Here is a 68,054-nt window from a genome sequence, read left to right on the forward strand (position 1 = left end):
CTGTGTGTTGCGTTGTGCATTGATCAGTGAGTTTCACATCCATGAACACCGTCGTGCTTTCCTGGGGGAAGCTGGCAGTGCCAACAGTAAATAAACCCAGCTCAAACCGCTGCAGCCGCAGATCACTGATGGTGGGGTTGGGGGGTGCCCAGGTTGGCTTGGGAAGAGCCTTGCTCTCTCCCTCCTCGAGATGCTCCAGGCTGCAAAGCTGTGGCTGATTAGAAGGGCTCTGGTGTTTGCCCAGGTGACGACCTCCTGTCCAGCCAGGCACAGCCTCTGCTTTGCTGCACAGGCTGCTTATGTCACTGCTGCAAACAGCTGCGGCCGCGCTCCCCTGCAGGTAAGGTGGTTTTCTGTTGGAGGGGGTCTGCTCTAGCCTCATTTTTCACCTGTGCAAAAAGTTGGCTCCTCCGAATGTAACTGTGCACGGGCACCTGGTGTTGGGGGCTGAGAAGTCAAATGTGACCGCACGTTGTGCTGGCTGGCCGCAGGAACTGGTGCGCTCATGCAGGGATGTGCTTAACTGGCTCCGTGTGGAGGGACCTCTGGCTGCTTCTGGCCCGGTTCCCAAGGAGTCTCCTCCTGCTGTCACTGGAGGTGTGCTGTGTGCCTCGTCTCCTGCTGCCGCCGCTCAAACTCTGGCTCTGGCCCTTCGGCCCTGCAGCACAGCCGGGGAGGGAAGAGGCCAGGGCCAGCTCCGTGGTCTCATTGCCCTAGCAGTGCGGGTGGCTTTTGCCCCTCTGTTCTCCACCCAGACACTGTTCACCGCCCTGTCCAGGCTGGCTTGCCCTCTGGCAGCGAGGAAGCCTGGCTGCCCGGCCTGCGGCTGTGGGGAGAGCAGGGCCAAGCACGTCACACCCTCCTCTCCGGGGGAGCGTCAGGCAGAGCCTGGGCAAGCGCAGCGAGAGCAGGCCGTGTTTTCCTGGGCACCGTGTGGTGCGGTTCTTGTCCCTGGGGCACTACAGACAGGTGGGGCTGGGGAGGTGGTGGGGCAGCCTGCAGCTCTGAGGGCCGATGCGGCGAGCGCTGCTCGGGCAGGAGTGGCGATACCTGGATTAGCGGTGCGGTGCTCGCGTCCCTCCTGGGGAAGGAGAGGGAAATGCCCGGTGCGGGGCCGGGATCAGTGTCGGTGGGAGAGCGAGGCCAGCGTGCGTGCGTGCAGCGGACCCTTCCTCTTGCTGCCGTCAGCTGCCTCGCTTGCTCGCCCTGAGCTTGCGGGTGGAAGGAAATCTCGCTTTCTAGGGCTTGCCGAGCAGGCTGCCGCTTCCTCCGCGGCTGCCTGCTCCCCAACCGCAACCAGAACAGCTCTCGATGACGGGAAGCGGTGGCTGGTCTGCGGCCGCCGGCAAAGCCGCGCAGCCGCGCCGGGGCGGCTCCGCGGCCTCCCGGGCCCCGCCGGAGCCGGTAACGGCGGGGGCTTCTGCTGCGGTCCCGGGAACGGCCCAGCCACGCAGGGCGCCGGGCTCGCTCCGGCCGCACCGCCGGGCCCCGGCTGCGGGCGGGGCGTCGTGCGGCGGGAGGCCGCGCGTCCAGCCCGCTACCCGCTCCGGGGTGCGGAGCTCCGGCCCCCCGGGGGTGCCCCCGGTGCTTCCGCGCGGTCCCGGTGGGGAGCTTCCACCGGCAGCTTAACGAGCGGCCCCGTGGCTGGGGGAGGGCGGCCCCGCTGCTCCCCACGCCGGGGGGCACGACGGCGGGGGCCGCCCGCGGAGCCCCGCGCCCCCCCGGGCCCCGCCCGGTTTCCGGTGGCGGCCCCACCCCCGGAAGCCCCCCCGGCGGCGGCGGCAGGCGGGGCGGCGGCGGCATGGCCACGGGCCGGGGCGCACGCTGACCGGCCGGCGGGGAGCGGCGGGGAGGATGGCGGCGGTGCGGGCGCTCCTGGTGCTGGGTGAGTGCGGGCCGGGCTGGGCCGGGCCGGGCGCCGCAGCCTCCGCCGCTCGGGGGATGCGGGGCCCGCCGGCGGGGCTTCGCGCCCCCCGGGGCCGGGCTGCGGCTGGCGGTGGGGCGGGTGGCTCCACTGCCGCCCGCTCGGCCGAGCCGCCGGAGGTCCGGGTCCCCCGGGTTCCCGTGAGCCCGGCGGTGACGGGCGGGCGGGCGGTCCCGGGGCAGGGGCGCCTCGGGGGGGTGGCTTCGGCAGCCCCCTCTCGCCGGGCTCGGCCCGGTCCTGCGGGGGGGGCTGGCAGCGGGGAGGCCACCGGTGCGCGGCAGTGGGTGGTTTCCCCGTGAAATGTGAGCGGGTCGGAACCCGGAGGAGAAGCGGTGGGCTCCCGCCCGTAGAGATTGGCCACCCCCCCACCCCCCCCAAGATGTGCAGGCTGCGAGCCGGCCTCCCCGCCTGCCCCCGCTTTCCCAGCTCCGCCAGCCTCATCAGCCATCAGCGGCGCGGGGGCTGGGGGTGCCCGGTGGGTGTTCCTGGGGGGTGCCTGGTGGGTGTTCCTGGCCGCTGCTTTTTTACTGGTGCTCGACCCCAGCTGCGGGGCCCGGAGCCGCCTTCCCTCGCTCTGCTCCCTGGTGTTTCTCCTGGCGCCATTTTCCTTGCCTGAGGATCCCGGAGGTTGCTGGCTGTGAGCTGGTTTCCAGCCAGGCTCCAAAGGGTCCCGTGCTTTCCCCGCGCCACGCCACCTTGCTTCTTGCCCCCCACTTCGGTTGGGAACCCCACAGACAGGTCCTGCCTGTCGCCGTTCCAGTCCCCGCTGGGTCGCTGTGCGCGGTTGTGCGGTCTGCTCTGCGGTGTCTGCCAAAAAATGAAGAGCGGTCTGAGCCGCGCAGCGGGGCAGGGTGCTGCCGCTGAGGGAGCGGTGCTTGTAGCGCTGCTGCCGCTGCTCCTCGCCTATCTGGAGCGGCGGCCGAGCCCGGCTGCCAGGCTGCCAGCGACGTCCAGTTTACGGCTGATAAGCACGAAAAGCGGCGCTTATTTAGCTGATTAGCAGCGTAATTGCCGATTTGCCTTGGCAGCCTTCTAGGAAGGCCGTTTCTGGAGGGGGAGCGCGTGCTTTGCTTGGGCTCTGGTTTGGAGCCGCGGCCCTGTGGGCCTGCCAGCGTGCCACCGCCGGCGGCTGGGATGTGCAGGTCTGCCGCCTGTCCTGCCCTGCCGGCACGCTCCCCTCTCCCGTTGCTGGAGCTTCTGTGCTGTTCCCACCGTGTTTCTCCTGCTCAGCAGGACCATGTCCTTCAGCGCTGAGAGGAACGAGCTGCCGTCCGGCTCACGGGCACTGTAAAAAAAAAAAAAAAAAAAATCTCAGACGCCAGCAGCGTGGCCGAAATACACAGTTTGATGTCTAGGTTTCGCAGGCTGGTGGTGAGCCCGGCGGGTTGCGGTGCTGTGTCTCCCTTTGCCTGTGGATGCTGTCTGGTGAGAGGGCTGGCGAAAGACCTGTGAGGTGTGGGGCGTCCCGCGGGTCCTTACTGTGATCCTCCTTCGCCCTGTATGAGTCCCAGGGGCGCCTGGTGCCTGGACTGCTGGTCCCTGTTCCTCCATTTCCGTTGCTCAGCGGAGCTGTGATCTTTCTGGCAACGGTACTGCAGCGTGCCAGATGTGTGCTGGCTTCTGCTGGAACATGTGGTTGAAATGCTAGCGGAGGAAATATTTGCTGAGTCAACTTTTCTTTAAAGCTAAAAAACCCCAAAAGCTCTATTTTGTTCTGGAAGTGCCTCCGTGTCCTGCATTGAGCTGAGCGTTCCTGTATTGCAGCGCTTTTCTTGTGCTCGCTAGCAAGCCTGTTCTTAAAGAAGAAAATCTCTGAAAAGGGGAATGATCAGATGGGATCTGAGAATTTCTTTTGGCTTTAAAGGGTCCAAAATCAATTTCCAACGGTGCAACTTTGGTGACTTTCGCTCCCAGAGCTGGAGCTGCCCTCTGTTTTCCAGTGGCTCCAAGTCCTCTGCAGCCGGACCATGTACGATGATAGTTGATCTGAGCGAGCATCCCTTCAGTAGCTGAAAAGCTGTGCTGCTCAGCACATTTCTGGGCTGTTTTGGGGCAAAGCGGTGATGAGCCAATACCATTCTTATGAAGCACGTGATCCCCCCAGGACTGGGCTGTGCTCAGGCCGTGCTGTAACCCCGACGTGGCAGGAGCTTCAAAGGCGCGGCGACTCCGTAATCGTGGCCGTAGGCACTTCTTTGTCTGCACAGCGGGCACTGACCAGAGAGTTGCCATGTTCTGCATCCTTTAAAGGTGTCCTCCAATCTCTTAATTGATCTGGAATGAGACCATCTTCTAAAGGCAGATGTTTAAACTGCGTCGGTCACCTGTGTTTGGTTGCATGTGGAGTGGTGAATGCTCTTGCTGGTGGGAGCGCGTCTGGTGAAGCCCTCTTGCTCAAGAGAGGTGGGTGGATGGCACTGCACGTCTGCGTGTTGCTCAGATGGATAGGTCTCACCTTGTTTGACCAAAGGCTGGTCCATGTTGCATCCAAGCAGACAGGCATACATGCCCTGGGAGGGCAGGCTGCGCTTTCTCCAAAGGCCACGGAGCCCAAGGGGAAAGGAGGAAAGAAGGTAGGAAAGGAGTGGGGAGAGAAGCGCCTGGCTTTGGGGCAGCGGGCAAGAACGCAAGGGCCGGTCTGGCTGTAAGCGATAAGGCACTTAAAAAAGATCTGAAGGCTGTGAGGCCTGGTTGCAGGTATTTGCTAGGGGAACTTTACACTAATATTTTTCTTCCCTTCTTTGCAGTTCATCTGCTATTTGAGCTGCAAAGATCAAAGCTGTCTTCCAGCAAGCACACGTGGACTTAAGTAAATAGCTGGACCTACACCTCTCTCCAGTGAATAAACACTCTTTCCTCTCTGAACATTTTCAAGCGTAGCTCTCAGGCCAGGAATGCAAAATATTTTGCATTAGCAGTGGGTGTTTCCACTGCTTTCGATATTTGGGAGTTTGGAACAAATGCTTATTTAGGAGCAGACAGACTTGGGTACAAACGTGCTCTTTGTGAAGGCAGTTGCTGCTGCAGTGTTTGCAGGGAAATTCCCCTGAGATCGGAGGACATGCAATTGTGTGTCCAGATCCCAGGGAAACATGTCTCGCTCTCCCAATGTGAGTGTCAATCTCACGGGCTGGGACAGGCAGCTTTTTGGAGGCCTGGAGGACAGCGAGCCGGACGGGATGCTTGGCAGATGCGCAGGAACATTCTCCTTTATGAGGACTGAAGGTGCGTGGGCTGTTAACGTTTGGTTGGGGGGGTTGCAAAAGTTGTGAAGCAGTCAGTGCAGTGGATTTTGCTACATAGGTGCGAGAGGCAGCTGTACCATTTCGCCTCCCCAGGCCCCCAGGCGAATGCCTTTGGCATGGCGATACCTCCTGGAGAAGGCTGGTCGTGTCCCAGTGGGGGAGAAGGGCAAGTGTAATGTCCTTTGCCTTTGTAAGAAATCAGTTCTGTCTCGGGAAGGGAGACAAAGAAATAGTGATTTGGCAATTGGTAACATGCTGGTTCATGGGCATCAGCGTGCATTTCGGCATGGCAGAGGTGCTGTGCTGGGTGGCCGGTTTCCGTGTCCTCCTCCTTGCCTGGAGGATGTTGGGAGGTGGCATCCAAGAGCTGCTTGTAAATGCCTTTAGTCCGTTAGAAAAGCAGACGTTGCGTTGCGCAGTGGGGTTAAAGGCCTGTGCTGTGAACGTAGCATACCTGCTGTGCTGGCTCGCCTGGAAGAAGCAATCCCACTGCTGGGCGTGGAAGGATGTGTTCTCCAAGAGAGACCTGACAGGCAGCAGACAGGGATGCTGCCAGTTTTCAGGCTTTTCATGTGGCTGCTTGCTAGAGCAGGGGCTGTTCCCTGGGTTTTGTCATGGTTGGGAGGCTCTGCACGTGGTTCATGTCTTGTTCCTGATGTCCTTGTGAGCTTTCAGCAGTCCAGATACGTTGTGCATCCCTTGCCTTTTAGGGAGGTCGTTCAGAGGGAGTGCAAGCAAGGTGGGGGACCCTGGAGTCATTTAGAAGCTGTTTCCTCGCTTCCGAATGCCAAAGCTATTGAACCACAACATACGAAAGCGAGCACACGGCTTTTTGATTCTGGAGGATGAGGCCTGGGCAGGGTCCCGCGCTTCCATCTCCTCCGTCCTACCCAACCCTGTCAGGAGGTTGTGTTGATGAGCTGTCAGCTCTCCGTTTGTCTCTCCTCTTCCTCGCCTGTTGCTGGGGGAGCTGATCCAGGGTCTGCTTTCCTGCGTTGCTGGTGGGTGCTCTGTGAGGAAGCAGCGTGCCGTCGCCTGTCGAGACACATGGTGCCAGCAAATCCACCTTGCGTTGTAATGGGAACTGTTGCTATTGCTGTTTGGTTTAGACCGGGCAACTGGTGCCCCTAAACAAAACTGGGCCAGACTGAAGGATCATGATGAGGAAGACCATCTCCTGTTCCACTCTTCCTGTGCCTTCTGAACACTGCGCAGGCAGGAGGAAGGAGGAGAGGCTTGCAAGGCATGTCTTTATACAGATGTTGGTTTGGGAACTAGACTGGAGCACAGCAGAAGCTTTGCGGGATGCTCACGAGCGTCTGCAGTCTCAAGGAGTGGAGCACTGGACGAACAGTTGTCTGGGGTTTCTTCTGGGCGTTCTCCTCCACGGGAGATGGGCATGGGCTGGTTGTAGCGAAGCTCCTATGGGCTCTGGAGGTTGGAGGCACATTCAGCGCAATTAGCAGCTGCAGCTCTTCGGGTCCGAGCTCTGTGTCTGTGGGTCTGGGTGCTGCGTGAACTGAGGTTGAATAGAGTCCTGTCCAAAGGTTTGTCCAGCGTTTCGTCTTGTCTCTGCCTGCTTTGGCACATTGCAGCACGGCGAGGATGAACCAGTGCCACTCCGTCAAGGCAGGGATTCCCTTTCGGGTCATTCCTTTGTTCTGGGGAAATACTTGGCAGCGAGCGCTGTTCTCCTGTGTTTACCTGTGTCTCCTTTTAATCCGTGCAGCCCCTGCTGAGTAGCTGTGGAAGATCTTCAAGCCAAACACAAGTGGTCTTTGTTTCAAAGCATCAATTTGTGTTGGCAGCCAGGTCTGCAGCGCATGTGCTTTTCATTGACTGCTGCTCCGGCTCCGTCCCTCACTCTTGCCAGCTTTTTTTTAAATTTAATACAAAAATGTTTTCCCTGAGCTTAAAAGGCTGAGCCGTACAGTACTTCTAGTCTTAGTTTAAGCTTTGCCTTTTTCGGGGGAGCAATCTCTGTCTGTGCACAGAGCAGACTGCCTTCCTCTCTTCTGAGAGGTAACTAATACCTGCTGTCTGATCAGCAAAGAGAGAGGTGAGGGGGACTTCAGAGTCATTTGCAAGCTTCTGAAAGCATGGTCTGTGTGCCTGGGATGAGGAGTTTCGGTGTGCCGGCCCGACTCGGGCTGTTCCCGAGCCTGCTTGTCTTGGAGCAGTGTGGGAAGGTTGATGGGTAGGTGCTTTTGTTGACACGCATTGCAGACTATTACTGCCTGGGGCTGCTCCTTTGATCTGGTCAGCTTTCAGAAATCCATCCTCTGTTCACTGATTTTGACCCTCTGAAGTTGTTCTGCAAGGACTTCTCTTGAAAACGCGTTTTAATCCTTAAAACTGTTAGGTGACATCCAGGTGAGGCCCAGGTCACTACTTAGAACATTCCCGGTGACAGTGAACAGAGGGATGCTGAGGTGACCAGGTGCCCCAGAGAGCAGAAATGAAAACTAGCCAGATCCAGCCACAGGAGAATTCAGACTGGGACTTGCCAGGCTGGAACATCGCAGTGATGAGTACGCGTGAACTCCCTGTCCCCTTGCACAGCGGGTGCACACAAAGTGTGTGTCTGGAGAGGAGGCATGGCTGTGTTTAACTGATGATTCCTTGCGTGAGATGGAGCTTGCCGGTGGGATACCAATGGCCTGTCTTCTCCTTGTCAAATTAAGCTCTGATTTGAATGGAGCAGGCGGGAAGTTTGGCATTTGTGGGCTGGAGTGTGCACAGGGCCCCTGAGTGTGCGTGAACTGAATCCACCACTGTCAGATGGTCAGACCTTTGTGAGGTTGGGATGTCTTGGATCGGTGTCCATACTGTGCAGGATGATGAATGAGGAAGACTGATACGAGCAGAGCCCTGTCTGGAAGGTGGGGTGACACATTTGATTTTGGGTGCATGAACCCTCCGGCTCTGCAAAGCGAGATGTTGCAGGCTGGGAGAAAGTGGTGACACACGTGCAGGGTTGCTGCCTGTGCTGAGAGCTGGTGTGGGAAGGGGCTCGGGTTCAAGCGAGTGATTATTAGAAATCTGTCTGTATTTCAGCCCCTGGCTGACACATGTTCAGTTCCTAGATGACTTCTGGAGGACAGGAGTGTCCGTGAGCGCTTGGCACTCAGACCTCAGTGCTAACGACAGATACTTGTTTTCAGGGTAGCTCTGAGGTGACAGGCTTTGTTATAACTTTTCCTCTCGGCGATGCTGTTGTCAGACGAGGTTTGTCCCAGCGTCAGGATTTTACACCTGGGTGCAGCTCGGGCTCTCCTGAAAAGTAGCCAGGACAGTGCTCTGCTGCTGTCGATACAGGGATGCCGGCAAGTTGGCTTCGTCCTCCGTCACCCCAGAGCCATGGCACGGGGAGGCCAAGCCCCATTCTTGCTGCAGGGGGGAGTCTTGTGTGCCTCTGGGCAGCTCTGTGCGGGGTTGTCCGTGCTGTCGAACATGATGCTGGCAGAAGACAGGCACGGTATTGCTTAAGACCAGCTATAAATGCTCTCCTCATTACAGTTGCTACTTGGCCTCTTTAGGAGCACAAAGGAAGCCTTTGATTCCAAAGCGTACAGTGACTCTCCAAATGGTTAAAGGCAGGACGAGCTGCAGCTTGCAAGTGCCTTTACTGCTCTCCATGCGGCTTGCTTTGGTGTGTGTCCTGGCTCTGCTGGGGAGGCCCATCACATGCATGGCACGGAGCTGCTGCGTGGCGCTGGCTGTGCCTGTGTCAGTGGGAAGCTTTCCTGGGAGGAAAGGTTAAGGTTTTTTTTTTCTTTCCCAGCAAAGACAAGATCAGAGAAGGTAAAACCAGACAGTCTGGTAGGGTGCCACACAGGGCAGTGCATCCAGCTCTCCCGAACCGTCCATGGGAGCATAGATGGTCTTGTGCTGCTGAGGATGAGTCGTTCAGCTGCCTCTGCAGCTGCCCTGGAGAGGGGCCAACACTGAAAGTCTCCTCCAGCAGTTGAAGAATTGTGCAAATCGTCTCGGACCAAAGGAAAACAGAGCTTCCTGTGAGTGACTTGGCGTTCTTCTTTGTTCCCGTCCCTCCATAGTGCCTGCTGCGAACACTGGGAGCCTGGGAGACATCTGAAAGCACCTGGCAGGTGTTGTGGAAGTGGCCGGTTCCTGGGCTGAGCCTCCTTCTGTAGCAGTGAGATGGCTGGATGTCAGCCAGTTGTCTTGAGATCACCCTTTCCTTCAGCCAGGTTTGAATAGATGTTTCTCCACCATATTCCAAGCAAAAGCTGAGCTCCGAAGGCAACATGTGTGATTCTTCTCTGTTGGCTTAGCCCCTGATGGCTCTCCATGCATGTTGTGTGTGCTTGCAGCCTTCAGATGCGTTAAGTGGAGGAGCTGCTTGCTGGGGCTTCACCTGCCACAGCAGTGTTGACCGTTCTGCCCAGGTCCTACCTCTGTCTTGCTGCCTTGTTGCTCTGGCTCAGGTGGAGCCGTTCCTCTTCCAGTTGTGTCTCCTGTCTCCCCTCTTTCTGGTTGCTCTTCTGTACCCAGATGCCACCATGGTATGCCACGCGTCCCCTTCTTCGACTTGCCTGTTGCTCAGCTTCTCTCTGATGCCTGGCTGTGAGCACTGCTGTTGTGCACCACTGCTGTGTGGCTGTGGCTTCCTCATCCCACCTCAAGATTGCTCTTATCTCCTTGAGCCAGGCCCCCAGTTCACAACAGGTGGTGAGAGAGCAGAGCAGAGCTGGCGTGGGGCTGCTGAGATGTTCAGGTGGTTCTTGGACATCAGATACTTTGATAATAATTCTTCTCTAAGGAAAAATTTCAAAACCGCGTGGCCTGAAGCAGAAACAAGTAATCTGAACCATTAACATTTGGGCAAGGCAATAAGCACCCAGGAAAGAAGAGTGTCATGCTGGGCATCTGTCGGCGTCACACCATGTTCCTGTGGCCTGCTGGGATTTGGCCCTGCCTCTCACTGGCCAGAGATGCTGTCCTGCGTGGCTTCTGTGCAGACAAAGATGTGCCATGAGTTTGGTGGAGCAGTCCCTTTTACCTGGGTTGCCAAGCGGCCAGGTGCTTGCAGGTACCTCGGCACAACTTCTGACTTCAGGACCTGGTTGTTGGGTGTCTGTTGCCACTGTTTGTGTGCTTCCTTGGCATCTGGTTGCTTAGGATGTCCTGGTGCTCTTCCCACTGGTGGATTAATGACTGTCCAATAAGAATTGTTTGTTCTCCAGATGAGTTGGGAATCAGCTGTCCTGCTGCTATGGAGAAAAGCAGTTGTTTTTCAAGGAGATTTGGTTAGTATGAATTTCTGTCTCTGCGAGTCCGCTGTACTTGAGCTTTTCTTTAATTTGTCACCAGGGCTTCACGTTAGATCTATTTGTAGGAAGCATTCTGCCTAGTTATCAGTTTGTAAAAGTATTCCAGAAAGTGCCCTGCTTGCATATTCTTCCCCCTCAGTGACTTTTCTCCATTTTTAGCTGAGAGGTAATGTAGTAATGTCTCAGAGAGAAGCTACCTTTTAATTAATATTGCATGAGCAGAGGAAATAATAGGTTCTCTGTCTACTTTCCTATTTTTGTGGCTTTTAATATAGATTCATAAATGGCTGTAATGAAAATAAACAAGGAACTGTTCCTTTCTGTGCCCTCTTTGCTTTCAGAGGTGATACTGCAGGTCCGGCCTGCCCAGTGATGTTTCCCCCGGGAGGCAGGTCCTGGACCGTAGCTGGACAGCAGTGCTGCCCTGCACAGCCAAAAATGGTGATTGTGAAATGGGGCTGGTCTTTAGCTTTCCAGTGATGAAAAGAGAAGGAGCTGGATGAAATCTGCAGACCTGTAGGGCATAGCTGGAGACAGATATGGGGAGCTGCGGGTCAGGGTTTGTAGCCAGGAGGAAGGCAGTGCCACATAGACTGAAAATGGACGTGCAATACGCAGCAGGTAGTATTAACCAGCTCATGAGGGGTGGCACAGAAATGATACGTACCCAGAGAGAAGCCATGATATGAACCCCTGGGCAACCGGTCCCTCCTCTGAACGTTTCAGATGCAGGCAGAGGTCAAAACCCAGCAGCGTAGAGCGCGTATAAACAGGAGAGGCACCGGTGCAGCTGGTGGAGTGAGGCTTGTTTCAGGTGTCTGCTTAATGCCTTTTGGCAGCTCGTCTCTGGCGCTGCTGGATGCGTGGTGCAATGTTTAGCTTGCAGCACCATGGTGGCTGCTAGGAAAAGCTGGTGCTTGTTGTCGGGAGCGCCTTTCCTGGGAGCTTCTTCCTTTCCTGTGGGAGGGGAGCAAACAGGTCAAACCTGCAGTAAACCGAGCGGCGAAGCAGGATGCTCCAGAGGCTCGCTCACCTCGAGCTGGACCCACGGCGCAGCCTTGCTCTGTGGGGAACATGGCTGCAGCTTTGCCCCCCGTGTAGGGCTGTATGTGGCATCCCCCAGCCTCTGCCAGACCCTTGCTCCGGGGAAGGCAGGGTGGCTGGATGCGTGCTGGTGGGTGGGCCGTGCAGAGGCAGCTGCGTGCAGGGGTGCGCAGCTGAATCCCTGCAGCAGTTGCCACGGCATGGGTGTCGTTTTCAAGCCTGTGGCACTGGATGGACCCTTTCTCCCATGAGCTGTAAGCTGTCTGGAGAGCTTGGCCAGCTGGATCTTCCTGGCTTCCTGGCAAATCCATCTGAGTCTGTACAGGCAGATAACTAAGGGAAACTTAGCTGTAAATATACCGCCATGACCTGGAGAGAGATTTAAAATATTTATCCCAGAGCAGGGCTTGGGAGATAAATAAGCTCCTTGTCTGCTTCCTTGCACGCAAAGCTCAGGAGTGCAGCTGTCCCTTTGTCCCCAGCTCTGAGAGTCCTCCTTGGGGCTGGAGGGTTGTTTATGGGTGGGCTTGAAGTCCCTGTAGGTAGTGTAAACATATAGCTGTCGGCAGAAGGGAGAGGGGGACGCCAAGGGTACTTGCGATGGCGTAGATGTGAGTTCTTGTCTGCACCCTCTCTTCCCCCGCTGCTCCCCCCCAGCTGCTGTCCCTGCTCTGTTGTTTGTGGCGCTTGCTGGTGAGCTGTGTCTGGCTTGGGGTCTGCCGGGTAAGGTTGTCACCCTCCCACCTGGTCCCCTCGGAAACCAAGATCTGCAGGATGTCCTGACCAAGCACGTCTGAGAGCCAGCACAGGTTTGGGTGGTGCTGGGGAGATTTTCCTCCTTCCAGTGGGTTTGGTGGCAGCATGCAGAGAAGCAGCTCACCCAAGCAGCTTCAGTGCCAAATCTGCTTCACTCTGCACCACACAGTGCTAGGAGAGGTCGCTGGCAGGAGCACGCTGCGCCCAGCGCAGGCTTGGCTAGGGTGCTGACCTGACAGCCTCGCTGCACAGAGAGGAGCCGGCTCTGACCAGCAGCCTTGTCTTCTCTGACGGTGTGTTGATTCGGTGTGAAGCAGCTGGCTTTGCTTGGAGGCCTGGTATGCGTGCTGCTTCCCTTGCCCTGGCCTCCTCCTCCCCCCCCACCTCCCTCTTTTGTCTCTGCAGCCTGAGTTTCCATTCTCCGGGCTGGCTGGGGCTCCTGTTTGCTGAAGGGAAGCGCCAGGCAGCTTAATGGAGCTTGTTCTGGCTTTCCCCATGAGCTCCTGGAACGGCATTTCGGCTGGAACAGGAAAAACGTGAAGGCCTGGCCAGGGGCTTCCTCTGCACACGCAGCGCTGTTGTGGAGGAATCCCTCTTGGCTAGGCTTGGGGTGACGGGAGCCATGTCAGCCTTCGGCCCTCAACCTGAGTGAAGGCGTGTGGGGCGTAGCGGCGAGCCCTTGTGTGATGCCTGGAGCTGGCCCCAGCTGCCATGGGACGGGTTCTCAGCCGCACGGACCGTGTGTGTGAAGCGGCGCAGCCTCATCTCCGCAGGGTCTTGCCTCCAGCCCTGGGGCAAGGAGCACCGAGCTGCTAGCCAGCTCCATCGCATCTCTTCCCCGCTGGCAGGACCTATCTGCCTGTTCGACACCGCTCGGGCTCTCCTCTTCCTTAAGTTGTGGGGGAAGGCACTGCACAGGGAGCAGGCAGCCCATCCTGGCTCCCCTTGGTGCCTGCCTGCCTGCTGTGTTTCCTTTCGTGGGAGAGAAGTGCAACACCTTTACTGTGCCGGACAGAGATGTCAGCCCCCAGACCAGCTGCGTCTCCAGCCTGCCGTGCGCTGCCAGTAGCGCGCGTCAGCTATGAATTGGTGTTTCTGAGGAAGCCAGGGAGTTGCTCAAGGGCTCTTGGCAAGCCTGGGAGAGTCGGTTGACAGGACGGGTGGGTGCAGCAAGCCTCTCGCTGGTGCTGAGTCACCCTTGAAGCATTTGTGTTTCTCACTGGGGCTTGGCAATGGAGCTGAGGGAGCCTTTGGCTGATGCACCATTAAGGATGGTTTAATTGAGCCGGCAGGATTCCCAGCTCCTGCACTGGGCTTGTGGCCTTCCTGTCTCGCTCGTTCCTCTGTCTCTGTTTAGCTGCCACCAAGATACTGTCCTGGCCTGCATGGGGGTCTCACAGCCACCACTGCCTGTGCTGCTCGGCAAGCAGGCATGGACCCACCTGCCTGACCAAAGTAAGCTTTCTTCTCCACAAGCCAGCGGCCGAGTGGTACAGACAGCTGCCAGCATGTGCCTGTGCCCCAAGTGTTTGGGCAGGAGAAGAAGTGGTCTGGCTGCCAGCTCTGCCCCATGCACCACCCCGGCACTGCCCTCATGGCTTGGGCTTGTTCTCTGGGGTGGGGGCTCGGGAGGGGACACCTGGACTTCTCCCCGGGACCCAGGTTGCCTCAGTGGCCCGACAGAATGACATCCTTTCCCTGGGACCAGGCGTGTCCTCCCAGAGATGCCTGTACTGCCTCTTGGAGCCCCATTGCAGAGCATGGCTCAGAGCAGTGTTGACCTGCTCCCAGGACAGATGGGACCTCCTGCGGGGCCAAGGCCAGTTGTTCTGGTTCAGCAGCCCCAGCTGTTGCAGGGAGCCAAGGAGCTTTGTTACCATTGGGACTTCCCTGGCTTGTTCTGCCTTTCCCCTGTTTGAGCAAGGTGCTGAGATGTCGAGAGAGGCTGTGAGGCAAAGGTACAGCTAGCAGTTCATTCTAGATGGGTCCTCCGTACCCTAAAGGCCAGTAGCGAATCCCTCAGCCTCAGGGACAAACATGTTGGCAAACAGCATGTTGGCTGTCCCACCAGCCCAAGTAAGCCTGCAGTGGGGTATTGGTTGGCAGCAGCTCTGCTCTTCTTGGGAACAAGGAGGAGCCTCCCGTGATGTTCCCATCACTGTGTCGCTGCAGAGTGACACCCTTGTTGCTGTTCTTGCTCATTGCCAGAGCAGCAGCTAGCTCGTGCAGTGGGGGATGCCCTGCACCTCGCTCCCTACCACTGCCCTGTCCCTGACTACAGAGGTTATCGTGTCGCTTTGCTTTGGAGTGGCTCTTCTCTTATCCTACTGCCTGGCTTTGAGCACACAGGGAAGCAGGGTCTCTGCTTGCTGGTGTTGCAAGCAAAGGATGGGAAAGACATGGACCTGTTAGAGTGGGTCCAGAGGAGGGCCACAAAAATGATCAGAGGGATGGAACACCCCTCCTGTGAGGAAAGGCTGAGAAAGTTGGGGCTGTTCAGCCTGGAGCAGAGCAGGCTCCAGAGAGACTTTATAGCAGTCTTCCTGTACCTGAAGAGGGCCTACAAGAAGGCTGGAGAGGGACTGTTTACACGGGCATGTGGGGATAGGACAAGGGGTAATGACTTCAAGCTGGAAGAGGGTGGATTTAAACTAGATACGAGGAAGAAATTCTTTACTGTGAGGGTTGTGAGGCACTGGAACAGGTTGCCCAGAGAACTTGTGGCTGCCCCCTCCCTGGCAGTGTTCAAGGCCAGGCTGGACGGGGCTTTGAGCAACCCGGTCTAGTTGGAAGGTGTCCCTGCCCATGGCAGGGGGGCTGGAGCTCAATGATCTATAATGTCCCTTCCAACCCAAACCATCCCGTGATTCTAAGGATGAATTCAGGGAGCTGTCAGGGATAGAGGCTGCAGAGCTCCTATGGTATGGCAGAGTTACGAAACTGAGCTTTGGATGGTCTTGGAGAAAGCAAGCTTGAGGGAATGTGCAGCTGTGTACCTGGGCTTGCTGTCCTTGCGCTGAGCCTTTTCCTCAGTTACACTGATGTTTCCTCCTGCGGCAAGTGTATGAGCAGTGCTGCCTGCTTTGGGACCGGGGCTGTGTGCCGCGGAGGCTGCAGGTACCTCCTTGCTGTGTGCGACAGTGAGCTCTTCCCATGGCCAGCTGCACCCCGGTGCGGTACTGCAAGCACGGCCTTGGCATTTGCTCCAGCAATTGATTTACAGTGTTCAAACCCCAGTGGCTTTGTTCTGGTTTCTTGTGATAATTGCTCAGAAATCGGGCTTAGCCGTTCCCAAGTATGGGATCCTGGGCCTGGAAGGGCAGGGGAGGTTGCTAACCACGGGGGAGAAATTCCCCCACAGCTTGCGGCCTCTCTGAACAGTTCTGGGGAGGCTGATGGCAATCGTGCTAAGTGGTTGCGGCTTTTTTCTTTTTTAAGAAATTCTAAAGCTTGGTTTGAAGGGCAGAGTTGGCTTCTTGATGGTTGCTCGGAGCCTGTGTTTAAAAGCACCCCTCCGTGCAGAAGTGCTGTGGGCCACCAGGGACAAGCTCAGGCTGTGGTCCCACTGTGGAGTAATTGTTGCTCACTGGTAGGCCAACAGCCAAGACGTTTCCAAACAAGGGCTTGCACCTGCGGTGCGTCATGGGGCTTCTGGTGGGGTCCATGAGGGTGGCCAGGGTCTGGGCAGATGTAATCTTGCATTGGCACACAGGGATGGAGGTGAGGAAAGAGTGGACCAGCTCTGCAGTTTCCATTTGGGACCCAAACAAAACAGCCAAGTCCTGTGGGGTGAGCAGATGCCCCCAGCTGTTGCAAGATGGGGATGCCTCTGTGCCTGCTTTCATCCTGGGTTGCCTCTCCTCTGGATCAGTAAATCCCACCTGGAAGGCTGCATGTCTGGGCGCTTTGCAATTGAGTTGTCTGAGCAGATGCACGCTCTCAGAGCAGGGCTGTGGGATCCAAGTGTGTGGTACAACTGTAGGGGCAAATAGATGGTGTTTTCCCCAGTCCCTCAGCGTCTTGATCCACCCCAGAAAGAGTGTGCAGTGTTTACCCCGGATCTGGAGCTCCTAGGTGCTGGTGCAGTTCCTCCCGGCTCAGTGAAGCCAAAGCCATTCTAGCTGCATGTTTCTTTGAAATGCTGTTTTGCACCCGTCCAGGTGTGCTGGGGACTCAGATAGGAATGATTTTTTTCCTGGGTGCAGAGTCAGTTTTTGTTTTTACTTTAACTGGAATAGGAAACCGTGTGGTTTTAAAAGGCTGGTATGATGGGTGCCCAAAGATTTTCCAGATGTTGGGCTTGCTCAGACCAAGCCTGCCGTGTTCAGAGCCGTCTGCCTGCATCAAACCATTTCCATCTGGCCTGGTGGGAGAGAGCGGTTTATTGCAACTCTGCCCGTCTGAGAGGCTTTCTCAACTGGAGCCTCTTGCACAGAGGAACACGCTGGCTGGAAATCATTTGGAGATGCAAATCTCGCTGGGTGTTTGGCTTGGCTGCTGTTTCCGCGGTATCTGCTAAGCGGTGGAATAGGCTGTGCGTGGAGCAGGCGTGCTCCGAGCAGCCGCTCTTTGAGGGTGATAGGGACCGACCCGCGAGGCAGGGGGGTTGCTTGTGCTATTAAGCATTCATGGTTTTTCTTTCCCGCTTCTATGGCTTCAGCTGGCGCAAATGAGCCTGCTGGCTCTGTGTTTGTGACCAGGAGGGGAGGAAAAGCTGACCCATGTGTTGTTCCCAGTCCTGGCATGCCAAAAATCTGCTTTTATAGGAGCATGTTCATAATGAACTGTGCCAGGAAACACATGGCTTGCTCGAGCCATGAATGGGAGGTCTGTATGGGGCCCTGTGCTCACCGAGAGCCTCGCGAGGACAAAGAGCAGACGCTGGCATGCGTAACTTGCTCTCTGGCAGCCTGCATCCTCCAGGCTGCAGCCGATGGCGAGGAGGAGGTGGGATCAAGATACTAAGCGCTTGGCTGGTCCGGTGACGGCAGAGAGGGCAGGACGAGAGACCAGGCGAGTGGTTTTACTGCATGCTGCTCTTTGTGGCTCGCCTGGCCTGGGGGGGGCTGGCTTTCTTCTCTGCAGACGTGGCTATTTGCAGCAGAGGCTGGTTTGGAAGGAGCCTGGGCACTGCACGCAAGCAAAGAAGTGCTGCTGGCAGCTTGGGATGAAGCTTGCGGGTGAGGAAGAGAGAGAGAAGGAGGGATGTGTGGAGTCCGTTGGGGCCCAGATGTCGCAGGGACAGTGGGGCTGTGCGTACTGTGCCTGGCTGCAGGAGCAAGGAAAGGCTGTCAGGAGAGAGCTGCAGTGCTGAGCGTTAGGAGCTGCCCCCTCGTAGGAACTGCTCCCATGTAGGAACGGCTCCCAAGCCTGCATGGGCTAAGCTGCTGATGAGGAGTGCACACCCAGCACATGGGGAGTTAAACCTGCCTGTAGTGAGTGGAGCCATGTCCTCGCAGGGGCCTCAGTGCTTCCTCCGGACCAGCAAGCTCGGGATGCTCCAGCCCGGTGATTTGATTGCCCAGCCTTCGGAAGGAAGCTGGAGCTTGAACCCAGAGTCTCCTGCTCTTTGGTCCAAGAGTGGCTAAAAGCAAAGCCCACGCATTGGAGCCATTCCTGAGGACTTGGCAACAGAAGGAATTGCTGCCTGCAGACAATGACATTTAATAAATTACTCCTAAAGACAAGACCTGTTTGATAATGCTTGCTCAGAATGTGTTACTGAAATCTGTAAGAGTCCAGGACCCCAAACCCTAATGTCATCCCAGCTGTGCCTCTTGTGGCTTTGGGACATGGTCTTTTCTGAAAATATGCCTACGGTTGCCTTAGACACCAGACTTCTGCTGTGGCCCGATGTCTTTCCCAGAGAACATGGCAATAAATCAGTCCCGTGTTTGGGGCTGTCCCTGTCCGTCCCATGTTGAACTCCTTTAGGACTGGAACAGGCTGCCCAGGGAGGTTGTGGAGTCTCCTTCTCTGGAGATATTCAAGACCCGCCTGGACAAGATCCTGTGCAGCCTACTGTAGGTGACCCTGCTTCGGCAGGGGGGTTGGACTAGATGACCCACAGAGGTCCCTTCCAACCCCTACTATTCTGTGATTCTGTGATAGGACCTGAGTGTGAGCTTCTCGGTCCTTTCTGCTGAGGTCTGATGCTTTTTTTCCTTCAACGGCTGCCTTGCTTGTGGCCCTTAGCTCTGCTCCTGGGCTTGCAGGGAGCCAGGTGGTCTTCATAGCTGTGGCCTGGGATGTTGGTTTTGCTTGGGGTTATCAGCAGCTAAGTACGCTTCTGAGGGATGCAGTGGCAGCTTCAAAGCTATGCTCTGCCTGTGTCTTCCTTGTGTTGCTACAGGTCTACAGAGCTGCGAGCGAGCGCTGTGATAGGAGTGATAGGAGTCCAGAGTGCGTTAGCTCATCCAAACCTTCCTCACTGAAGAGGAATAGCCTGTGTTGCTGCTGGGCTGATTGCAGAAGCTTTGCTTTCCTCAAAGGTCTGAGCAGTGGCAGTGGAACATAAAGGTCATAGCATGGATATGGTGGGGTGGTGATACATCAGCAGTGGATTCCCAGGTGGCAAAAAGCTATTGCTGCCACCTTGCTTTGCTGAGGTTTGTTAATTAGCGGACACATCCCGAGTCGGTCACTTAGTAGAAAGTGATGAAAGTGTCTCTTAATCCTGCTCTTTCAGCCTGAGGCTGAAGAGCTGCAGCCTGGCGATGGGCTTGGGCTACTCCTGCTGCCTACCTCAAGGTAGTGGTGGGGGTGAGGGCATCTCTGGCCAGGTCACCCTCCTCTCTCCCAGCTGTATCCCCAGCCTCCTCTCTGCAGGGAGGTGCACTGTGTGGTTGCTGCAAGGTGCCCAGGGCCTTCCCCGGGTGAGCTGCTGTGCTCGTTGCTGCTTGGGTGTTGCAAAGGGCCCTGCGGGTTTGGGGAGCCAGGGAGAGCAGGCTCCTCACCTGTGTGCTGGCAGCAGTGCTTTGATCATCTTTGATAACTATTAAAGAAAACAGACAGGAACAAATGTTTAGCAGTGTGTTACCAAGCTCTCTGCCCAGTTAGGTGCAGAGGTGGTGGTGTAGATACATCCAGCTCTCACCTCAGGGCTGAGACTTGCAAGGTAGTTGGGCGTCCCCAGGGAGTGCTGGGTCCCCAGTGGAGCTGGGACAGCTGTGAGCTCCCCTGCTCTGGCGTGGGAGCATTTGAGGTCCTCTCTGCTTTGAGACGCCAGAACAGACACTGGCCAGATGTGTCCTCTGCCAGAAGAAGTCCTTGGGGGAGGTGGCTCTGCCAGTTTTTGCAGCTAGCTCCTGCCATTGCATCCTCATACCTGTGGGTCTTCGTTTTATTTGTTTCCTGTAAGCCAGCTGTGCCCCTCCACATCTGGGGCAGATCCGAGGCCTACTGCTGGCAGGGGAGAAGAGGAGGAGGAGGATGGTTCCCCTTTGGGAAGGAAGGATGCAGTTTAGGTACCCTGGGCTTTGCTGCCCTGAGCACTGCAGATGAGTTGCAGCTCCTCTAATCTGCTCTTGGAGATGCAAAGCATCCAAAGGAGCTGGCTTGCACATCTGGCTGAGCTGAGCCAGGGTGAGAATTGCTGAAGTGCCGCTGGAAGCAAGTCTGCAGAATAACACTCCTGGGGCCGGGCTGGAGAGTGGGACGAGGCTACAAGCTGCAGAAGCCCCACGGTGTTGGGCTTGCTTTCCAAACCAGGAAACCTTAAACTTGCACAAAACCCTCTCCCAAAACCCATTTCTATGCTTTTAATTCCTTGTTTGGTTGCAAGCAGCTTTGGGATTACTCATATTCTTGCATCAGCTGTGGTGTCTCAGGAGGTTGGTAGCCTAGGCTCTTTTGGGTACAAAGAGAAATGGATCCTTTGCTTTTCCCTCTCAGTCCCCTGTCCAGAGCTCTGTTAGCTTGATGAGGAGGTGCCCAGGAGCCGGGCACTAGGCATGATTGGGGGTGGGTGGCTCGGGCTTGAGGGGAGCATGACTCTCCCGTGGGGCTGGGGTTGTGGAACACTGCAGTGTGCTTCCAGCTCTGCTGGCACTGCAGCCATGGCAAACGCCTGCTGAGGCCGGCCATCACCTGCGAGACCTGTGCTGGCTTTCTTCCCTCCATGACCGCTGCCCAGCGCGAGTGCCCCGGACACGCAGGGGGCTGCCGTGCTGCAGCACGCGCCGCTGCTGGCTGGCGTGCCTGTTGCTTCCCCAGCACGGCTGCGGGAGAGAGACGGCTGCGGAGACAGCGGGGACCGGGGGCTGTGCAGCAGCTGAGGGCCTTGTGGTCGAGGCTGCATTCCCAAGCGATGTCGTTAGGCAGGGAGACAATGGTTTTTGGATTGCTTCAAGATGCAGGCGACTCGGCCCGTCAGGCGGGGCAGGAGATGTGCTGCCTGGTCTCCCCGGCTTTCAGGGTTGCTCTGTGGCACCCAGGTGGGGTTGGGCTACCGGAGCCTCCCCAGCCAAACACTCCGGGGAGTGGGAATGGCGCTGGCACGTTAAGCGGCAGATGGAAAACCCAGCTCAGGTGGAGGTCTGGCCCCTGACCTTGCAGCCTGAAAGATGAACATGAAGGTTTGGGCTTGCTGCCGTGGCAGGGACTCGCCAGGCAGCATCCTTGATGCTCTCAGGCCTCTTGGCATGGTGCAGAAGGTGGGCTGGGTGCTTTCGCTGGCAGGCCTGGCCAGGGCCACAGACCCTCTCGTTGGCTGCAGCCCTAAATGTAGCCTTAGAGACGGCTGGTCCCACCAGGTGAGTTCTGCCACCCCACGCGCTTTCTGGCAGTGTCTCTGTGATTACAGAGCCCAGCACCCCACGAGGGTTTGCAGTCCATGAGGTTTGTTGCCAATTGCCCGGCTGTCTCCGTGACATGGCACGGGAGGGCAGTGCCCAGCCCCACAGGTGAGCACTGAGGCACACGGCTGGGCGGTTTGCTGCCATCTCCTTCCCCAAGAGCCCTGCAATGTCTCTGTGCCCAGGATGTACCAAACCTGGTGCTGCCCAGGTGCGAACAGCGACGTGGGGTCCCCAAAAACTTCAGGCCCAATTTCCCAGTGCTAGCCCCCAGCTCTGCTGTGACTCCCTCAGATCCTTATTACTCTCTTGTTGCGTTTTCTTACAGCCCTGGCTGATGAAAACAGCAACGCTGATGCCTCTCGCTTTTCTAGCTCTGGAGAATGGCCCTAAACCAAAGCCATCCCCAGGCTGTGCTGCAGTCTGCTGCCAAATCGCTGCAGTTGTGCTGTGGCAGCACTCAAGGGGGTTGGCTACCATGGGGCTGGCTGCCCGTAGCCGAAGGTGTGCAGAGCCCTTTGCTCCCTGGTAGGCTCATAGGATTGAAAACTCACTCTGCAGAGCTTCAGGTAGCAGTGACTTAACTTCATTGGGTTGCTTGCAAAGTCTGTCCTGGATACGGCTTTGCTGGTTGTGTTTGTCACCCTGAAATAATCTGCATGTGCTCAGCCCACTGTGGTCTTTGGAGGAGGCTGCAGTGGCCGAGTCCTGGGGACATCCCAAACCCAAAAAGTGAATTGAGATACACTTGGCTCGTAGTTTAACCTGGCAGCTGGCAACCAAGCACTAGACAGCCGCTCGCTCACCCCTCCTCTTCCCCCCCAGCAGGATGGGGAGGAGAAATGGACAAAAGGGAAAACTTCTACGTTGAGATAAAGACAGTTTAATATGACAACAAAGTAAATACTAATGCTACTGCTAATGTTAATAACAATTATAATAATGAATATGCAAAACAAATTGTATACAATACAGTTTTTCTCACTGCCTGACAACTGATTCGTGTACAAGTGTATCAATCACGGAACCCAGAAATCACAAATTTTGCGAAATTCCTGAAAAAGTTTGAACTTCTGGACAAGAAAGGATTTGAACTCATGGAAGAGAGAAGAGCAGATAGCTCCCTGCGCCCTGGCCAACCTCCATGTATAAACTGAGCATGACATTAATGGTATGGAGTATTTCCATTGTCCAACTTGGCTATCTGTCTGTCTGTGCTCCCTCCCAGCTCCTGCACACCTGCTCATTAGCTGTGTATGAGAAACTAGAAAAACTCCTGGATTTCATAACAACAGCTGAAAACATCGGTGTCATTAACATTCGTCTCCTACTAAATCCAAAACACAGCAGCTACAGAGAGGAAAATTAACTTTATCCCAGCTGAAACCAGGACAACTTGGTAGAAATTCAGGCTGGTAATGCAGGTGTTAGTGTTTTTCCTGGGAAGCTGCTATTTGCCTCCTTAAATAAATGAAGTGAATTTTGAGCAGGGGGATACCTCTGCATGAAGGATGCTGTGTTCGTGCGTTCAGATCTTTGCCATAAGTGTGCCCTCAGAGCTGGGATGTGATCTGAGCCTCCTCTGTCCTTGTGCATCCTGCTGGTGCCTGTCCCCTCCCTGCAGACGGTCTGCTCTGTGGTGCCTGGAAATGATACCCTGTGGACCTGTAGGTACCGGTGCAACTTCTCTACAGAGTTCACTTAGCCTTCGTGTGTTACCTCAACAGGAGGGTTTTGCATTTCAATTAAACATCCTTTGGGTAAAACACCACTGGGTGTTTTTTGGTGTGCTGCATTTCAAATGTGTTTATCTATTCTGGCTGAAACTTGCCTGAAAAGCTTTCTGTAGCCACAGTTGTAATGGTTTTAGGCCAGAAACATGTGTTGAGGGTTTCTTTTTCTCCCAGCCAGGGGTGGCTTGTGTCACGTACATATGCAGAGAGTGGGTGTTTGCCAGCGCACACATTTGGGATTGCTGCTTGGCGCTGGCTTTGCAGGACTGTGGCTGGCCCAGCTGTGTTACTAGGGGAGAGCTCTGCACTGGCTCAGGCTTGCTAAGTTGACTTCCAACAAACTCGGTGTTGCTGGGTGTTTTTTGGGGTGGTCTCGCTAAGGCAAGAGAAAGAGTTGTTTTGCTCTTTTCAGCAGCTCCTAACAATGTGTCCCAGCCTGGATTAGCGCCTGAAACTGCAGCAGAAACGTGCTGTTGTGAAGATGTCCAGTCAGACTGAGCAGGGGTTGCCCTTGCTCTTCATCGCGTGCTGCAGGAGCCCTCTCCTCTGGCAGCCTCCCATGGCAAAGCCATGCGTGACCGTGGCCCTGCCACGCAGCGGTGCTGGGTGAGTGCAACAAGCAGAGGCATTTTGTTCTTCATTCGGCACAGGTGGTGATGTCTATTGGCTTTATACAGTTTTTACCCAAACTCTGGTGTAATGGCATCCCACACAGATAGCCTTCTGCCTGGACAGCTTTCTTGAGCCTGTGTCCCAAAAGCCCAGATGAGATGGAGGGGATGCATGAACCCGCCTGACTGCAGCCATTTCCTGGACCAGGGCAAAGTGCAGCACTTCCCACCTCCGAACACTGGGCCCTGGTGCTCTGAATTTAGAGTACCGTGAAAAGCTATGTCCAGCTCTGGGCTTCTGATGTCTTCCACCCCAAAACATCTGGACCACATCTAGCTGCTACCAGTCTATCCTTGCAGCCCGAATCCGATATGTGGTTGGGACAATGGTTTCCAGCACGTGCAGCCTGTCCATACGTGGCACATTGGATGCTATTTTCAAAACAAAACACAAGTTTCTGGCTCTTGTTGCACTTCAACACTTGTTTATCCCAGTTTGCTTTGGCACTTGTGCTCATGAGAGCTTCGTCACAGGGATGTCGCTTGAACTGAAATGGTTGTGTCCGTCTCCCCAGGATGGAAGATAAAGACAGTTTCTCCTGTTTCACCGGGGAGCTGGATCCCAGTGTTTCCTGACACCTTGTAAAATCCCTGCTTCCCATGTGGAGCTTGTGCCAAGCCTTCATCATGTCCGCTGTCTACAGAGCTGTGTCCTCCTGCCTGGACAGGGGGGATGCTGAGGCAGCAGCATGTGTGTGACGGGGATGCTGAAGCTCTTGGCTGACCAGTGCCGAGTGAAATGCAATTGTGCTGGCAGTGATGGGGTGAACGCAGTTCTGCTGCTGTTTAGTGTTATATTGCTAATGCTGACAATTTAAAGGTAGAAGCACACCTAATTTAAAGTATCATGTCTTAATACTTCAATGGCCTACACCTGCAGAGAGAAGTGCCTCATCACTAACTCAGCACTACCATGACTAGTAGACTGTGAAAGGTTTTGAGTTGTTGAGACCCCAAGAGGAGAACTGATCCACCTCCTTCACGAGCTCTCCTAATGCACACTGCCGCCTTGCGCGTGTTTTCTGCCATACAGGTACGCTTTGATGGACATGTGCCTTGGTGCCCTGAAGCATATCTGTGGAGAAGGACTGATCCAGCTCCTGTAGGTCCAAACCTGAGTGGGTTTGGCTGTTCCTGTTCCCCTTTGCTCCTGTCTGGCTGACTCAGCAGCCTGTTTAGGCGTGAGCTCAGCTCCTGATACTCTGGAGCTGTTGTGCTACTGAGCACATAGCTGTGTTTGCATGGGGTCGGGTGGTTGCTACCCTGCAGAGTGCTCTTGGTGAGACGGATTTGATGTGTGGGAAATCGGATGTGTATACCTATGTAGGAGCACGTGTTCCCACACACTGTGTTGCCTTAGGGCATGCGTTCATCTTGTGGTGTTCAGGAGACAGCTGTCACAGACTGATGGATGGTTCCTACCTTTTGGGGAGGTGCATGGTAGCTGACGATGGAAACTTCCCTGGACGTGCTGACCCTTTGCTGATGGGGCTTAGCTCAATACAAGACCCAGAAGATAGGACTTTCGGCACTGTCCGCAGCTGTGTCATTTGGGCCACAGGGATTGGTCTGTGGCTACTCCTGGTGGCCTTAAATGCTGTGAATGCGTTCACAAGTGATGTTCACCCAGGAGTTGTGGGACTTAACCTAACTGGGGACAGTCTCCCAGGGATGTTGGCTGCACAGCAAGGTTAGTGGCACAATTGGGTGCTGAAGGTAGAAAGCCAAGCTGCAACGAGGTCCATATCCTAGACTCTGCGGCATGTCGTTGTGCACTGCTGTTCCTGAGACCTCCAATTCCTTCCTGCCCCCTTCCTGGTGGCTTCTTTGGGGTGACTGAAAATGAGAATTGAAGCCACAGTCCCAGCTTACAAAGGCTGCAGGAGGGAAGAGCCTCTGGGTTCTGGACTACTGTCTCCTCTGCCCAGGTGTTTTTGGGAAGAGGCTTCTGTGGTGTTGGCAATGCGAGGACTTTGTTGCTCTCTCTGTCTGGACTATGGGGAAGGGGTGTTGGCAGACACAGGCCAAGGTGCCCCTGCTCCTGGCTGAGGTGTTTTTGGAGGTGGGAGACTGGAGCCTCATCATGGGGAGCAGCAGTGCTAGGTGAGCATCTGTGTCTATGCCGGGTTGTAGCTGTGAGCGGGGAGCTCAGGCTAGCTGTGCTGGAACGCACCATTTTGACCACTTTCATGTTCCTCTTCATGACAGATTGCCGCTAAGACGCTCAAAATCTGCCTGGCTTGGCCTCTTTCCCTGCAGAGCATGGTGCTGGGAACAGAGTCCAACAGCAATCGGCGTGTGCTGAATTGCCCTTTGTCTGCTTTCCTTTCTGCGGCCAGCTGGTAACCGGAGGAGAGCGCCTGCATGGCTGGCTGCCCCAGGCAGCAGCCAGATTTAGGAATATGCTAGCACGGTCCCTTGGCAGCCGCATCAGGCAATGCCTAGGGAAGCACTGGCTGCTCTGTCCCTGGGACCCTGAGCTCTTGGGTGGGGTTTAGTGTGCAGAGGAGGATTCTTTGGCTTCTCCACCGCTGCAGAGAGATGCTTCCAGCCCTCCAGAGCCACCCCACGGCCACTATCAGACCCTGGGTCAATCATTGCAATTTCTTGCTTCCGCTTCTACTTGGAAGTGGGCTGAGTCCCCAGCACAAGCTTGGGGTGTCACTGCTGCATCCACTGGTGCTGTGCTCCAGCAGCTGCACTGTTTATTCCCATGGGCAATTCTTGTTCCAGACCAGCTTTTTCTGGGTAATTTCTGAGGATGTGGAGGTGAGATGGGGACATGATCCCAAGGGGAGAATCTTTGGTGAAAGACTAGAAACAATCCATGGGTGGTTTTGATCTGGGCAATCTTGATGCATGGCTGGGACTTAGGATGAGTCCCAGAAAACAGGACAAGAGGAGCTCAGAGAAACATCTGAACTGCTCAGGAGGCTGCTTGCTCTCCACTGTTTTGGTGACCGACGTCTTGGCTCATACACTGCGAGACACCTCTCTGTTCAGGCTGGAAATGCGGCACTCAGCAGTGGGTCATGGGAGCTCCCTCCTAATGCCTCTGGCCCCAGGGTGGCTTGTGCCAAGCTCAGGCAGCCCTGTCCCAGTGATTGCTGGAGACACAGGCTTAAAGTGGCTGTGCTGGAATCTGAGCACAGATCTGTCTAATCTCCCCCATCGGGGATCATTTTTGGCAGGTGTGCTTTGGGATGTGTGTCTCCTAACACTGCAGTTTCAGCTGTCTGGAGACCCTTGAGAACAGCACATGCTTACCTACTCCTATCTCCCCATGCCTGTGCTCTAAACGTGCCCTCCTTCTTCTGTCTTGCAGCCGTGGGGGCTCGGGCGATGATCCTTTTCACCAAGGAGCCGTACTCCCAGGACGCCCTGCACGGCCGCAGCGCCATCCTCCGCTGCGAGGTGGAGGAGCCGGCGGATGTGGAGTTTGAGTGGCTGCAGAATGGGCTCCCAGTTCAGGACACCGAGCAGCGCTTCAAGGAAGGCAGCAACCTCCAGTTTGCTGCTGTCGATCGGCACCGGGATGCTGGGGACTTCCAGTGTGTAGCGAGGAACTTGCTCACTGGGGAGGAGGCCCGCACAGCCAACGCATCTTTCAATATCAAGTGTGAGTGTGGGGCGAGGGCAGCCAGGCATGCGCCACAGCCTGGTGCTGCCCACCGTGGACGGGGCAAAGCGCTCTCCTGGGAGGGCCCAGGGCTGGAAACAGCTTTGCCAGACTGCCTGCTAGTGTGTGGAGCGTGGTGGTCAGACAGGGACTGGGCAGCATGAACTGTGCAGTAGGACTTCTCTCCAGTTACCATGTCCTTCGTGCCCTCTAGGCTACTTGTATCTTCTGATGTCCCCAAGGCTGTCGGAGATGCTTTCTCCTGACGCCTTCCCTGTTTGTATATGTGAAATGGGGATGTTACTGCACCAAGTGTGTCCTGAGCACTGCAGATCCTTTCAGAGCCCCTCTTATCCCTCAGAGAACAGCTACACAGGGCAAAGTGGGACATCTGCGGGGTGGGTGTCCCTTTGCTCCGTGCTGGCTTGAGGGCTTACATATCTCTAAGCGTGCTTGTGCCCTTGCTGCCTGCTCTGGTTATTACTGAGTCGGCATCCGCCTGGGCTCTGCAGGTTTGGAGAGCCAGCTGGGTTGATATTCTTTGATCCTGCAGGGATTGAGACAGGCAGCGTGGTGCTGAAGCAGCCGGCCAGCATAGCCGAGATCCAGCCCTCCTCCACAGTGGTCCTCCGGTGTCACATCGATGGCCACCCGCGGTAAGGGTTGCCCCCCGAGGAGCGGACCCTGCCACGGGTCCCCTTGCACCTTTGCTGCGTGCTCTTCCTCTGTCTCTCTCTCCTCTCTCCTGCGAGGATTCAGTAGAGTCTAGGGAAGGCGAAAGGCAGGATTGAGCCTGTGGCTGAGCACCGGGAGAGAAGGCAAACGGCTTCCTCAGAGCCGCGTAGCGAGGAGCACAGTAAGGACGGGCTGTCACAGTCCGGTCGCTGAGCTGCTTGGTGTGCTGCGGTCACTCTCCGTTGCTTTCCAGTCATGTCCCGTCCACTTGGCTGCATGTCTCATAGCTTCGTGTCTGTGTCGGGGCCAGCAGCGGGGACAGAGAGCCATGGGCCATCTCTGGGCTGTTCCCTCTGCACACGTGCTCTCTGGGGAGCCCTGCCGGCGCCCTGCACTCGGTCACCCTCTCGCCCCTGTCTTGCAGCCCCACATGGCAGTGGTTTCGGGACGGTGCCCCCCTCCCCGACGGCCGCAGCAGCTATGCTGTCAGCAACAAGGAGCGAACGCTGACCCTGCAGAGCGCCAGCCCCGACGACAACGGTCTCTACTACTGCTGTGCTCGCAGTGCTGTTGGCTTTGTCTGCAGCCAGAACAACTTCACGCTGAATATCATCGGTGAGTTGTGTCCTGGCTGCCCAGGGCTGGGGGCTCGGCTAAAACAGCCTCCGCTTTGCTGCAGGGCAGGAGCCAGGCTTCGGGGGAAGTGCCAGTCTGGTGTGACTTGCTCTGTGCGAAGCCTTTGGCCAGAAACAGGCCTAAATCACCTGGCTGGGTTTGAAGCCTGCCCTGTCTACAGGTGTTAACTTGCCCCTGCGTCTTTCTGGAGCAGGTCTGTGCTGTCATCTCTGGTGCTGGAGCACCAGGGTCCTCCCTACTTGAACAAGGTTTGGACCCTGGAGGCTGTGGGTGCTGCTGGTTTTGCTGATACCAGTGCCACCGCGGCGCTGCGTGGGTGAGACGCCCTGCTGGCCTTTGGAGGCAAGGCCCTGGGAGGGCAGGAGATGTTGGCCTTAGAGATGTATTTTGAGTTGGTCAGGGGAACTGCAGTCCGGTGACAGGTTTGATCTGTTTGCTAGGATCCCGGGGTGCTCAGTGCCTTACTGGCAGCAGAAGGGGCTTTCCCCAGAGCAGCTGCTGCAGGCAGTCCTGGGCTCTGGCTGCGTAGCTGTAGCCATGCTGGCATGTCTGCCTCCTCCGGACCCGCAGCCTGCTCGCGGGGAGCGCCTAGGTCTCGGCTGAGTTTCCCCCAGAGCGCTGGTGAAGGGACACCACAGACCGCTCTTGCTCTTCTCAGCCTCCTGTGGTCTCTGCCGTTGCAGACGAGAGCTTTCCTCAGGCGGTGGTCGTCCCGCAGGACCTCATTGTGACCAAGAACGAAGAGGCCATGTTCGACTGCCAGTTTGCAGCTGTGCCTCCTCCCACGCAGGAGTGGCTCTTTGAAGACAGCCCCGTCACCAACAGATCCAAGTAATAGGGACCCCAGTGACGTGGGCAGGGCTGGGTGGAGAGCGGGCACCACGTTCCAGAAGCAACAGAGAGAGGCCAAACCCTGGCCGGGCCCGAGGGCAAGCATTCAGCATCAGGCCGGCCACTGGGATTGGTTTCTCAGCTTGGCTGGCTTGGGTTTAGGAGGGCCGTGGTACTTGTGCGTGGCCTTTATCTGCATGAGACTCAGGAGGCAGTTTGTCCTCAAATGAGTCTGTGGGGCTGTCAGTCCTAGGTGCCCGCACATGATGATCCCCAGAGCTGTGGATGTCTCCTAGCCCCAGGTGTCCGTGTGTGGTGGTTTCATGGAGCTGGGGACAGCTCAAGCCCCAGACACCCACTTAGGACAATTCCCAGAGTCAGGAGCATGTCCCAGTACCAGGTGCCCACAGGCGGTGATCCGCAGACTCGGGGACACCTCCCAGCCCCCAACATCTGCACAGCAACCACTGGGCCCATGGCTGTCGTGCACCTCCAGATACCAGCACATGGTGATACCCAGAGCCAGGAGCGTTTCCGAGCCCCAGACACCTACACATGGGGCAATCCCCAGGTCTGGGGACATCTCCCAGCCCAGGCTGCCGGTAGACAGTGGTCCTGTAGCCCGGGATGTCTCTGAGCCAGGTGGTGCAAGGCGAGTGGTGCTGTCTGGGCGCCAGATGCCCGGTGGCCTGGCAGCTCCCGGGCGCCACCTTGTGCCCCCCACCCCCTCTCCTGGCTGTGCCACCTTGCAGAGCTGGCCCAGTCTGGTGACGTGCCTTTTGGCCGGAGAAAGATACTTCTGTTAGCTCATTTCCTCCATGAAACATGTGTCCCACTGTCTCCTTGTTTGTGTGTGCTGCTCCCCCTGCACTGGGAAGCTTTGTCTTGGCACAAAATCTCCCCCTTGGTTCCCCGGGCTCGTGTAGGACATTGCAGGGCTGTGGCTCTGGCCCATGTCCTGCAGAGATGCCCACTGAGCCCAGCCTCTCCCCACGTGCCCAGGACCACCGTGTTCGCCAACGGTTCCCTGCTGATCACCCAGGTGAGGGCTCGCAGCACCGGTGTCTATAAGTGCGTTGGCCGTGGGCAGAGGGGGAAGGCTCTTGTGCTGAAGGCGACTCTGCGGCTAGCAGGTGAGGTCCTGGGGCTGGTGGCAGGGTGGGCAGCGGGTCCCAGAGTTGCAGTGTCACTCTGGAGCTATGTGACAATAGAGCAGTGGGTCAGTACGTGGAGAGCTGCCTGGTTTATCTGTGAAATCCTTGCTGCCTGGGTGAGGGGAGCAAACATAGCTTGTGCGCTCTCTCCCTTGGCTCGTGCCTGCCGTGGGGGTGGTGATACTGGTGGGTTGGCTACATGTTCCTGCCCTGTTTGAGCCCCGCTGTCTATTCCTTCTCTCAGAGATCGAAGAAATGGCACCCTTCTCCCCGAAGGTGCTGACAGCGAACCAGGGGCACCGCGTGGCCTGCACTGTCCCGCGAGGCATACCCACGCCCCAGGTCTGGTGGGAGAGGAACCAGGAGCGAGTTCCCACTGCTGGCAGGGTGCGCCAAGAAGCAGAGCATCTTGTTTTCGCCAGTATCACCGAGGCGGACGCGGGGACCTACACGTGCCATGCTGCCAACAAGGCTGGAGAGAAGAAACAGGAGCTGAGCATCACTGTGGCTAGTAGGCAGCTTTCCGAGAAGGGCTGGGAGCAGAGAAGGGGGCTGGACAGGGGGTTGGGGTGAGCTGGGGTGGGATCGTGCATCACCTCACTGATGCGGAGAGGCACATCTCTCATGGCTGGGCTGCAGGGCCCCGTGGCCGGCTGCACGCTGCCTGTCTGGTCTGCGCTGGTGGTGGCCGGAACGGGGGTGAGTGGCCCTGTGTAACCCCTTGCCTCCGTGCTCAGCGGTACCCAAGTGGGTGGAGATGCCCAAGGACAGCCAGCTGGAGGAGAGCAAGCCGGGATATCTGCACTGCCTTAGCAAGGCCTCCCTGAAACCCACCGTCACCTGGTACCGCAACGGCGTCTCCATCTCTGAGGTGAGGTGATGGGGCAAGCCCCTGCTGCTCATCGGCAATTCTGCTGGGCACCTGCTCAGCTCCTTCCTCTGACACTGCTGTTTCTTGCCTCGCTTCTAGCCCCAGCATCCCTATCAGCCCCACTCTGGCCACATTCCTGGCACCATTTCCATCCTAGTGGTGTATGGGTGCACAACTGGCTGTCTCTAGCCACTTGTCTGGCAGCCAACCCCATGCTTTTGGGGCAGTGACAAGAGAGATGTCCCTCAGAGGGATGTCACTGCAGCTTGTCTCAGTTCTCCACGTGGGTCTCGGCAGGGCTGTGTCTATCTGAGGCAGGTTGTGGGGGAGTGGAGCGTCAGGAGTGCCACAAGCAAGGTCTGAACCTAGGGCTGGTGGCAGTGTCATTTCTGCCCCGCTCCCTCCCTCTGGGCAGGACTCACGGTTTGAGATCTCTGAGAACGGGACACTGCGTATCAACAACGTGGAGGTGTATGATGGGACCATGTACAAGTGCGTGAGCAGCACGCCAGCAGGCAGCATCGAGGGATACGCTCGGGTGCACGTGCTAGGTATGCTGACGAGCACTGCGCATCCTCCCTGTGTGGGGAGCTCGGTTGCCTGGCAGGGTGCAGGCGTGACACCCCCAGCTCTGGTGCCTTCTGTGGCTGGGGGGACCTGACAGAATGTCTGTCTCCTGCAGAGAAGCTGAAGTTCACCCCGCCACCCCAGCCGCTGCAGTGCATGGAGTTTGATAAGGAGGTGACAGTGTCCTGCTCAGCCACGGGCCGGGAAAAACCCACCATCCAGTGGACTAAAACAGGTAAGGGGGACTTGGATGCAGTATGTCTGTTTCTGACCTGGGGCCCCAGGGAAGTTACGCTGGCCCACCTCCGACATGGGCGAAGCAGCGGTGCTGCAGCTGCCTGGGAAGCCGCCGTGTGGCACAGCGCTTCATGCGTGACCACTGCATCCCTCTTCTTGCGTCCTGCAGATGGGAGCAGCCTGCCATCCCACGTCAGCCACAACGCCGGCATCTTGTCCTTCCACAAGGTGAGCAGGAGTGACTCGGGGAACTACACGTGCATCGCCTCCAACAGCCCGCAGGGCGAGATCCGTGCCACCGTGCAGCTTGTGGTAGCAGGTGAGGGCTCTAGGGCAGGCAGGTGGGTTTCCTGCTGCGCTGGCCTTGCGGTGGGTTTGCCTGGGTGGCACCCAACTGGCGTGCTCCTGCAGAGAGAGAAAAGTCTGGCCTGACCCTGAGCTCTGCCCCGTGGCACTTGGGTGTCTGGTTTGCCAGTGCTTTGCATACAGCCTGAGAGGGCACGTGCCGCTGTGCCAGTGCTGGCCCTGCTCCCTTGTGGGAGCTCAGCACCATGCCCAGGAGCTGACAGCGTTCGTGTCGGCCTCTCTGCCTTCAGTTTACGTCACCTTCAAGCTAGAGCCAGAGCCCACGACAGTGTATCAGGGGCACACAGCCATGTTCCAGTGCCAGGCAGAGGGGGACCCCGTGCCACACATCCAGTGGAAAGGGAAGGACAAGATTTTGGATCCCGGCAAGCTCCTGCCCAGGTACACAACCTCCATTCCAAACTGAAATGTGGCGCAGCATGGTGCTCCCCATGGCTACCCAGCATGTGGGTGCCGATGGTGCCGTCTCAGGTTCCCAGCTTGTGGGGGCACACAGTTCGTCGTCTCTGTGTCCCAGGCCCTTCACTCTCCCCTGGTCGCAGGGTTACCCTTTCTGCTGCAGCCTGCCATGCGGCAGTTGAGCTGCAACCATTTGTTCTTGAGAGTTGCACAGCCTGAGATTCGAGATGATTGCCCTGGGGACGTGGGGCTGAGGCGTCCTGGGGAGATGGGGCTGCAGGTGCCCCAAGCCTGCCTCTGCCCGCTGGTGCTTGCAAAGGGCTCTGTGTGCTTGGCAGGATTCAGATCATGCCCAATGGCTCCCTGGTGATTTACGACGTCACCACTGAGGACTCTGGAAAATACACCTGTATTGCCGGCAACAGCTGCAACATCAAGCATCGCGAGGCCTTCCTATACGTCGTAGGTAAGGGAGGTGCCCAGCGTCGTGACATGGCCTCCTGGTATCCCCGGCAGCTCTAGGCCCTGCTGCTGGCTGCACTGTTGGGTGCTGCGTGTCCGGTCATGGCTGCTAGGGAGTCACGGCAGCATCCCTGTCGGTGTGCAGCGCGGTGTGCTGTGCCCAGTGTTCTGTGGCTGGACGAGCAGGTGGCCACAGCCACGGGGAGGGTCTTTTCTCATTCCTCCAGCACATTGCTGAGCAGGATATGGGAAATCCCTCTGCACCCTCATGGGTTTGGTGCTCTCTGCTCCACAGACAAACCGGCAGCGGAAGAGGATGAGGGGCCTGGCAGCCACACGCCCTACAAGATGATCCAGACCATTGGGCTTTCGGTGGGGGCAGCTGTTGCCTACATCATTATTGTGCTGGGGCTGATGTTCTACTGTAAGAAGCGGAGAAAAGCCAAGAGGCTGAAGAAGCACCCGGAGGGCGAGGAACCCGAAATGGAGTGTCTGAATGGTGAGGCCGGTACCCCTGGGGGTGGGGGCTTCGCTGCCGGCCCCTTATCCCTGGGCTGGAGGGGCTGAGGGGCAGGGAGCTCCCGGGGAACAGGGGACAACTCCTTACACGTGGAGTCTCTTGCTCTTTGTTTTGGCTATGGCTGGTGGCAGCGACCTGCTGCCAGGTGAGAAACAGGCAAGTCAGTGTGAAACCTGCATCCTAGCCCACTCTGCTGAGTCATGTATTGCTCCTGCTTTCCAGCACCCGTACATGGCGTCACATACACCCTTTGCCAAGGGGAGCGGAGTATCCCTGTTGCGATGCAATGAAATAGTAGTACTCTGCCGGCCTGTTCAAATCACAGTTCAGCAGCTCCTGGTGCTGGAGGGAAGACTTTTCGCTGACCAGGCCTGAACTCTGCTGTGAACTCACCCCGTTATCTCTGAAACCCATAAAAGTTTTGAGCATCTACAGCATCCTCCAACAAGGACTTCTGGAGTGTAACAGGTTATCTAAAAACTCTCTTTGCTTTTGAAGCTTCTCACCTGTCAGCTCTGCACTGGAACACACGGCGCTTCTGTATGTCTGATCGTTCCTGCGAGCGCCTTTTCTGGTTGTGCTGTCGCCTTTCCGAGATGGGGAGCCCCAGGCAGGACTTGGTGCATCCAGCTTTGCAGAGTGACACAGCTGTGCTGTGTCCTGTTCCCAGCTGTGCTTCAGTTCCCTGACCAGAGAGCTCGCTCTGGAGAGTGAGCAGGCAGCTCAGGGCTGAGCCCAGCACTGCAGATGGGACATCAGGTTGCTTTCCCCAGGCCTCATGTTGTGTCTCTGGCTGCACCTCCCAGTGCTCAGTGTCCCTCTGCAGCTGGCCACAGCTGGCCTGTACCTTTGCTGCTAGCTAAGTTGGCGGCTTCGGCAAACAGCTGCCGGCAGCACCCCTTCCCTGTTGGCAGCGTGTTGTACTACCCTGGTTCCTGCCTTCTCTGTGTCCGTTGGGGGATGTTCTCTCCTGTCCGGTGGCAGCTGAGCTGCGTTTTGACAGCTGTTCCCATGAGACCCTGCAAATAGACTAAACTGAGTCCCCATTGTGCATGAGCCACATGACTCCTGCAGTGAACCCAGGAGGTCTCTGGGACATCGTTCTCATTTCCAAAAGCTGTTTTGGCCCTTTCTCCTGACGTCATGGTGGTTGTTGCATCACTGCTACCAGTGAGGACTTGTAAGTGATGGGGTGCAGTTGAGTTTGCTGCCCTTATAATTCCCCGCATCTCCCCCAGCATGACTGTACACACAGACATTGCGCTTCGCCCTCCAGTTCTCCAGCATGCGGCCACATCCTGATCATGTGGGGGTTGCTGTGAGGTCCTGGCAAGACACGACTGCTGGGTTTATCTCCTGTTTTTGCTCTTGTATTGGTACTTTGAACAGAGCCAAACCTCCAGAGGAGAAGTCTGGCTGTGGAGAGCCTCCTGGGAGCAGGGATGCAGGAGTATCTCTGCAGCTTTGTGCTCTGCTGCTGTCACCACTGTGAGCTTTTGCTGTGGACAAGTCACAGGCAGCTCACCTGTGCCAACAGCCTCTGGCCAGCATCCTCTTCCTGGGAAAAGATTCGTTTTAATCTTTTTTTGAGGTGGTCTCAGATTTTTGTTTTGGCCTATCTTTATTATATTTTTCTTTTTATTCTGCCAGAGTTTGCCTCCTCTTATCCCCTTCATTTGGAACCAGTTTAGCTGTCAGAGAGATGCATCCTCACTGCTACAAGCAGACCCAGCTGCTCAGATGTCTACACCCCTTTTTGGTACTCCCGTAGCCTCTCTGGAGAAGTGGCTTGTGTTTGCTGTCAGCTCCGGTGGAGTCACCCCCTTCACCATGGTCTTCAAAGATTTGTCTCTGTTCCTCCTTTTGATGTGGTCCCTCTTTAGCTGGGTGACCTGAAGTATCTCAGCACCTACCTGATGACAAGTACTCCTTGGCTGGTGGCCAGCTGACTTTTCCAGTGCCCTCAGGAGCCAGACTGATTTGACCTTCCTGTGGATTTGCAGTGGATCCTTGCTATGGATTTCCTATGGATCAATGCACTCCTAACGTCAGTCACCTTCCAAGGTCACGTCCTTGGTGTGCCACATCCTCTGTAAAAAGGGTGCTTCCTCTCAGTTTCCCTCTGTCTGACTGTGCTGCATTTTTGGGTGAACACAGACATAGCGTCTGGGGAGGTTAACGGCTGTGGAGACCAAGGGGAGCATTTGATTTTGATGTTGGCATGTGCTAATTTCTCCAGGACAGCATGGCTGCGTCTCTTTCTCCACGAAATGCTCAGGTGTTGCAGGCAGGTGGGCAAAGCAGGCAGCTCCTCTACACTTGGTTCCCATCTGGACTGCTGGATACATAAATTAAACTTCTGTTCATTTTTGTGGTCCCCTTGTCAAAGCTCTGTGAAATGTGGGGATGTCCATTCTCAGAAGTGTCTGTCATTGCTGCCCGCTGGTGCTGTCTCTCAGTGGGAGCGTACTCACTCTGCAGCCTTCGGTATTTTCTTGGCACAGTTGCAGTGGTCGTCTTGTATTATCCTCTTGGCTTCAAGCTTGTAGTCTTGAGACACTATCAGTCATGAGTGCAGACAGCACAGGGTCAGGCAGTCTTGCTAATAATTAGTGTAAAAACAGGGAGAGTGAAAGCAGCATCAAGCTTTGATTTAGAGGGTACGTGGTGTTTTTTCACTACGGTCTTCTGCAAATGTTGCTCTGGCCTGTGAGAGAGGACAGCTGTCAGTAGCGATGGCTCTGAAGTCAACATATCTCTGTCTTCACGGCTCCAAGCCTACCTGTGACAAAGCCACAGTCCCTGTCATTGTGGCCAGACCTGCTCAGGATGTGCTGGTGGGCTGCAGCATCTCACGCACGCACACACTGTAAGCGTGCACGTACACACGCTGCTGTACAAGGCCCCTTGATGGAAACGATGGGCGGTGGGATTCCTGTTGGAGTTACCTCATGTTGGGTCAAGTCTTAATTGTGTGATTAAATCCGTTTGCATGGCCAGGTGTTTCCTTAATGCTTGCTCCTGGACTAGCTGAAATGGAATGCGCACAGTAATGCAGGGTGATGCTGCACACATGTCAGCCACCTTAGCTCGGTGCTGTGCCTCGCTTTATCTTCACACTCCTCCCTTCAGCTTATGGAAGGTACCACTTCCTAGTGCCAAGTCTGATCTGAGCAATGAGTGCATTCAAAATCAAGAAGGTTTGCTATCTGTACAGTCTTTCCCCTACAAGCTGCCTGTAAAATGTCGAGTTCTGTACTTTCTTAACGCAATAATGTTTTATCCTGTTCACTGGCTTTCCGTTTGTGCCAGCGAAATTTCTAGTGGAGTTCCTGAGCAGAAAGCTTCCTAGCACTGCCTTAACCCAGGCGGTAAAGGAAGCTGCAGGCTGATCTGGTCTGCCAGTCCAAGATTACCAAGGACACGAGCATTGCTGGCTTGCTGGGAAGTGAGCAGGAGCACGGGGGTCAGGCTGCAGCAGCTGATGCCAAGTAGACTTGAGGGTCTCTTGGTCATCAAGAGACTGTGGTTATAGCGAGCAGGGTCTGCTCTCTGCTCTGTCCTTGCCTCACACATCCAATCTGCTGCTGCTGTTCTGCAGAGTTTTGTCAATGGTGGTTTGGATGTAGCCACCCCTTTGGGATGACTGAGTGGCATGGGATGGACAAGACCAGATGGGGCTGGGTGGCTCTGGGACCAAAGCCATTGCTCAGCATCTGATTTCAAGGGGGGCTGCAGGGCTGCCAGAGAGGAGCCCGGACGTGAGCCCGGAGGGAACAACTGTGTGGAGGCCACTCTGTTGCCTGGGGCTAGACATCAGGCTGGGGTGCTTGGAGCCAGTTGTGGGTCTCGGAGTGTTGGTCCCAGAAGGGACTGATCCCCAGCATGAGATTTTCTGCACAGCCTGGCAGGATGCTGAAGCCATTTGTGCTTCCCTTGCAGGTGGTGCTTTGCTACAGAATGGGCAGACAGCAGAGATCCAGGAAGAAGTAGCCTTGACCAACCTGGGCAGCAGCTCTGGGGCCAGCAAGCGGCACAGTGCTGCCGACAAGATGCACTTTCCGCGTTCCAACCTGCAGACAATCACAACCCTGGGTATGATGGGCCACCCTGGCCCTTGTCCCCAGTCCTGCAGGAAACCTGTGGCTGAAACCCTGGCACGTCCTAGCCAGAAGACTGGATGTGCTGGGGTACAGAGGGCCCTGCGGGTGCTGGGCTGTCAAATACATGTGCTGTCCCAATGTATGCTGTCTTCCCATGTGCTGCTCTGCACTTCCAGGCAGGGGGGAGTTTGGTGAAGTGTTCCTGGCCAAGGCAAAAGGTGCAGAGGATGGCGAGGGTGAATCTCTGGTCCTGGTGAAGAGCCTGCAGACGAGGGATGAGCAGCTGCAGCTGGACTTCCGGCGAGAGGCAGAGATGTTTGGCAAGCTGAACCACTCCAACGTGGTGCGGCTGCTGGGGCTGTGCCGCGAGGCAGAGCCGCACTACATGGTCCTGGAGTATGTGGACTTGGTAAGGGTCCTGCCGGCAGTGCCTGTGGTGAGCAGGAGGAGGGATGGACAGTGGGCATGGGGCCTGCAAGTGTGGCATGGTCCAGGCTGGCATCGCAGGACAAGCAAGGTGTAGGGAGACCAGGCTGAGTTTACCCCTGTTGCCAGCGTGCAGAGGAGTCTCAAGGGGAGTGGAGGTCTCCTGCAAGACCTGGAGGTGACTTCATCCTCTTCCACACCCTTCTGATTTCTGGTTGATGTCCAGGACTCAGCTGAATAAGTTAAGCTGTGGGACTCCGTGCTGCAGAATGGCTGCGAATGCTGAGAGCTGCTGTGGGGAGGCCTGGAGTTCATGGAAGAGAAATGAGTCTGGGGCATGAAATAACTCTTGGAAACATGAGGCCTGCTTGCCCTGATCTTAGCCAGTTGAGGCCCAGAAGTGAGACATGGGCTTGCCCTACAGGGCTGGGACCAGGAGGACAGGCAGGGAGGGGACTGTGGCTCAGGAGATGAGGATCCATGGGCCTGCCACATGCAGGCACTGCAGAGGCCGATGGGGCTGGCAGCTTGGGGACGTGCTGCCTCTGAGTTTTGCTGTCTGTCTCCCAGGGGGACCTGAAGCAGTTCCTGAGGATCTCCAAGAGCAAAGATGAGTCTCTGAAGCCGCAGCCCCTCACTACCAAACATAAGGTGATAGTGCGGCTTTGGAAATGCTGTGGGGCTGGGGACCCTGAGGAGGGAGCACAGCCGGTGCTGACATCTCTCTGGGGTCAGGTGTCTCTCTGCACACAGGTGGCCCTGGGCATGGAGCATCTTTCCAATGGCAGATTTGTGCACCGCGACTTGGCAGCCAGGAACTGCCTGGTCAGTGCCCAGCGGCAGGTCAAGGTCTCGTCCCTGAGCCTCAGCAAGGATGTGTACAACAGGTCAGCTGGGAGCCCGGCAGGGGAACGGGAGGGGATGGGATGGCACCGGTCTCATGGCCTGCCTGTCCTGCCTGCAGCGAGTACTACCACTTCCGCCAGGCCTGGATCCCGCTGCGCTGGATGCCGCCGGAGGCTGTGCTGGAGGACGAGTTCTCCACCAAGTCAGATGTGTGGTCCTTTGGGGTGCTCATGTGGGAGGTCTTCACGCACGGGGAGATGCCCTACGCCCCACTGGCAGATGATGAGGTCCTAGCAGGTATGTGGAGTACCTCGGGCTGTCCCCGGCGTTGTAGCCTACTTCCTTGTGGTGAAGGGGGCCAGCCAGGCTGTGACATCCCCTTTCTTGACACTGGGGAGGCTGTTCCAGCCCGCGGGGAGAGATGCTGCCCTCGTTGCACCCCGTGAAGAGCATCACGCCTCTAACCAGTGGCCCTATGGACTTTGCTTTCACGCCAGGTCTGCAGTCAGGAAAGACGAAGCTCCCGCACCCGGAGGGCTGCCCGTCCCGCCTCGCCAAGCTGATGCAGCGCTGCTGGGCCCCCAGCCCTAAGGATCGACCCTCCTTCAGCGAGCTCGCCACCGCTCTTGGGGACAGCCCGGCTGACAGCAAAGCCTGAGCATCCCGGCCCTCGCTGGGTACGGACGCTGCGGGGCGGGCAGGGGTCTGTAGGTGCCTGGGGAGCCCCTGGCACTCCTGCGGCCCCTTGCTGAGCCCAGCCCTGATGCGCCAGCGAGCAGCTCAGCACCAGCAGCTGCTGGACTCAAAGCACAAGCCAGTGTACCCCAGCCCCCCCACCCCTCTCCTCCACGGGTCCCGAAAGACAGCCCTCGCCGCCTCTTGCTCTCCGCCTGCCCAGCCTGGTGCTCTTGGGCTGCCAGCATGGATGGAGCGCAGCTCCCCGTCACCCGGCGAGGGCTGGGCTCCAGCACCAGGCTCTCCGTCCCTGCTCGCCACGTGCATATCTGCCGGCCTGGCCCGGCTTCTCTCTCAGTCCGTCTGTCCGTCCGTCTGTGCTAGGCATGCCTGCCTCCCCCGCGCCCCATGGGTACAGGCCAGCCAGCGGGAATACAAAGTGCCTGGCATATGAAGGAGCTCACTACCTTTCCCAACTACCCTGTGCCTTTTTTTGTACGACTCTGGGCAGCGCCCCTCTCTCCCTCTTCCTCTTCCAGAGCGCTGACTCCTCCCTACCATAGTATTTCTGTTACTGGAATGCAGCCTAGAGTGGGTTAGTTTGTTTGCTTGAGCGGAGGGTACCGCAGCCAAGAAGGGTTGGGTTTTGTTGGGTTTTTATGTGCTGCTCTCAATAAAGAAGGCTTTTTTTTTTGTTTTGGTTTTTTTGGTCTTTGTAAGACGCTGCTGTCAGATGGATGTTTGACTGTTGTCCTCCACATGGTTCCTGAGAAGGGTTGGGGGCCAGTTCCTCGGGCGTCTGTCTCCTGTGTTTAACCCTTTTGCCCTCTTTCTGGCTGGATCTGAGATGCCGTTGCCAGGCTGCTTTGTCCTGAGGGAGCACTGTGCCTCAGCGCTTACTGTCTCTCCGGGCAGTTGTGGGTTGCTTTCCAAGAGGGACACATGTCTCCAGCGAAATTGTCCCTCGGACTCCCTGCAGGCAAGCACTTCTGGACAAACTGGTCAGGGAGCCAAGCTTTCGTAGCAACTTCTCTCCTTTGTAACTGGGTTTGTGCACCCACCCCTGCGGCCGCTTTGCAGCCACCACTGGGTTGTGGTTTTGCACAGGAGATTTCAGCTGCTGCTTCTTACTGGACTGAGGAGCTAGCAGGGCCAGGTCTGGATGGGGCTACTGGGGGGACTCCTGCTGACTTACGTGGTCTCAGCCCTGTCCCCTCTGCCAATGGCCCTGAGCAGCAGCAGGGTCCTGGCAGTCTCTCCTTGGGGAAGGAGGGGTGGGCAGGTGATAGACAAGAAGCCCCTGTCCCCACGGCATGAACACGAGCCAAGCCTGTGCAGGGTAGGCCTTTTCCATTGGAGCCAGAGTGGGACCCTGGGTTTGGCCAGGCTGCAGACCAGCAGTTTCACTTGCTGCACAGCTTTGGGTTGGGCGATCACAGAGAAAGATCTGCGCTGGGGCTGGACTTCAGGCGATGGGCACAAGCTGCACAGGGGAAATTCACATCAGATGTTAGGAAAAATGCTTCCTCCCAAGGGCAGTAAAGGTCTGAGACAGTCCCAGAGACGCTGTGGGATCTCCATTGTCAGAGATGCTCAACCCTGGACCAGATAAATCCTGAACAACGCAATCTAGTTGGCTCTGCTTTAAGCAGGGATGGACCAGAACTGTGCCAGATCCCCTTCCCACCTCTGCTACCCAGAGAGGCCATGGAGATGCTGGAGGATGAAGAGGGCTCGTTTCTTGGAATGTACTAGCTAGCTCTGAGCTCAGATTTGGTCCAGGGCTTGGGAACAGCGTCAGCTGGGCCTGTCTAGGTGCAAGCAAGATTGCTGGCTATACACCGGAGTTGTCAAAAGTGTCCCTTTCCCGACACTTGCAATGTGTCTTGCAGCTGGAAGCTGTGGAGTCTCCCCAGGCCAAGGGCTCTTGGTGAGTTAAGATGTGGCTGTGGCTGACTGTTGGGCCCCTTTTTCCTTCCTAGACCTGGTGTTCCTTCTCATGGTGGGCTTGGCAGCAGGTCATTGCCACCCTGAACCCTTGCTGCCTCTGTGACCGTTGTCCAGATGGCCTGGCCACAGCTTGGGGCTGGTGGCATTGTGCACACCGCAAGAAGCTGTTCTGAACAAAGGTCTCAGGATGAGTCTTCTCTCCCCCTGGCAGCTCCATATCCCTCTTGTCGCTCCTCCTAGTCCTTCCCAATGTGTACGCAACCCTTTTGAAGCGTGCAAGTGCCGTAGCACTGTTGCATGCATGTTCTCCAACTTGCAAGCGACCTCTCACAGGCATTTGCTGTTGTTTCTTGTCCTTTTATTCCATCTCTCCTATTCATCCCATTCCTGTGGACTTTCCTGCCTGCTGCCCTATGTCTCAGGCAGGATGGCTGCACAGGGTGGGCTGATGCCTGCAGCCAAGTCACTAATTAATGTGTCCTGTCTTGCCTGTGCGTCCCTGTGGTACTCTTTACCTCTAGAGCACCTCTTGCCCCAGAAATACTCCCAGTTGATTCTGCAACTGCTTCCTTGGGCGCTTGTGGATAGACCGTATCGCAGCCTGTCACTCGATCCTGCTAGCTAGACTAGCATTCCTACGCTGCAGCACCTCAGCTCGTCCCTCAGCAGGGGTTACCTACTCCATCCTGGTCATTGGTGCTCTTCCTCTGAGGCTGTCTGGGAGGTGAGGGGCGGGTAAGAGCAGTTGTACAGCATCAAGTGACAGACAGGCCAGCAAGTGACCTTGAGTCTCAGTCCCAGGGTGAAGGCCACCTGCATCTTGGCCGCAATGAATGACCCCTTGTCCTCCCACCTTGCTGCCTCATGTTGGACACAACAGGCAGAGTAGCAGGACTATTGCTGTGCTTGCTCAAAATGCTCCTGCGCGGGCTGGAGGTGGATCCAGGTACCATCACTTGTGGTGGCCTAGGCAAGCAGCATCTCTGTGATGCCAGGGAGAGGGAATAGAGATAACAAGAACTTCTGGAGTGACATCCTTGCTCTGCCAGCTGCATGCATCCAAGTATCTCTGCGTACTGTGAGGGAATGGCATGGCTGCAGCGGGCCAGTTCTGTGACCAGTGTCAGGACAGGGTGCTCAGCTTTATCCCAACACACGCTGTGGGCACCAGTGCCTGCTTCCCATGCAGTCAAGACCTGGTGACTACAGGGAAGCACCCAAATGGAAAGCCACCAAAGCTAGGACAAACTCCAGACCCAAAGGGTGCAGAAAGATGGGGGTTGGGATTGTGTATTTTTGGGAGTGATGTCATGAAAACGTTCTGTATCCTTGGGGATGGGACAGATGTTGGCCAAACTAATTGGAAACAGCAAGCTAAATGCGGTGGAGGAGAGCAGGGAATTGGAGCCCCTGCAGGAGAATGAGAGGACTTTGACAGCTGACAGAGGTGGGATCCAATTGCCTCAGCCCAAATCGAGGGAACATCTTAAAAAAAAAACCTTGGGAAAGGAACACAACCTGTGGTGTGCAGGGCCAGAAAGAACAGCACGGCTCCATTAGAGAAAAGGTCCATCTAGTGGGCCACCAGCTGTGGCCGAAATGGAACTTTTACTGAACGGCGTAAGAGGATAGCAAGCAGGTATGCACTGTCCCAGCTAACAACTCACTGAAGCGTAAGCATCTCTAAACCAGGTATTTCCAGCCATCCTCGATGTTTTTCCTTGCCAGAAAGTTCTCCCAGTTCCCCCTGCCACTGTACATACTTTGAGCACCCTGGGGCAATGAATGCACAGATCCGCTACTCAGCTTGAAGAAGCACTTTTTGGTTTGCTCTGATGTCATCTACTGCCCCGTGCCTCTAACGCCGCTGTGGCAGGCACCTGTGGTGGAGCTAATGGCCTGAATTGTCCTAAGCAGCCTCAGCTGGGACCTCCCACCCTCTTGAGCTGCCTTTAAGCTCAAGCCTGGGGCTTTGGTCTTATTTTGAGCAATCTTGTAGGTGTTCCCGTTTCAGCCTTGCATCTAGCCCTGTCTTCTAGGCATATATTGCAGCCTTGTTACCCAGTCCTGATTTTGGCCCCGTTTCCTGACTGGGTGGATGCTGGACTTGGTTCATCGCTTGCTCTGTGGATGGGCCCTGTCGCCGACGCCTGTCTCTGCTCAGGTACCGTGGGACTATGCCTGGTAGCGAGGGCATGGGGTCACCCTTAGATGCTGGCTAGTCACCCCTTGTGGAGCAGCCCCGCTCGTGCTGTTCCCTGGTAAGGTGTACAAAGGGCAGAAGCACCCCTCTGCTGACAAAAAAAAGCATGTTAAGAAAGGCCCTAAGCTCGTTTTACCTGTGCAGCAGTACCTCCAATCTGGTTCTTACCGTTAAAAAAAGAGCATCTACCTGTACTCAGCAGCAGTCAAAAAAGCAGCTGAAGTATCACTGGTAAGAAGAGCAGCAACAAGATGGAAACCATCACAACCCCAGCATTGAACGCAGAGGGTGTTTAATAGTTTCCCAGTTGAAATATAGATGAAGAGCTGGGAAAGGATGAGAAAGGGCTTGTTGCAGTGGGCTAGAGGAGGGGTGTAAAAGGGACATGGAGGGCTGGGGGCAGCTGGCGGCAGGGCCCGTATTACAGTGGAGCTGGCACAGGCAGCAGCTTGTCTGGAGGGATCCTTGGGGACAACTGGGCAAGAGGCTTTTATGGCATAGTGCCAAGCGCTGTGCCCACAGCTGTGCAAGAAGGAGGTTAAAAATATGAATTATATGACTGGGGGGTTGTAAATGAGAACAGCTCTGAAGATAAAATGGGACTGTCAAGCAGCCTAAAACCTGGTTTAAGCTGCTTTCTACTGCCGCTGGGTGCTGGTTTGGTTAGCGAGGTCCAGTGTGGCTGGAAATTTGTGTCCTGTGGGTGATGGTGGCCTGGGGACAGGGCTTGGCTCTACAGCCTGTGTCTGACTGCCCTGGCGAGAGACTGGCGTCCCGGGAAGCTCAGAGGCAGGTTGATGCTCTTGTCCCATGCGGAGCACAAGTGGTACAAACTCCTCAGAAAACATCCCCAAGATTAGGCTAAGGAGGAAGAGGATGGCAGCAGAAGGGCTGAGCCAGCCCAAAACGAGCCAGCTCTCACCTCTTCCCTGTGCAGAACTCTCCTGCAGCCTGGGGAGCAAAAGGCCTCCACGTGGGCCTGCAGTCAAAAGGCCCAGGGGGACAGGGAAGGAGGGAGCGTGTAGCAGCCCCGTGGGCGAGAGAAACCGCCATCCTGGTACCTGGAGCGGTCGCACACTTGTGCTGAGCCTGCGGACCGGCCTGGCTCTGGCTCTCAGATCTACATGCTGGTTGCTCTCAGCCTAACTGGTGCCTCCAGCCACACAGAGGGTCTCGCTCAGCCTGGAAGCTCAGGCTGGTGTGACGCGGCAGGGCCTCCGTCTCACCTGTGCCAGGTGTAGTTTGCGCTCAGCTCGGAAGGAGAGTGGCCAGGGCATGTGATGGGAGGCATGTGAGTCCCAGCAGCCCCGCTGGGAGCTATAAATGGCATGTGTGCTCACTGGAGGAGCATGGCTGGCGGGGAGGAGGGGGAGGCGGCAGCGGCGAGGCGGGGGGGGGGGGTGTTTGGTTTTGCAGTTACTCCCTCGCTCTGTAGGAGGTCGGCCCTAAAGAGTGTGAGACAGCTGTGAAGGCTGGTGGCAAGCGTGCACGTCCTCTGAGTGATGAGGCAGATATGGAAAGGGATTGCGCAAGCTGCAGAACCCTCTTCTGCCCCGGAGGCAAAATGGATCTGTGGCAGGGCTGGTGCTGGCGGAGGTGAAGTCTTGCCCTGGGTTGCAATTCCTGTTTGTAGGAGAGGGTGTGGGAGAGCCTGTTTCTCAGCCAAGGATGTGGCTCTGTCCTCATGGCTTCAAGCTCTAGGGCCACATGGTCCCTCCCGCACCCTTGCTCACCCATCTGCAGCCTGCCTGGCACCTGGTTGTCCTGCCCGTGTGGGCTGTCCCTCTGCCGTGGAGGTCCTGGTTCACACCTGAGCAGAGGATGTGGCCTCGAACCCTCTGAGCTGCAGGGTAGGGGTGGACATGGGCCCCTGTCTGTTGTGTGCCAACACAAGGGCCACAAGAACAATCCAAGGGCTGGAACACCTCTCCTGTGAGGGAAGGCTGAGAGTTGGGGCTGTTCAGCCTGGAGAAGGGAAGGCTGCAGGGACACCTTACTGCAGCCTGCCAGTGCCTGGAGGGGGCTTGTAAGCAAGGTGGGGACAGACTTTTTGGTAGGGTTTGTTGTGATAGGACAAGGTGTAATGGTTTTAAACTGAAAGAGGGTAGATTCAGACTGGATATGAGGAAGAAATTTTTTATAATGAGAGCGGTGAGGCACTGACACAGGTTGCCCAGAGAGGTGGTAGATGCCCCATCCCTGGAAACATTCGAGGTCAGGCTGGACGGGGCTCTGAGCAGCCTGGTCTGGCTGAAGGTGCCCCTGCTCTCTGCAGGGAGGTCAAGATGGGACGAACTTTAAAGGTCCCTTCCATCCCAAACGATTCTGCGGCTCTGCTGGGGCCAGCCCAGCCATCTCCCCGAGGACAGGTGTCCGGGCGGTCTGTCCTGCCCACGGGCAGCTGCGGTACAGGACCCCATTCTCTCCTCCCGCGGGCCTGCAGGTAGCTGTGGCCCCTCTCGTTCGACGGAGACCCTGTTTCTTCCCATCGGTCCCAGCCTGTGGTGGGCCACGCGTCTGTCGGTTGTGCCTAGTCCTGAGCACCCCCGCGGGCCCTCCGGGCGCCTCCGAGCCCCCTGACCGCGGGCAGGCCCCGCAGCGGTGTGGGAGCAGCGAGGGCGGGGGGCTGCCCAGGGTCGGGCAGGCCGGCGGGGGCGCGGACCCCCCCCCGGCTGCGCCCCGACGAGGGGGCGGCTGTCTCAGCCAGGCGGTGTGTCCCCGGCGAGGACGCGAGTGCCCGGAACCAGCAGCGGGCAGCGGCCGGCGAGGGCTGGGTGTCCCGGCGCAGCCTCCTCCCGCTGCCGGCCGGCCCGCCCCGTCCGCGCCGCTCGGGCGCCTGTCTCTTTAAGAGCCTCCCTGCGTGTTTCAATCCGGGAGTGACGCGAGCGCAGCCGGAACGTATGCAAATCAAACGCCGGCCGCCGGCCAATGGGCGCGGGCGCTCGGCGGCCGCCAGCCAATGGAGTGGCGCCTCCCGGCGGGGCGCCGGCTCGCCCCATATAAGGAGCGCCTTCGCCATAAAAGGCAACATTGGGTCGCTTTATATGGGGGCGGTGCGGCGCGGCGGGGGCGGCGGCGGAGCGGGGCCGTGAGCGCGGAGCGGGCGGCGGGGCCATGGCGGGGCCGGCCTGACCCGGCCCGACCCGACCCGCGCTCGCCGCCGCGATGTTGCCGAGCCAGGCCGGGGCCGGGAACGGCGCCGCCGCCGCGCTGGCCCGCGGCTCGGGGTTGGGCCGGTCGCCGGTGCCGCGTGGGGCGAACGGCGGCGGGGCGGCGGCGGCGGGGCCGCCCGGGGGCCGCCTGGAGCGGGACGCGCTGTACAGCGGCAGCGAGGGCGACTCGGAGTCGGCCGAGGAGGAGGAGCTGGGCGGCGAGCGGCGCGGCGTGAAGCGTGGCCTGCCCGAGGCGGCGGCGGCGGCAGCGGGGCCCGCGGCGGGAGCGGCGGCGGCCGCCTACAGCGGCGGCGTCGGCGGGGGCGGCGGGGCCGTGAGCGGCGCCAAGCCCGGCAAGAAGACGCGGGGCCGGGTGAAGATCAAGATGGAGTTCATCGACAACAAGCTGCGGCGCTACACCACCTTCAGCAAGAGGAAGACCGGCATCATGAAGAAGGTGCGGCCCCGGGGTGGGGGGGGACGGCGGCGGCCCGGCGGGAGCCCTGGGCGGTGCGCGGCCGGGCCGAGCGCGGAGCCGGCCGGCGGGGCCGTGCCCGGAAACGGTGGCGGCTTCCCAGTCCCGCAGGGGGGGCCGGCAGCAGCTCCTTCCGGGGGGCTGCGCGGGAGCCTCCGGCGGGGCCGGTCGTCGCCTGCGGCCGGTCCCGGCGGCCTCCGCGGGAGGTCACGGTCGCGCAGCCCCGGGGCCGGGGGATGCCGGGTGCGCCCGGCGCTCCCCAGCCGGTTGTTGCGCCCCGGGAGGCCCGTCCCGGTGCCAGGCTCCGGAGCTGACCGGGAGGCCCCTCTCCGTGAGCCGTTTGCCCGGTGCCGTGCCGGTCCTGTGGCCCGGCCCCCTCGGTTCCCCAACCCCCCCCCCCCCCCCCCCCCCCCGGTTCCCGGAGCCGCCGCACGAAGACGGATGAGAAACTCCGGGGGGTTTCTGCGTGCGGTTGGGCGCCGCTGGCTTCTCCGCGTCCCCGCTGCCTCTGAACAACCGGGCAGCGCCGCATCCCACCGGAGCTGGGCTTCGGCGCGCCCCGGGAGAGGTGGGAACGGCGGTGGGGTGGCCCTGGGCAGACCCCGGCTCCGTGGGGTGCGGGGAGAGGCCGTCGCGTCTCTGGCAGCTTGTGCCGGGACCGCGGGGTGTGCCGCGATGGCCCGTGAAGAGTGTCCTTCCTCGCCTCGACGGGTCGGTCCTGGGGGGTGGTGGCCTCGCCGCAGGGGTGTTTGGGCGCAGCTGCGCTCAGGGCTGTGAAGCCTGAGAGGGGAGTCTGGGTCCTGGCCTGGCTGGGGTGTGGGGTGTGGGTGAGGAGGTAGCAGAGACACGTGGGCTGAGCAGCATCTTTTCACATGGCTCGGCAGAGGTGAGGGGGGAGGTATCCAGACCAATTTGGAGAAGCGGGTGGGATTTCCAGAACAGGGACAGCAGCCCAGCGTCCCTGTGTCCTCGGGCTACTCTCCTGAGGGGACCACTCTTTTTCTGTGGCTGGTTGGCGTGCACGTTCCCTAAGGGCATGCTGAAGGAGATGGGAACGCAGCATGGGCGCTTCAACCTGTAGGGAACCAGTCTTGAGTTGGTTTTCGAGGCCACAGCTCCTCTGGGGTGGCAGGGAGCTGGAGCTGGTGTGAGCAGAAGGGGGGCCATGCTGGGAGCGCAGGGACATGCCAGGGACGCTTGGCCTGCACTGTACGTGTCCCTGCTGTCTGTGACTCCCTCTTCTTCCCTTGTGCTGCTGGCAGGCCTACGAGCTTTCCACGCTGACCGGCACTCAAGTCCTGCTGCTGGTGGCCAGCGAGACGGGCCATGTGTACACGTTTGCCACGCGTAAGCTGCAGCCCATGATCACCAGTGAGACGGGGAAGGCGTTGATCCAAACGTGCCTCAACTCCCCGGACTCGCCCCCGCGCTCGGACCCGACCACTGACCAGCGCATGAGTGCCACGGGCTTTGAGGAGACGGACCTCACCTACCAAGTGTCCGAGTCGGACAGCAGTGGGGAGACCAAGGTAACGCTCCTGTGCTCGGCTGGGCACCCTGGGGGGCACGGGCTGTGCCCAGAGCCCTGATCATCCCCAGCCCTCCCTGAATGGTAGCTTGGGAAGCTGAGGACGGAACTTCTTCTGCTGCGACTCCAGCGAGCTCATGCCGTGGCCTCTCGGGGCTGGCTCCTTCGCTTGGCTGGTGGTGGAGGTGATTCAGGGAGGGAGGGAAGTGGGTGGCAGGTGTCCTGGCCCTGGCCTCTGCAGTGGGGCTCCCCGCCGGCTCAGCCCACCCCCCCCGGCCAGCTCTCAGCACTGTTATCTCTCCCCAGGCGTCTCCATGCTCTTGCACTCATTGATAAAAATTTGATTCTGCCTCCATGGCCTTATAAGGCCTGGTTTCCCTCGCCAGAGTCCCTGGCAGGGCCCCTCACATTCCTTATAAGCTGCAGCTGTCTCTTGCTTTGGTGCTGTTTTGGAAGGGGGCAGGGAGGACATGGGGAATGGAAACATTTGGCTGGACGGGCCGTTTCTGCTCCCTGCCTGGTGTCCCTGCAGGCGCCGGCCCTTGCCTGCCCGTGTTATTGTGGCCTCTCGCCCAGGGTGCTGCAGAGGGCCTGTCCGTGGGTGCGTTGTCCGTCGTCCCTGCGTCCACTGGTGCTGTTGCGAGAAAGCTGGCTCCCGCATCCCTGCTGCTGCCTTTGCAGGCTGGTGCTCGGGTCTGCGGCGCGTGGAGGTGGGAGGCAGGGGGGTTTGTGGCACAAGGCTGGGATGATATGCTGGACTGGGGGTTGTGCCGCAGCTTCCCCGGCGTGCGTGGAGCGCTGTAGGGTGTGGCGAGTTGCTGCAGCTCTACTGTGCCTGTGCTCATGGTGTGAGTGCTGGGCTTGCTGCAAAAGCATCCTTCCAGAGGAGCTGCAGCCTTGCCCCAGGATCCCTCCAGCCAACGGTGCATAAGCCACAGCAGCATCCTTGCCATGCGGTCGCCGCTAAACGTTGGGCAGACAGAACCTGGAGGGGAGGGTGTTTGAGATCTCTGTGGTGTAATCCCAAAGGCAGCGAGTGCAGCCCTGAGACGTGCCCAGCAGGTTGTCTGAGGCTGCAGGGGTGTTCAGCTGCGTGTTTGTATCCTGTGGCAGCCCAGTAGCTCTGGTCACGGCAGCCACGATTCCTCCATGGCCCCTTCCCTGTGTGTGTGTAGTGCTGCACCCAGCGAAAGCTTGTTGCTGCTGAGCCCTGAGAAATAGCAGCAGTCCCAGAGATCCTTGCAGGCAGAGGAGCTGTGGTGGGCCAAGGTGTTGCTGGCTGGAAAGCTCTGTGCTGGAGCCTGGAAGAGTCCCTGGGAAGGCTTTCCACTGATGGGAGCCCAACAGCAGTCCTGGCTGTCCCAGTCTGGCTGACTCCCCTGGGTGCCTCTGATTCCTAGTGTGAGCTGTGCCAGCCCTGTGCAGTATGCACCGAAGTCTGTTGTCACCAGCAATTGCCCCCTTGTGCAGCCTGCATTTGTAAGGACTTGTGTCTCTTGGGCTTCTCCTGGATGAAAAGGCAAGTCCTGTGGGCATTCTATAAGGAGACAAATTACCTGTGCCTGGAGTAATTTGGAGGGGCAGGAAGCACTGTGCGTGGCAGCTGGCCTGTCCCTGGCGTGGGGCTTGTCCACATTGGGTTCCTTAAGATTTTCCCTTAAAATACTGCTGGGTGGCCTCAAAGGAACTATGCTTTTGGGGTGCAGGTACTCTGCAGAGGAGATCTTAACACAACTTCTCCGTGCCTGCTTTCTGATACTACTCCCACTTAGTGCCCTGCAAGCTCCATCCCAGTGGTAATGCTTAGCATGGGGTGCCTTGTGACTGCAGCCAGCATTTGGCGTAGGGCTGGAGGAGCCCTGTGGCCCTGTCTTCTGCTTGATATTCTGCCTAAACCAACCCCTAACCTGCTGAGGGTTCTTGTCATGGCAAGCTCGGGGGCTGTGGACAGTCCCACCCTGACCCTCCCCAGTCCTGCTGTGCCTTCTGCAGGGCTGGAAGCACAGTTTGGTGTTCTGGCAGAGATCAGCCCAAGTCAGGTAGACCAAGGAGCCCTCTGAGGGTGAAGGGAGCCTGTGGGTGGGCCGTGCTAGGTGGGTGGTACGCAGGGCTGGGTTATGGGTGCCTCACTGCAGCAGGTGGCAGGAAATTAAGTGCCTGGACTGTCAGGTCCAGCCAGATGGGATGCTCTTGAGAGAGCTGGGCAGTTGCTCCCTGGCCTTCCTGTGAACTCTGCTTCTCGGACCTCTGTGTGGACAAAACCTGCTTGTGTTCAGCTGCTGCAGCAGAGCAGGGAGCAGAGCAGCCAGGCTGTTACCTGCAGTCAGCAGCCTGCTGGTATTCCTTTGCGCTACAGCCAGCAGCAGCTATGAGATCCTCCTGCTGTGCCAAACCCAAAATCCCTGCCATGGAGCTCAGCTCAGACTGCAGCTGGGACTGGGGTGTGCTGTACTTCCAAGACAGCAGCTATACCCTCATAGTGATACTGCTGCTGTGCACTGACCTGTCTGATCTTCTGTGGGCCCCAAAGGACACAGTGCCCTCATGTCATCTCCTGGGTGTAGTTATGTGGGAGAGAGGGTTTTGGAGGGAGCACAGGGGCTCCAGATTGGGGGTGAGAGCATGGGAGTAGCCCTGATCTGGTCATCTCTTTTTGGGATGGGGGAAAGGTGGGACTTTCTGCCCCATCTGCAATGCAGACAAGGTGTTAGAGACCAGATTGGGATTTCCCATGTACCTCCAAGGCCAGTTGTCCTGCAACATGCATGGAGTGATGCTGGCCAGGGCCTCTGGGCCACGCATTGTCCCAGGCAGCCCCCAGAAACTGTGGAGTGGGATAGTTTCTGTCCCCAAGGCCTACTATGGTCCAGGATGGCATCAGGTGGCCTGGGCCATGCCCTGTGGTCCACTCATGCTGTATAGCATTTATCAAGCATGTACAGCGGTGTGGGTCTGTGCAGACATGTACCGCTGCTGCACTGCACCCCTCTGCTGCGTGTTGGTTCCCCAAGCACTGCTCTGCAAACTGAAGTTTGCAGTGAGCTATGGTGGGGGGTGGTTGTGCAGCTGGATCAGCAGGGTAAGGGCCTTCAGGACTGCTGTGCTGCCTTGGGGCTTGTCCGTGGCCCCTTGGGTGATCCCTGCTGAAGGTGACCCATGACTTGGGCTGCTACTGAAGGCTTGCCTCGTGCATGTGGTCTGGGCTTTGCAGGGTGCTGGGGGAAGCCAGGGTGCCCAGGGGCTCTGAGACATCCCACACAGGCATGGGGAGAAGGCAAAGGGTGCCCAGTCCCAGGGTCTGTCCCAGCTCTCTTTCTGTACTGGGAGCTATTTCTGCAGCCCAAGAGAAGCACAGCGAAGATGGGAGGAATCTGAGTCTCACCTGTGGCAGAGCAGGGAGAGCAGAGATATGTCATGTGGTTTGAGCCTGCTGGCACAACATCCTTCCCAAGCACATTTGCTGTTCTGATTGTGAAGGGCTTTGCCCTCATGCTGCTAGGGAGTCCTGGGAAACCCCCCCGAGTAGGGTGCTATGAATCTTTTGGGATGCCTCCTCCGGCCCTGAGAGTACGGAGCTGGGGGGATGCTAAGTGCCCTGGCTTCTTGGGGACTATATTTCTGGTGTACAGCTTCAGGACTACACCTGGGGGTGAGGGAGCCTGGCTTTTCTGGCTGGGAACAGGACCCACCCTGCTCTGCTATGGCTCCCATGGCCTAGTGGGCTGGGGGGAGCTCTGCCCTGTCACCCACGTGGGCAGGGCGCCCACAGCCTCCGTGTCCCATGTGGGATGGCAGGGGTTTGTGGTTGAGCTAATGGAAAGTGCCTCTGCTGGGCTCCACTCTGTTATCACGTGCCTCTTCTAATTCGGACTTCAGGGACTGCGGTGCCAAGGCAGAGGGGCGTTGCTCTCCTCCCTCCCCAAGGCCCTGGGGCACGGCTGAGTGCCCGGGATTGGCTCCCCCTGTCCAAAATGGGCTGCCTTCCCTTTTTTAGCTGTTCGTTGAGCTGTGAATTCCTCGTTCCTGGCAACTTGACAAGCTGGGAACAAGGCTTAGCACGTGGGAGAGCTGGGCCCACCAGCCTGCAGCGGGAGGGGTGGGAGTGTGGCAGCCTTAACTCTTCCAAAGCGTGCTGGCAGCCATGGCAGGGCATGGGGACAGCAGGTCCCCTGTGGCCTGAGGCACGGTCTCCTGTGGAGCACTGTACGTGCAGTCTGCTCTTGGCCAGCTGAGCCGGGCAGGAGAGAGGCCGTGGAGACCCTGGGTATCCCAAAAGGGGATTTGGGCAAAGGCGGTGTGTTGGGTGCAGTGTAACTGCCAGGGGCAGCAGGAATCATGCTGGGCTTGGTTGGCTCCTGCAGGTCCGAGTTGCATCCAGCCATGTGCTTTGTGGCTGTGGAAGCTGGGGTGTTATGTGCCCTGCAGCATGACACACGTGTTCCTCGCTCGTTCCTAGAGCCGGGAGGCCAGTCTCTCAGGCTAGCGTTGGCCCAGCACAGGGCCCTTTCCTCCCGGCGCTCAGCGTCTCTGGCGATGCTGTCCTCGGATGGGTGCAGGGCTCGGACACTGTGGCGGGACTGTGGTGTGCGCTGGCTGGAGCTGGCGTGCAGGGTCCCTCGGAAGGGTTTGCCTCGTGCCCATCTCCTAGGGCGGGCTAGCAGCCTGGCAAATGGGTGCTTCCCCTGGCCAGGTTCTCCCCTTTGCTCCGGGGGATTTGTGGAGGCATTCCCCAGGGCCTGCCAAAGCAGCTGTCAGGGCTGGGTCCGGGCCTCCCCAGTGTCCGGGTTTGGCCTTGCTCACCTCTCCCGTGCTGCTTTCGGTGTACAGCTGCCTTTAAGAGCCAGTTCTCGCCTTGTTCTTGGCCGTGTGTTTCCTGCCATAAGGGAAGTGGTGTGTGTTCCTGACAGGAGACAGTGTGTTTGCCTTTACGTCTGTCCCTGCAAGGGCTGCTTTTGCCTGTTGTGTGCCAAAAAGAGCCTGCTCTCTTCTTAGAGGCGATGGGGTCTCCTGGGGAGGGGAAGACTTGCTTCGTTCCCTGGTGTCTTGCGGGGAAGTCTCTCAGGGGACCTGTGTGGCCCTGGGCTTGTATCCAAGGTTTACGCTGAGCTCTCTGCAGCTCTCCTCATGCTGTGTTATTGGGCACAGTCTCCTCGTGTTTGTACAAGCAACTCTGCTACACTGGCTTTGCTCCATGTGCTGGCAGCAGGCTATGGGGGTATGGCTTAGCACGGGGATGCGAGCTATGGAGCCTGGTTTGGTCTCATGGGCAGATGTTGACTGGATCCAAGGGCTAGTCTGAGTTGTCACAATCTCTTCTTCCCCAGGACGCACTGAAACCAGCGTTCACTGTCACAAACCTGCCGGGGACAACGTCCACCATCCAGACAGCCCCTACCACCTCGACCTCCATGCAGGTCAGCAGTGGCCCGTCGTTCCCCATCACTAATTACCTGGCGCCAGTGTCTGCCAGCATCAGCCCCAATGCCGTCACCAGTGCCAACGGGACAGTGCTGAAGACTACTGGAGCCAGTGCAGTGACGTCGGGGGGCCTCATGCCGATACCCACCGGCTTCACCCTCATGTCAGGTCAGTGTCCTTTAGGGGCTGAAGACTGCACCCGTCCGTCTCCACACCCGTCCGTCTCCACACCCGACGCGTGTTGCTGCTGTCTCCAGAGGAGAGGAGACCTCGTGGCAGGAGGAAGCAGGGTGGTTGCCGGCTGTAGGGTGAAGCTGGCTGGGATTCCTTGCTGGAGCCCAGCCAGGCCGGTGGCTGGAGAAGGGTCGTGTAGTGACTGTTCCCTTAGAGTGCTGCTAGCTGGCCTTGCTGCTGGGAAGGGCATGGTGGCAGCGAGCTGAGCTGGGGCCCCAGGGCAGCACCGAGAAGCCCGAAGGGAGTGAAAAGAGCTGGTGGTGACAAAGCCTTTCTTTCTCCCTCCTTTCGGCAGGTGCTTCCCTTTCTCCAGGGACCCCTACCATTCCTCTTGCTCAGTTACAGCCGCACTCCCTGGCTCTCCCCGGCCAGCAGGGCCAGGTGGTCTCGGGTACGGTGGGACAGCTGCAGCAGGCACAACAGACAGTCTTCCGCTTCCCTGCCAGAGCTGGAGGGCAGATCGTGTCGCTGACAGGTCAGCACTCGCTTCTCCTCCGCTTGCTTGAGGTGGGGGGGGGGCGTGGAGGCATCTTTGGGGGTCCTGGTCAGAGAGCTGACCCCCAGCTGAGGCAGAGCACAGGGGAGGCAGAGCGCAGGGTACCCTGGCTGTGGCTGCAGGGGAGAGGTGGGAAGGCAGGGCAGAGAATGCTTGGCATAGGCAGGAGCAGCGTCCTGTGGGGTACAGACCAAGGGAAGCAGCGGGTTGTCAGTCTCCTGCCCCACGGTTTGCCCTGCGGCTAGCAGACGCAGAGGAGACGGGTCCCTGGTGCAGCTGTGCTGAGGCTGAGCTGTGCTGCTAGGAGGACTGGTGGACGGAGACCGCAGGGGCTCGGGTGCCTGATGGATGCCTTTTAAGCGCTAATATTTGGCTCTGAGCAGCTGTCCTTGCATTTGTATTTGGATCTGCAGTCGGTCACAGAACCACAGCGCGGAGGAGAGATTAGGAGAGACCCAGAGCAGAGGAGGGAGTGGTGCCGCTGGGCTGCCTTGTGTCTGTTGTTCTTTGTAGGAATTTCTTGTTGCGCTCAGTCAAGGCTCTCCAGGTGTTGTACTGGGGCTGGACGTGCTCCTGGCTGGAGTTTCAGAGCAGGGCTAGGCTCTCCTTTGTGGGGGCAGCCGTCATCTGAGGACCAGCACTGAGAGTGAGAGGGTATTTCTTGTGTCCTGCCTGTTTGTGCCCAAGTCGATGAGTCTGATAGCCTGCGTGCTGTCTTGGGGCCATCATGGCTCCCGTGGGCCCTGACAGAAAATGTGATCCCATGCAAGGGAGCGGGATTTCCCTTGTGATCTCGAGGAGCTAAGAGAGCAAAGGATGTGTGTCGCTGTGGCATGGTGCGTGGGGAGATGCCCAGCCTGAGTGAGATGGCCGGTGATTCCTGCTCTGTGGCATCCCTTGCTCTTCCCTGCGGAGACAGGACCTGAGCCTGGGAGGAGCTTTCTGTGCAAAGCTCAGACTCTGGAGCTGAAGAGCTTTGCAGCAGGTGCGTTGGGCTGGAGGCTGTGCCCCTGCAGCTCTGGGGTGTGCACGTCATGGCCCAGTGGTCGCTAATCCCTGTGTGGGGCACGGTGATGTCCTGGAGATCACAGGCTGGGCTGTTCCCGGAGTGCCCTGTGGAGGGTGAAGCTGGGCTCCAGAGAGCGAAGGCAGTGGGGCCCGGCTGGCCTGGGCATTTGGGCCCTCGCAGTTCTGCTCAGTGCACTGAGATGGTCCTTGCAGGGCTGATGGAGCACGGGCAGTGCTGGGGCCATGTGCTGGGCCCTCTCCTCTCAGCGTCTTCTGTGCCATGTCTTGGTGGAGTCAGGGATGGTGAGGAGGACCCCAGACATTCCTGAACCCCGCCTGGGAGCTGGACTAAAGCTGCTGTGGCCTTTCCTTTTCTCTCTGGAGCCCTGTAGGCCAGCTAACCCCTCCTTGGCCCCTGTGTGTCGGGAAGGAGCAGGGCCTGGTATCTGCCACATGCCGCTTTTGGCTAGCCGTCCCCAGTGCAGTGCAGAGCCACGCTGCGGAGCTGTGTGCGGCCAGAGAAGGACCCAGGGGTCTTTCACATGGACCAGAGTGCCCGTATCCCTGCTGAGCCAGAGGCTTATGGGCTCCTCTATCTCCCCAGGTGGTACCATGGCTCAGCAGGTCCCAGTTCAGGCGATCCAGGTGCACCAGGCACCACAGCAAACGTCTCCCTCCAGTGACAGCAGCACTGACCTTACCCAGACCTCCTCCAGTGGAACAGGTAATTGGGACATTATGGAACCATGTTTATAACCACTGCTGATAACAACCCACACCAATAGACCTTGTGGCTGCTCCCTGACCAGGATCTGTCTTCAGACCAACCCTATCCCAGCCTTGCTGACGGTTTCCCAGCTGTATTTATCCCTGTTGCCAGCCCCTGTGCTATGCTATATCTAGGCAGATGCTGCTGTGCGTAGGGCACCTTACAAGGGATTTCAGAACCTCTCCAGATGCGTCGTCTGCTCTTACTTGCAGCATGGAACTGGGAACAGGTTGTCCAGTTCTCACATGGTTTCTTAGTGAGCCAGTGTTGCCCCTAGTACAAGGCATTGGCTCACATCTTCTCGATATTTTTACTATATATGCAGAGGACACCTCTCAGCAAAATCTGAGTTTGGGTGCCTGGATGCAGGCGGAATCCAGTTCAACAGCTTTATTAAAGCTTCATTGGGAAACTTGTATCTCAAGTTGAATTCAGTCCTGGGATGTTTGGCTACTGTGCTTTTCTGCCCTTTCATAATCTTGAAGGGAGAGGTTTGAGCTCTCCTGCCTGTTCCCTGTGGCTTTTCCCCAAGAACTTGGGAGAAGGTGGGCATCTCCATGCACGTGCTGCTTCAGGACAGCGTGCTGAGGGTGGCTGAGGGAGGGGTGCTGAGCAGGTGTGTGAGTGTAGCAGACTCCTTTCATGTGGCTCACATGTAGTCTGTCCTGCTGCCAGTGACCCTCCCGGCTACCATCATGACGTCGTCTGTGCCAACCACGGTGGGTGGCCACATGATGTACCCCAGCCCACATGCGGTGATGTACGCGCCCACATCTGGCCTTGCGGACGGTGGACTTGCAGTCCTCAACGCTTTCTCACAGGCGCCCTCAGCGATGCAGGTGTCCCATGGCCAGGTCCAGGATCAGGGTAAGATGGCTGTCTGGGTCGTGACTCCCTCAAGTGCTCTGACACTGATTTTTCTCATCTTGCATGTATTTATGCTGTACATTAATTTCAGAGAACTTTATTCTAAGCGGTCCTTGTGGCTGTACGAAGGCCTGGCAAGGGTGATGCTTGATGTGCGCTTTTAGATCCCACCTTTCTCCTATGCAAAGGAATGCTTGAGCTGCTTGCTGGGGGAAAAGGGTGAAGGTTGCTGGGATGGGTGGCATATGGGGCAGGCAGTGGAGGGAAGTACGAGGCTCTGGAGAGGACGTGTGGTTGCCTGAGGGGACAAAGCAGCATGAAGCCATGCAGGCAAGACTTGGACTGAGGGCTTGTGCCTGCTTCTCCCAGCATTTGGAAAACTAGCGCATGTGGCTTTCTCCTGGCATGCCTCCATGCGTGCAGACAGGCACCTTCATCCTTGTGAAGCTCCATGGAGCTCAGAGAAAGGACCCATGAGGGAACACTGTTTAAGGGACGGTGTCATTTGTACTTTCTCTCTCTGTGGCAGGTGGCGTCCCCCAAGTGTTCCTGACAGCCCCATCAGGCACCGTTCAGATCCCAGTCTCAGCTGTCCAGCTTCACCAGGTAGGTGCGGAGTGGTACTCGCAGGGGTTCAGGGGGTGTCCTTACTCTGCCACTGCCTGCACGTCCTTTGTGGGTGTGGGCAGACCTGGGCCCTTGAGTAGGGCCAGCCCTCAGATCTGGGAAAGCTGTCAGTGCCGCCCACGCTTGGGTGAGGAAGTCTTGTCCTCCTTGGACATGTGTCCAGAAGGGACAGTGTCACTGTGGCTGCTGGCACACAGGGTCTTGGGGCATGCTGTCCACCGGTGCTTCCTCATCCCTTTTCTCTCTAGATGGCTGTTATCGGGCAGCAGAGCAGCAGTGGCAGCAGCCTGACGGAGCTGCAGGTGGTCAACTTGGACACCTCACACAGCGCCAAGAGTGACTGAGAGGCCTCCGCTGCCGGCCTTGTGCTATCCCTGGCTTGTCGCGCTGGTGCCGGGGCCGGTGGTAATTCCCTCTCGTACAGACTGCACCAGTTATTTATTGTTGCCTTTTCACGTTTCCTTCATCCACACATGCACACACACACACACACACGCACCCACCCACCCACACACATACACACAGGCATGCGCCTGGGGCTGCAGGACCCACCTGGGTGGAGCTGTGCGGGGGCCACGCAGGGCTTGGGAGCATTCGGATGCTGCGATAGCTGTGCTTGTCTCACGCCAGCCAAAGAAACTTGTCTCTTGAGGGGAGGATTGCTCTGCGCTGTAAATAGATACTGTGGGCCGTTTCCAGCTGGAGGCTCTGGTTCCTGGGCGCTCCGAGTCACCTTGCCCACGAGTGTTTGCTCTGCGTGGTGCTCGGCTTGCACCCAGAGCTGTCCTGTGGGCGCAGCACGGAGTGGAGCGGGCCGAGGCTGTGCTGCTGGCCTCAGCAATGTGCCTTTGTGGGGGTGACAGGTCCTGGCCGCAGCAACTTGCCCAGGGCTCTGGAGGGGGGACAGTGGCCAGCTTGCATGTGCATCTCTGGCTGGGCCCCTGTGCCCTGCTTTGGGAGGGCAGGGCACAGCCTGCGGCACGTGGCCCCGTCCTCCTCGTACGCACTACAGCGAGCCCTCTGCCCTCAGTGCCTCCTCGCTGGGCTGCCTGGCAGGCTCACAGCCTGCCCGGCTCGGCCCCGGCAGCTGCCCTCGCACAGCTGAGGTGGTCGGTGGATGCCCGGGAGCACGGCAATGCACTGGCGAGCTCCTGGGGGGTTCGGTGCCCGGCCGAGCCCTGCGCTCTCCTCTCAGCCCTCGCACTGCTTGTGGACTCCGTACGCCCAGGGGAACGTGGCCGGGTCTTTCCCACATCCCCCTGCAGCTCCAGCCAGCACTTTCTAAATCTCTGTGTCTGATGCAAGGTGGAGAAACAACTCAAGTGTCAAAGGGAAGAGCCCGTGGGGCACCGAGCTGCTGGGCATGTGTCAGGCTGTTCCTCTGAGCACTGGGGTGACCTGCAGGCCATCCTGGGCTGTGGAGGAGCAGCTGTAATGCCTGTGCAGGCTCAGCAAGGCCGAGGGAGAAGGGCTGGAGCACGCTTGGTCCTGCATGGGAGTTGCTGTGAATGGCTCTGCTACCTAGCCCTATCCCTGGAGGGAGAGTGAGCAAGTGAGAGAAGCTGCCGAATCCTTAGGGGAAGAAGCAGCTACTGTAACTTTTTTTTTTTAAGTTAAAGACAAAAGAAGCCTTGGAGAAAAAAAGAAAAAGAAAAAAAAAAAGAAAAAAAAATAAGAAAATGACTTTATTTTTCTAAGTGTTAAACTCAGTATTTATGTAATTCTTTAAGGAATAAAAGTTTGGCTCCTGTACAGTTTTCATGGGGTTTGTACCAGGGGGATGGGTGAGGGGTGGGTGGGCACGGAGGCAGGAAAGGGGCCTTGCTTTTGAGTTTGTATTGTAACCTTGGACGTGTTCCCTCAGCATTAGCGTTTAAGCTGTGCTCTCCACCCACCAGCATGTGCCAGGGGTCAAGCTGAACCAAGTGGGCTGCTTGTTTTTCCCACTTACCTGTACTGAGGACTCCATACCCATCATTTTGAGCTTAATGGGCAGAAGGCAAGTGTGAAGCAGTGGCTCGTCTCTAGAAGTGGGAATCCTGTCCCTCAGGAGCAAGGGGCTTGCAGTGTGCCCAGGAGCCAGAGATGGGCTGGGTTTTCTGGTGGCCTCCCTGTTCACCTCTGGTGCTGGGACCTGCGGCTGTTCTGTCGGTGCTTTTGGTGTGGAGCAGTGCTACCTGCGACTGCCTGAGGGATAGGGCATCCCTGCTTTTCCCTGGGTGGTGAGCAGCCAGCAGCGGCCGATCCCCACTCTCTGTGCGGGTGGCATCTACTGAATCCTAGCTGACGATCTGGGCTGCAGTTCTGGGCTGCAGTTCCCCCTCTACAGCCATTCCTTAGTGCATAAGTGAGGTCGGGACCCCCCCCCCCCCCAAATCCCCTGTGCAAGGAGCTCCCAGAACAGTCTTTCAGCCCTCTGTCTGTTCTGCGGCCTGGGAAGGGCTCATGGGGACCGGAGTGGCCCATCTGGTGAGAGTGACATTGCGTGCTGCCTCCCCTTAGCATCCTTGCTCTAAGTGCAACGCGTACCACGCAGCTCCGAGCACGTGGGGAGTGCTGTGCCATGGCCCACTGCTAGGTGTGTGAGAGCTGCTCGGCGACGCTCCCGAAACAAGGCTGGGTACCTCGGAGTTCATCCAGGGAGAAGGACGGGGTTGGGGTTTGCGTTGTCCTTTGCTCCAGCGAGTCACCGTGGCCTGGCTTTGCTCCGCTTTGCTTGTGCTAGCACTGCGGAGCAGAGCTGTTGGGCCAGGATGGCAGGAGTGTCCCTGCTGCTGTAGGGTGTCTGGCTCCATCCCCTCCCTGGCTCCCCGAAGGCAACTGCTGGTTAAACGCTAATGGTGTATTTTATTTAAGTGCAGACTTGTAAGAACACTTGTGTATCAGGGATGAAATGGCATTTATTGTGTGGTGACATTTTTAGTTCATTTTACTGGTTTGAGGGTTGTGTGTGTGCGTGTGTGCGCGTGTGTACGCATAAGTGTGTGTGGGATTATTTTTTTTTTTTCCCTCCAGTTTCCAGGGTTGTGTTTCTGGAAGGATGTGGAAGTAATCACAGTACTATGTACAGAGCTTTCTTTTGTATTAAAAAAATTTACTCTTTCAATAAATGTTATCATTTTGTGCACAGATTTGGGATCTTGGCCGTGCTTTGCGGGAGGGGATGATCCACACCTTAGAGCTGATGAATGGGGACCAGAGGCCGATTCCTGCACCTGTCTGTGTACTGGGAAGAGTGGGGGGCTTTCTGGGCATGATGTAACAAAGGCGGGCTCTTAGCAAAAGTCTCCATCCCTGCTGCCTTCTGCTCTGCTGGACCTCTACTCTGGGAGTCCTGGAGCTGGTGGGTGGGCCCGAAGGGGCCTGTGGTGGATGGCAGGGCTGTGAGGGCTGTCCTTCCTGACAGCTTGGGAACTGTGATGATGAGCAGGGCATGGTGTCAAGATAAATAAAAACCAGGAATGAGGAGGAACGGGGACTTCTTAAAATGAAAAGAATTGTTCTAACTCAAAGGGGTTAACAGGGAGGAGCAGGAGGACCTGAAGCAAGAGTTAGACCAGAGTAGTTAGGCAATAACTAAGGCCTAGGAGAGGATTTTTTGCTGTTGTAACATTAAAAAAAAAAGATAATTGCTAAGCCTGGCCCCAGATTGATTTATATATTGATAAACTAACTCAAACCAAAGGAGGACAGAGAGTTTTTTTAGTAGTGACAGAGGTATTTCCATGATAGATAAAATTTTTCTATGAAGATGCTGTTGTTAAGGTAGTGTTTACCTGATATGGGACTCGACAGAGAAGTGATGCTGGCCAAGGCCCTGTCACCATGGGAGATGTCATGTAGCTGGCATCTCGGAGCGTCCAGACATGGTGGATGGTGTGTGTGGTACCATCCCGGGCCTCTGGACAAGGAGAAAGAACAAGCTGGGCTTTGAAATAAACCAGCTGAAAGGCTGCAGGCAGAACAGCTTCCTTTGGCATTGACAGGTGTCTGATCCAGGTCTCAAATCAGAGGTTGTTTCCCCTCCCCTCATGCAAGTCTGTTACTTTTGGATGCCTGATGTCATTAAAGATGGAGCTGAACTGCTGTCTTTATGAGGCCCAACACCCAGACTGAAATTCCCTGCATATAACTGCTACAAGAAGATATTGTAGTATTCAAAGTCCAAACTGGAGAGGTGTTACTTAAAGTCAGGTCAAAGGTGGATGCCTGCAGGCCCCTAGAAACCAACTCAAGGGCACATGGGGGTTCAGTAAAGTGCCTGAAGGTGAGGAAGAAACCAAAGGGAGAAGGGCTTGTTAGTCATCAGTGCTGTGGGGTCAACAGTATGCCGGCTAAAAATGCAGCTGCTGGCCCCTACGTGGCATCAGGTCCTGGAGCAGATACCAGTATAATGTAAGGAGAGCTTAGCACTGATAGAAGTCCATGCAGTGGGGGGACTGCACTATTGCACACAGTGCAGTCTGGCGAAACTACATCACCGTGTAGCAGGAGAGCATAAGATTGTGCAGAAAGTGCTTAGGAGCAGAACACAGATGAAATGGCTCTTTCCCCATTGGCAAGGGAGGTGCTTCACTTTTATGGGCTATGCCACAGCCAGCCCCTTGTTCAGCGTGCCTACACAGATATGTCTCGCGGTTCGGCACCACAAAACCCTCATCAGTGCAGGTAACCCCATGTTATCTGTGCACAAGGGTCTGAGTATGTTGTAAAACACTCCTAACACGGAGCGATATACCACAGACATAATCTTTATTTTTAGGAGAAATGACTGACTAAGCACGGCATCAAGACCATCAGAGCCAAGACGTAAACAGGGCATATGAACACCTCAGAAAATCTTTCAGCGTCACAAAGAAGATGCCTGTGTCCTCTCTGGCCACTGCCATTTGTTGTTGGTGGCAATTTTGGCTATGGGATGCTATGCAGCTATGCCAGCTGAAGTTACCAGCCAGGCTGCATTTCCCGCTGCAGGGCATGACCACCACCCCGTGTCTGTGACAGCAAACACAGCAGTGTTGCAGGTGCGGTACATGCATGAAAGATCAGCTGCCAAGAACAGAGGAAAACAGCAATGGTTGTTCGCATGGTATCAGCTTTTACGTAGCTGTGTGGCATTTAGGAGGTTATTTTGCCCTTCATTAGTGCAAATATACTGTGCTTATCTCTACAGGAGATGAAGGGAAGTGTAAAGGCAAAGCACGGTATGACTAAAGACCGGTTCGATCAGCTAAATTTTAACAATGCCTTGGGAGTTAACAGGGAAGGAAAATGACAGGTTAATGGAAAACACAGAGATTTCAAGAGCATGCACGGGGTTCTGGAGAGACACCATCAACAGAGGTTATGTGTGCTAATGGAGAAATCAAGAGGCTGGTTTGGAAACACAGACATTTACAGTCCACCATTGCTGCCACAGCTTTAGAGGGTGGTCCCCACAGACTGGGGCAGCACTGCACTGGTTTATCCAGCCTATAGATAATTGGAATTATATTGTTTGTATTAATTGCTGATTGCTATTGCAGAACATGGAAATTGTCTAATCAGTTGCATTAGTAGCGAGGGTAGAAATGAGGTTGGGCACATACATGAAGTTGCTCTGGGGTCAAAGAAAAAAGCAGATGCTCATCCATTTAGCCTTTGATTTTAATGTTTGCTCATAATTGAAAACAAATGTTAACAGACTGATAGAAACCTGCACCTACTAGATTGTAGCTAACTGCTGTGAGGCCTGTCAGTGAAGGGAAATATGAGCAAAGGATAAGAAAATAGGTTTTATAGTATGGGCATTACAGACCACTGTAACACCAAAGCAGGAAAGGAAACAGGAACAGGCCAGACTTGTGTGCAACTGGCTTCCTTTGCCTCTAGCAACATTGAGACTAGGGCAGTGTTACTGTTACCTTGGGGACTAACATTTGAGTACATTTTAATAAGGCAAACTAACAGTTAAAAACAAGGTTATAATTTAAGGATAGTTACTAACTCATGAAGAAGTATCCGAGTAGCAGCTGGTGTTCCAGATACAGAACACCTGATGGTTACAGACCTGTTCAACCCAGGAGATGGCTGGCAGGTGGAAGGTGTTGAATCATCTCTAATCAGAAGAGCAAACACTTGGTATCTTTAACCAAGGACATGCTAGAGCAACTGGACCTTGAGAAGGACAGTTAATTGGGATGTTTGTTGTGGGTTTGGGTGGCAAGGTTTTGGTAGTGGGGGGCTATAAGGGTGGCTTCTGTGCAAAGTTGCTAGAAGCTTCCCCCATGTTTGACAGAGCCAATGCCAGCTGGCTCCAAGACGGACACACTGCTGGCCAAGGCCAAGCCAATCAGCAACGGTGGTAGTGCCTCTGTGATAACATATTTAAGAAGGGGAAAAAAACCTGTGGAAAATGGCAGCTGGGAGAGGGGAGTGAGACTATGTGGGAGAAACAACTCTGCAGACATCAAGGTCAGTGAAGAAGGAGGGGGGAGGAGGTGTTCGAGAAGCTGGAGCAGAGAGGCTTCCCATGCAGCTTGTGATGAAGACCATGGTGCGGCAGGTTGTCCCCCTGCAGTCCATGGAGGTCCACAGTGGAGCAGATATCCACTTGCAGCCTGTGGAAGGGACCCCACACTGGAACAGGTAGATGGCTGAAGGAAGCTGTGACCCTGTGGGGAGCCCCGTGCTGGAGCAGGCTCCTGCCAGGATCTGTGGAGAGAGGAGCCCACGCTGGAGCAGGTTTGCTGGCAGGGCTTGTGACCCCATGGTGGACCCATGCTGGAGCAGCCTGTTCCTGAAGGACCGCACCCTGTGGAGAGGACCCATGCTGTGGCAGTTTGTGAAAAGCTGCAGCCCAGGGGAAGGACTCATGTTGGAGAAGTTTGTGGAGAACTGTCTCCCGTGAGAGGGACCTCACGCTGGAGCTGGGGAAGAGTGTGAGGAGTTGTCCCCCTGAGGAGGAAGGAGCGGCAGAGACAACATGTGGTGAACTGAGCGCAACCTCCATTCCCAGTCCCCCTGCGCTGCTGGGGGGGAGGAGGTAGAGAAATCAGGAGTGAAGCTGAGCCCAGGAAGAAGGGAAGGGTGGGGAGAACGTGTTTTAAGATCTGGTTTTATTTCTGATTATCCTGCTCTGGTTTGATTGGTGATAAATTAAACTTTCCTTTTTTCCCCAAGTTCAATATATTTTGTCTAGGACAGTCACTGGTGAGAGATCTCTCCCTGTCCTTATCTTGACTTGCAAGCCTTTCATCATATTTGCTCTCCCCTGTCCAGCTGAGGAGGGGGAGTGATAGAGTGCTTTTGGTGGGCACCTGGCATTTGCCTATGCCAAACCAAAACATGTTCTATGTATGTTGCAAACTTGGCAGGAGAACTGAGAATTCGTGTATCATTAGCTGAATTACCCTTGCTATAATACTAAAAATCACACCCGCTGAGCTGGAGACCCTGGTTCAGGCGAAGACCTTTACACGCTGAGCATGCCTAGCAAATTTCAAGAGTACTCTATCTTTAAACTGAGGCGAGAGGGTAACAAAGCAATGGTAGTTAAGAGGTGTCCTGGGTTCAGCTGGGACAGAGTTCATTTTCACAAGGAGCTGGTTGGGCTGACCCAAACAGCCAATCAAATGGGATGTTGTATACCATGTGATGTCATGCTCAGTATTTAAGTGGGGAGCTGGCTGAAGGAGAGGCTTTTGCTAGTCAGGAGCAAGCTGAGCATTGGGTGGTGAGAACATTGCATGTGGTATATGGGGTTTTTTTCAGTGTTATTGGTTGTTGTTTTCTTCTCCCTTTGCCATTCTGTTATACCGTTCTCATCCCAACCCACGAGTTTTTGCCTTTTTTCCTTCTGATTCTCCTCCCCATCCCAGTGGGTAGGGGGAAGGAGTGGGAGGGTAACTGTGTGGTTCTTTGTTGCGGATTGAGGCAAAACCACAACAGTTCTTGGCGCCCAACATAGGGCACGAATATAATGGCAGTTTTGAACTAAATGTACTATAGCTATGGTTGTTATTAAGTGGCAAGCTCCTGTGTGGTTTATGGAATTGGTTGGTTGTGCTGCTTATCTCTTTATTTTGCTGATCTTTGTAGCATGTTAGTACAAACAATGGCTGTGTGCTCTGTCCTGGTGTTGACAGCCTTGCTGTACTGTAGAAGCTGTCGTGTGGAGATGATGAGGGAATACATCTCCCTCTCCCTGCCTGGGATTTATGTGGATGGTTTTATTAGGCAAGCTCCCGAGGTCCTTGTTCAGCCTCATGTGAGCTGTCTAATACTGCTAGCTAATACTGTTGGCATATTATGGGTTTTGTGGACTGTGGTCTCGTCCTGGTGTAAGAGCAAACAGATTCTCTGTGAGGCGATATTGAAACATGCCCTAAAACAGCCAGTCCCTGAGTGGCAGGGTGTGTGGAAGGATCTGGGCAGGTTGCTAGGATGGTTATCACCTCCCATAGCCTGGGATTTTACACCTGAACAGTCAAACAACCTGGGCAAATGGACATGCCACCCGATAGAAGGATGCCTTGTTTACCCCAATGAAAACCAGCAGCTTCTAGCACTGTACTGGGTTCTGGCCTGTGCCTATCGAGCCACAGTTCAGTACTATCAGAAGACTGTGCCTGAGGCAGGGACACAGACTGCACCTGAGGACAATAGAGTTGAGGTAGGGACACAAACAACTACTACGGTAATTGCCCCACTAGTGAAAAACAAAAAACAGTGGACAAGGAGAGCAACGGGTCCATATCATCGATTAGTAAGAGAGGAGGAAGAAAAGGAAACTTCTGATCAAGAAGTTGGTCCTTTGACAAGGGAATTGGAGGAAGGAGTCAGAGAGCTCAAACAGGAAGAGGAAATTACCCAGTCCCTGACCTCAGCAGAACTTTGAGATGTGCGAAAAGATTACAACCACCAGCCAGGTGAGTGTATTGCTGCCTGGCTGCTCTGATGCTGGGATAACAGGGCTAATAATCAGCAGCTGGAAGGGAAGGAAGCCCAACAGCTGGGATCCCTTGCTAGAAACCGAGGAGTTGAGAGAGGACTTAGAAAAGAGGCAGCAATTTGCAGTCTCTGGAGATGGCTCTTCTGAAGTGTGAGGGCAAGATACCCATTCAAGAAAGATCTTGCACACTGCCCAGAAAAGTGGACTACTGCAGATGAAGGCATCCAGTACCTGAGAAAATTAGCAGTGCTAGAAGTCATTTACAGTGATCCTGATGACGATGAGGTCTCCAAAGATCCAGAGGATGTCCTGCGTACACGGGCCATGTGGAGGAAGGTGATTCAAGGTTCCCCAGCATCATATTCTACCAGCTTAGCAGCAATGTATTGCCCGGATATGGATACACCAGCTGTGGAGAACAGTGTCGTCTTGGCTTCAAAACTTTGAAGAAAATATCTGCACCTTCTTATCCTTACGGGACAGAGTCTCGGGTGTCAGGGATGCCCCAAGAAATCGGTCCTCTCCTGGCCCGGTCAGAGCTAAAAA

General features: G+C 56.8%; 2 protein-coding genes across 4 annotated transcripts; both read left to right on the forward strand.

The window, feature by feature from the left end:
- Positions 1 to 1,799: 1,799 nt before the first annotated feature.
- Positions 1,800 to 40,546, forward strand: PTK7 (protein tyrosine kinase 7 (inactive)). Of its 2 annotated transcripts, none has more exons than XM_075413281.1 (20): positions 1,800 to 1,885; positions 26,788 to 27,081; positions 27,635 to 27,737; positions 28,181 to 28,371; positions 29,076 to 29,223; positions 30,226 to 30,356; positions 30,622 to 30,888; positions 31,115 to 31,248; positions 31,664 to 31,799; positions 31,931 to 32,050; positions 32,222 to 32,371; positions 32,649 to 32,799; positions 33,156 to 33,283; positions 33,575 to 33,778; positions 37,742 to 37,894; positions 38,079 to 38,311; positions 38,899 to 38,979; positions 39,064 to 39,215; positions 39,293 to 39,471; positions 39,672 to 40,546. In XM_075413281.1, the coding sequence occupies exons 1-20, from the start codon at positions 1,855 to 1,857 to the stop codon at positions 39,830 to 39,832; spliced, it is 3,147 nt and encodes a 1,048-aa protein (XP_075269396.1). In that variant the 5' UTR covers positions 1,800 to 1,854; the 3' UTR covers positions 39,833 to 40,546. The 2 variants fall into 2 exon arrangements, with proteins under 2 accessions (XP_075269396.1, XP_075269397.1); XM_075413282.1 differs by lacking the exon at positions 1,800 to 1,885 and adding an exon at positions 9,364 to 9,380.
- A 6,540-nt stretch (positions 40,547 to 47,086) lies between these two features.
- On the forward strand, positions 47,087 to 61,707 carry SRF (serum response factor). 2 transcript variants are annotated; one of them, XM_075413284.1, is made up of 8 exons: positions 47,087 to 47,611; positions 48,892 to 49,158; positions 54,482 to 54,743; positions 55,105 to 55,284; positions 56,918 to 57,037; positions 57,758 to 57,949; positions 58,479 to 58,555; positions 58,825 to 61,707. In XM_075413284.1, the coding sequence occupies exons 1-8, from the start codon at positions 47,168 to 47,170 to the stop codon at positions 58,918 to 58,920; spliced, it is 1,638 nt and encodes a 545-aa protein (XP_075269399.1). In that variant the 5' UTR covers positions 47,087 to 47,167; the 3' UTR covers positions 58,921 to 61,707. The 2 variants fall into 2 exon arrangements, with proteins under 2 accessions (XP_075269399.1, XP_075269400.1); XM_075413285.1 differs by lacking the exon at positions 55,105 to 55,284 and having other exon boundaries at positions 47,091 to 47,611.
- Positions 61,708 to 68,054: the final 6,347 nt, after the last annotated feature.

This window comes from Opisthocomus hoazin, chromosome 2, assembly GCF_030867145.1.
Source record: "Opisthocomus hoazin isolate bOpiHoa1 chromosome 2, bOpiHoa1.hap1, whole genome shotgun sequence".
NCBI lineage: Eukaryota > Metazoa > Chordata > Aves > Opisthocomiformes > Opisthocomidae > Opisthocomus > Opisthocomus hoazin.

Coding starts and splice junctions, on each gene's coding strand:
- PTK7 (XM_075413281.1), top strand. CDS start 1,855: ATGGCGGCGGTGCGGGCGCTCCTGGTGCTGG. Junction 33,284..33,574: donor GGCCTTCCTATACGTCGTAG/GTAAGGGAGGTG, acceptor TCTGCTCCACAG/ACAAACCGGCAGCGGAAGAG. Junction 33,779..37,741: donor CGAAATGGAGTGTCTGAATG/GTGAGGCCGGTA, acceptor CTTCCCTTGCAG/GTGGTGCTTTGCTACAGAAT.
- SRF (XM_075413284.1), top strand. CDS start 47,168: ATGTTGCCGAGCCAGGCCGGGGCCGGGAACGGCGCCGCCGCCGCGCTG. Junction 55,285..56,917: donor GCAGATCGTGTCGCTGACAG/GTCAGCACTCGC, acceptor CTATCTCCCCAG/GTGGTACCATGGCTCAGCAG. Junction 57,038..57,757: donor GACCTCCTCCAGTGGAACAG/GTAATTGGGACA, acceptor TCCTGCTGCCAG/TGACCCTCCCGGCTACCATC.